Source organism: Stomoxys calcitrans, chromosome 1 (genome assembly GCF_963082655.1).
Source record: "Stomoxys calcitrans chromosome 1, idStoCalc2.1, whole genome shotgun sequence".
NCBI classification, from domain to species: Eukaryota; Metazoa; Arthropoda; class Insecta; order Diptera; family Muscidae; genus Stomoxys; species Stomoxys calcitrans.
Genome location: NC_081552.1, coordinates 42693785 through 42765873, shown reverse-complemented (window position 1 = coordinate 42765873; position 72089 = coordinate 42693785). Strand labels below are relative to the sequence as shown.

At 39.0% G+C, this 72089-nt stretch overlaps 1 protein-coding gene across 1 annotated transcript; it reads right to left on the bottom strand.

Moving 5' to 3' along the window:
* Positions 1-15979: 15979 nt before the first annotated feature.
* On the bottom strand, positions 15980-69425 carry LOC106094941 (transcription factor SPT20 homolog). The gene is made up of 4 exons (XM_059360088.1): positions 68309-69425; positions 50935-51708; positions 17194-17342; positions 15980-17098 (listed from the first exon to the last, which is right to left on the bottom strand). Exons 2-4 carry the CDS (start codon positions 51629-51631, stop codon positions 16031-16033), a joined length of 1914 nt encoding a protein of 637 aa, XP_059216071.1. The 5' UTR covers positions 51632-51708; positions 68309-69425; the 3' UTR covers positions 15980-16030.
* Positions 69426-72089: the final 2664 nt, after the last annotated feature.

Below are 72089 nucleotides of genomic sequence, written 5' to 3'. Positions count from 1 at the left end.
TGGAAAACTATGGATAAGAGTACTCGAATTGAAGAGTTTGAGAAAATCCTGGCCTGCGTCAGAATCTGCCTTGGAAACGATGCCGAATATTCCGCCTATTGGCGTCTTCATACGGAACTGTTTTGTCAAGGTTACTCCTAGGCTTAGGGGAACTCGGCATTCTGCATTTATCGCCACTTCTAGGGCCACAATTTAATTTTGGATACTTTGGATGCAGTATACTTAACTTTTATACTATACTTCAGGATTTGGAGATAATTGGTTAGCAGATACTGTGTTTGAGGACAGCGAGATCTCAATCTTGACGAATGACTTCAAGAAAGAGTCGGGCACAGAATTTGGGGTCTACTCTGAAGAACCCGATACAGGCATGTCCGAAGGACGAATATATGGTCTTTTAGGTAGAGGTCTGTGCTATTATGGTAGCGGCAATCGGCATATTGGAAAGGGCTCTTCTTCCCTTGAAACTCAGGAGTTATGTAGACAGTATGGCCGCCTTCTGGGCCTTCAATACGAGGTTGGTGATGTTGTAGTACGGCGTCCCTGAATGAGTTCCAAGTTCATGACACAACGCTGACTTGGATTCCAGGACATTTTGTCCCTGGATTCTAGATCTATCCCCCCTGGATTCTAGATCTAGTCACTAAATTCTAGATCCATAAGTACTGACCCATAGGTTAGTTGGAAAGCTATATTAAAGAGTCAAAGAAAGTATGTAGACTGGCCTGCGTTGGAATGTGGTTTGCACCCCATTCATTAAGAACTGTTGCTCAATGAATGGTATGCAAACCACCCTAATCAGTGAGGGGAACTCCACATTCTGCATTGGGACGTCTTTGGCCAAAATTTAATTTTGAAATGGCCAAAATTTCATTTGTCAGTCTACTTGACATGGAGAGCGAATCGGGATAGGATCTTCAGGATATGAATTCCCAAAAATGTGGAAAGACTGGGTTTGAGGAGGACATGAACTCGATCTTCCTGGACCCGCTTAGAATGAGGAAAGTTGGTAAGTTAACCGAGAAAGTATATGGCCTTAGTTCCATTTTAGAATTTTCAGAGAAAGCTAAGGAGTGAGACAGTCAACCTATCATCCGTACCAATTTGGAATAAAATCCTCGGGATTCGCACTCCTAACAGAGAAAACTAGTTGGTGAATGCTGTGTTTGAGGATTGCCAGACCTGAAAATTGCCGAAAGACTCCTAGATAAACTCAGGAACAGTGGCAGTTTACTTTGTTGAACTTGAAACCGGGATGTCCGCAGGACGAGTGCAAGGTTTTTTAAACGGACGCCCGTGCCATTGCGACAGAGGCAACCGCAATCCTGGATATGGATCTTCCACCCTCGAAACTCAGCATATGCATACCCAATGGGGAAGATTGGGTGGAGGATATTTGGTTTGAGGAAGACATGACCTAGATCTTCCCGGACGGGCTTAAAGTGAGGGAATATACTTTGAAGTCATTGATCATGATAAGAGCAATCGAAATCCAAGAAATGTATCGTCCTCCCTCGAAACTCACGTTTAAGGCAGACAGCATGGTTGCGCTCAATGCCTTAAATTTGAGGTTGGTAAGGTCGAAGTACGTGGTGAAATGTGTAAAGTCCTTAAGTAAACTCTAATTTCATGACATAACGTTGACTTTGATTCAGCGACACAACAACATTCCAGAAAAATAGAATGATAATAAATATGAAAGGAAGGGCTTGTCCTCAGTGCCAAGCAAAATGATTGCCAATCACGCATACGTGTGATTTGTTGGACTACACATCCTAGTAACAGGGACATTTAGTACTGAGGCGATGGTAGATTAAGGTTGAGTTCATTTAGAGGCCTGTTTTGCCATTGTGATATTCTAGCAAGAAGAAGTTTTGGTAAGAAATTAAAAAGTTTAAGTCCCTAGATTGTATATCTTACTGAGATATCGAAAGAGAACAAGTAAAAAGGCATTTAGTTCAGCCGGGCCGAACTTTGGATACCTTGGATACATATATTAACCACCGTTCGTCACAATACGGTTAAAAATTCATAATTTTTTAAACCATAGCAGCTATATCTAAATATAGTCCGATCTCCACCATATTCAGGAAGGCCATGTAATTTGAAGTGAATCCTGGCAGGACCATCAGAAAATTGTTCAGCGGTGGTTATCCTCTCCTAATGCTAGCGACATTTATGAGGTACTTTGTCATGTAAAAACTTCTCCCCAAAGAGGAGTCGCTCTGCGGCACGCCGTTCGGACTCGGCTATAAAAAGGATCATTGAGCTTAAAATAGAATAGGACTTACTGTCCCAAATTTCAGCGAAATCGGACAATAAATGCGCCTTTTATGGGCCCAAGACCAAAAATCGAGAGATCGGTCTATATGGCAGCTATATCTAAATCTCAACCAATCTGAGCCGTATTGAACAGGAATATCAAGAGGCTTCACACAACTCGCTATACCAAATTTCAGCGAAATCGGATAATAAATGTGACATAAATGGGTATAAGACATTAAATCAGCAGATCGGTCTATATAGGGGCTATATCAATATATAGTTTCATCTTCAAACTTATCCTGCCTATGGACAAAAAAAGAATCTGTGTAAAGTTTTAGCTCAATATCTTTATTTTAAAGACTGTAGTGTGGTTTCAACAAACAGACGGACAGACTGATAGATGGACGAGCATGGCTAGATCGTCTAAAATTCTAACGACAATCAAGAATATATTTACTTTATATTGGGTTGCCCAAAAAGTAATTTCGGATTTTTCATATAGTCGGCGTTGACAAATTTTTTCACAGCTTGTAAATCTGTCATTGCATTCTTTCTTCTGTCAGTTATCAGCTGTTACTTTTAGCTTGCTTTAGAAAAAAGTGTAAAAAAGTATATTTGATTAAAGTTCATTCTAATTTTTATTAAAAATGCATTTACTTTCTTTTAAAAAAATCCGCAATTACTTTTTGGGCAACCCTAGAATCGGAAATGAATATTTCGATGTGTTGTAAAGGGAATGACCAAATGAATACACACCCATCCTTCGGTAGTGGGTATAAAAAGGAAGTAGGGAGTGTAGGGGTGCACGTGAGTTGTCCTGTCACTCGTGAATCACGCATGAGTCACGTGATTCGTAAGTGAGATCCATGCTGACGACACTAATCAGGACTCACGAGAAAATCACGAGTCACGTGACCCATGAATCACGCATGAGTCACTTGACTCGTGAGTGAGATCTAAATCCAATCACGTGATAGTACTTGACCGTTATTGACTTAAAGTTTTCCGTGCTTGAGCGTGAGTGAGTAAAATCATGTTCACGACACTAATCACGATACAAGAGAAAATCACGGCTCATGAGACACTCACGCCTCAAGAGAAAATCACAACTAACGGTTAAAAAATGACAAAAAAGTAATTTTTTTGCATCCTCTCAAATCATACGGTATTTCAACATATGAATCTGTCTACAGATGCATAAAAATGAAAAAAGGAAATGATTGGTTAGCAGGGCTGATACTTTCATACACTAGAATTCGTACGTGTAAATGCTATGTTTTGAGATGTATGAGAAGAAACAAGTAAAAGCGTGCTAAGTTCGGCCGGGCCGAATCTTATATACCCTCCACCATGGATCGCATTTGTCGAGTTCTTTTTCCGGCATATCTTCTTAGGCAAAAAAGGGTATAAGAAAAGAGTTGCTCTGCTATTAAAACGATATCAAGATATGGTCCGGTTCGGACCACAATTAAATTATATGTTGGAGACCTGTGTAAAATTTCAGCCAATTCGTATAAGAATTGCGCCCATTGGGGCTCACGAAGTAAAATAGAGAGAACGATTTATATGGGATCTGTATCGGGCTATAGACCGATTCAGACCATAATAAACACGTTTGTTGATGGTCATGAGAGGATCCGTCGTACAAAATTTCAGGCATATCGGATAATAATTGCGACCTCTAGGGGTCAAGAAGTCAAGATCCCAGATCGGTTTATATGGCAGCTATATCAGGTTATGAACCGATTTGAACCTTATTTGACACAGTTGTTGAGAGTAAAAATAAAATACGTCATGCGAAAATTCAGCCAAATCGGATAGGAATTGCGCCCTCTAAAAGCTCAAGAAGTCAAATCCCCAGATTTGTTTATATGACAGCTATATCAGGTTATAGACTGATTTCAACCATACTTGGCACAGTTGTTGGGTATCATAACAAAACACGTCGTGCGAAATTCCATTCCATTCGGATAAGAATTGCGCCCTCTAGAGGCTCAAGAAGTCAAGACCCAAGATCGGTTTATATGGCAGCTATATCAGGTTATGGACCGATTTGAACTATACGTGGCACAGTTGTTGGATATCATAACAAAACACGTCGTGCAAAATTTCATTCTGATCGGATAAGAATTGCGCACGCTAGAGGCTCAAGAAGTCAAGACCCAAGATCTGTTTATATGGTAGCTATATCAGGTTATGGACCGATTTAAGCCATACTTGGCACAGTTGTTGGATATCATAACGAAACACGTCGTGCAAAATTTCATCCCAATCGGATAAGATTTGCGCTTTCTAGAGGTTCAAGAAGTCAAGACCCAAGATCTGTTTATATGGTAGCTATATCAAAACATGGACCGATATGACCCATTTACAATACCAACCGACCTACACTAATAAGAAGTATTTGTGCAAAATTTCAAGCGGCTAGCTTTACTCCTTCGGAAGTTAGCGTGCTTTCGACATACGGACGGACGGACAGACGGACGGACATGGCTAGATCGACATAAAATGTCGCGACGATCAAGAATATATATACTTTATGGGGTCTCAGACGAATATTTCGAGTAGTTACAAACAGAATGACGAAATTAGTATACCCCCCATCTTATGGTGGAGGGTATAAAAATTATAGTTCGCTTCATGGAAAAATATTTGTTTAACAGTGATTCGTGTGTTTTTCGTGGGTCGTGAGTGTTTTTCTTGAGTCATGAGTGTCTCGTGAGTCGTGATTTTCTCGTGAGTTGTGATTGTGTTGAGAGTCGTGCGTTAGCGGATGAGAGGATCATGGCCGGGTCTGCAGTACCACAGTTGGAATGCGTTTTTTCTCGGATCTAGGTACTCTTATAAGCGTATCTCTGAAAGGTCTCCCCAAATACATCGATAGTCTGGGAAGGTTTCGACAGAAGACACGATAAGATTCTCTAGGCGGATATTTGAGCGTAGATGCGTAGGGTTATTGGTTTGCACACTCATGGAGTGGACACTTAAGTGGCTCTGGTCCGGTTCAGTCCAGATTAGGATGTAGCTGCCATATATAGCGATCTCCCGATTTATTTTAGACCCATAAAAAGCTCATTTGTTAATTGATTTCCCAGAAATAAGGCATATGGAGTTGCGTTACGCCCTTCGACATTTGTGCCGAGTATGGTTAAGATCGGTCTATGTTTCGATATAACTGCCATATAGACCGATTTCTCAATTTAAGGTCTTGGGCTCATAACAGGCGTATTTGTCCGATTTCGCTAAAATTTAGTATAACTAGTTGTGTAAGTCTCTCCGACATCCTTATTCTATACGGCCGAGATTTGGATATAGCTGTCATATATACTGATCTCCCAATTTAAGGTCCTAGGGCCATAAAAGGTGATTTTATTAATTAATTTCGCTGAAAATTTGCACAATGAGTTCTGTCAGCCCCCTCGACATTCGTCCCGAGTATGGTTAAGATCGGACTATATTTGGATATAGTTGTCATATATTCCGCTCTCCCGATTTCTTGGGTCAATAAATGCACGTTTATTATTCGAACATTTTTTACCGTATTATGACGAAACGTGGTTAATAAATTGGGTTGCCCAAAAAATAATTGCGGATTTTTTAAAAGAAAGCAAATGCATTTTTAATAAAGCTTAGAATGAACTTTAATCAAATATACTTTTTTTACACTTTTTTTCTAAAGCAAGCTAAAAGTAACAGCTGATAACTGACAGAAGAAAGAATGCAATTACAGAGTCACAAGCTGTGAAAAAATTTGTCAACGGCGACTATATGAAAAATCCGCAATTACTTTTTGGGCAACCCAATATATCCGAGGTAGGTATTCAAAGAACTTAATGCCTTTTTACTTGTTTTTTTTTTTGTACTAATTTTGTCATTCTGTTTGTAATACCTCGAAATATACGTCTAATCGTCATGACATTTTAAGTCGATGTAGCCATGTCCGTCCCCCGTTTCCTCTAGTATGTCCTCGTTGCATCACAATATGGGAATTCTGGTCGCTACAAACCCGAACCCACGGCTTTGCTTGATTACCCAAAATCAGCTGTTTTACCTTTACAAAAATCAACTGTCAAACGAAAGTTATCGAAAAAAGCATGCTAAGTTCCGCCGGGCCGAATCTTGGGAAACCACCACTATGGATTCTGCTAAAAATGTATACCAAAAAAAAAAGTTCCCACTTGTAAAGGCTCAAGAAGTTGAAGGTATAGGTCGATTTGGACCGTACTGGGCACCCTCTTCTCAACCTAAGGGTTCAAGATATCAAATCGGGAGATAAGTTTATATGAGAGCTATATCAGGTTGTAGACCGATTGGAACCGTACTTGGCACAATTGTTGGAAGTCACAACAGAACATCACATGCCATCATCAGCCAAATCGGAAGAAAATTGCGGCTTCCAGGGGCTCAAGAAGTCAAATCGGGAGATCGGTTTATATGGGAGCTATATCTGGATCTGAACCGATATGGCCCGTAATAACCTACATCAATACTAAGTATCTGTGCAAAATTTCATGCAGCTAGCTTTACGCGTTCGACCGCTGTCGTTATTTCAACAGGCGGACGGACGGACGGACATGGCCTTTCGTCTGCCGAAATCACGAGAGCGGTCGAACGCATAAAGCTAGGCGCTTGAAATTTTGCACATTTACTTAATATTGATATAGGTCATTGAGGATTGCAAATGGACCATATATGTGCAGATTTGGATATATCCACTATATTAGCCGACCCCACAATTTGACTTCTTGAGCCTACAAAGATTTGAGTTGTGACTTTCAACAACCATGGCGAGTATGATTTGAATCGCTATTTAATCAAATATAACCCCCATATAACCGATCCTTGGATTTGAATTCTTGAGCCTTTATAAGCCTTAATTATCATCCTAATTTGGCTGAAATTTGGAAGAAAGACTAAAATTAAGACTTCCAATATCTAGCCATGTATGATCCGAATCGGTCTATAAACAGATTTAGGCCCCATATAAACCGATCACGGGGAGTGCTTGTGCCCTTAGAAGCCTAAATGTTTACCTACTTTGGTTGAAAGTTGGCCCTAAACCCTATCTTATGACATACAACATCAGTGCCAAATTTTATCCAAATCCGTCAATATGGTGATATATTCCCTCCTTACTACTGATATGCCGATATGACTTCTTGAGACCAACATAATTCAAATACAAACTCAGTTAATAATGGTATATTTTTAGCGGAATCCATGGTGGTGGGTACCCATGATTCCGGCCCGGCCGAACTTAGCACGCTTTTACTTGTTTAATCTCAAAAAATTCAAAATGCCAAATTACAGCGACATTTGTTGAAAAATACTATCAAAACGTAAAAATAACTGAAATCGAGCGGTATCGCAAAGTGGAGGCTATGTCAAAACATGGACAACATTTCTTGAAAAATACCGTCAACCCATTTAAAATAGGTGAAATCGGATGGTATCTTTGTGGGGGCAATGTCGAAACATGCACCTTTCTTGATCATTTTTCGTTTGTATAGTCAAAGTTCTAAACTACAGCGACATTTATTAGAAAACACGGCCGAACCCTACAAAATATGTGAAACGTACCGCTTATATTAACGATTTTTTGGTAATAGTGTTTTTTACTCTCAAGAATCCTATAATGCAATTTTCAGATCGATAGCTATAGCCGTATAAGCGAGACTGTGCGATGTTTGGCTCGCAAACACGCATCTGCTATGGAAATTTCTGACAACACTGTTCGATGAATTCTTTATTAAAACCTTAAATTTTATACCCCCCAAATCTGTTCGATGCAACTATCGATATTTTATTTTTTGTCTGAATGTCGATTTATATTTTCCTATCGATACTATCGGCAAAGTTAATTTTTTTGCAAAATTAAACAAAAACAAGTAAAAGCGTGCTAAGTTCGGCCGGGCCGAATCTTATATACCCTCCACCATGGAGCGCATTTGTCAGTTCTTCTCCCGGCATCTCTTCTTAGGCAAAAAATGATATAAGAAAAGAAAGAAAGAAAAATCTGCTATTAGAGCGATATCAAGATATGATCCGGTTTAGACCACAATTAAATTATATGTTGGAGACCTGTGTAAAATGTCAGCCAATTCGAATAAGAATTGCGCCCTTTGGGGGCTCAAAAAGTAAAATAGAGAGATCGATTTATATGGGAGCTGTATCGGGCTATAGACCGATTCAGACCATAATAAACACGTATGTTGATGGTCATGAGAGGATCCGTCGTACAAAATTTCAGGCAAATCGGATAAGAATTGCGCTCTCTAGAGGCTCAAGAAGTCAAGATCCCAAGATCGGTTTATATGGCAGCAACATCAGGTTATGGACCGATTTGACCCATACTTGCCACAGTTGTTGGATATCACAACAAAACACGTCGTGCAAAATTTCATTCCAATCGGATAAGAATTGCGCACTCTAGAGGCTCAAGAAGTCAAGATCCAAGATCGGTTTATATTGCAGCTATATCAGGCTATGGACCGATGTGAACCATACTTGGCACAGTTGTTGGATATCATAACAAAACACGTGGTGCAAAATTTCATTCTAATCGGATAAGAATTGCGCTCTCTAGAGGCCCAAGAAGTCAAGACCCAAGATCGGTTGATATGGCAGCTATATCAGGTTATGAACCGATTTGACCCATACTTGACACAGTTGTTGGATACCATAACAAAACACGTCGTGCAAAATTTCATTCCAATCGGATAAGAATTGCGCACTCTAGGGGCTCAAGAAATCAAGACCCAAGATCGGTTTATATTGCAGCTATATCAGGCTATGGACCGATGTGAACCATACTTGGCACAGTTATTGGATATCGTAGCAAAACACGTCGTGCAAAATTTCATTCAAATCGGATAAGAGTTGCGCACTCTAGAGGCTCAAGAAGTCAAGACCCAAGATCGGTTTATATGACAGCTATATCAGGTTATGGACCGATTTGAACCATACTTGGCACAATTGTTGGATATAATAACGAAACACGTCGTGCAAAATTTCATTCCAATCGGATAAGAATTGCGCACTCTACAGGCTCAGGAAGTCAAGACCCAAGATCGGGTCTGCAAAATTTCAAGCGGCTATCTTCACTCCTTCGAAAGTTAGCGTGCTTTCGACAGAAAGACGGACGGACGGACAGACGGACGGACATGGCTAGATCGACATACAATTTCACGACGATCAAGAATATATATACTTTATAGGGTCTCAGACGAATATTTCGAGTAGTTACAATCAGAATGACGAAATTAGTATACCCCCCATCTTATGGTGGAGGGTATAATAAGCGATCCAACACTGAATGTATCCTATAAGATACATTGCGCCTATAGAGGGCGCAATTTTCATCCGATTAAGCTAACATTTTTTACAATGATTTCTCATTTTCGTTTGAAATATAGGTGATAAGAAATTAACGATAGTATCGATATTTATTATTAAAAAATATCTAACGTTGCGATTATCGATAGTTTGCCAGCTCCAGCCTGAAGACGCAGTAGTTTTTTCCAGTGACGAGGCTCATTTCACATTTCCGACTGCGTAAACAGGCAAAACATGCGTTTTTGGAAAGGTGGAAATTCCCGTGAACTTTACCAGAAGTCACTTCATTTTGAAAGAGTTACTGCGATGCTGCAAAGAGTGGTCATGAATTTCAAAAATATACATAATCAGTGTATGCAGAATGGGGGTCGCAATTTAACCGATGTCATTTGCAAGACTGCATGAGAAAAAAATGGGATATTGTATTCTCAAATAAAAAAAGAATTTAAACAATAACTGAAGTAATTTTATCTTCATTGACCTTTCAAATAAGAAAATTTCTCTGGCGCACCCTGTACGTATCAAATTTCTGTCAAACCAGGCAAAAAGCTAAGTTTCTGAAAGTCGTACAAGCCTAATCGAAATATCGGATTATATGGGTCCTAACGGAACACTTCGTGAAAATTTTTAACCAAATCGGATAACAATTGCGGCTAACAGGGCCTCAAGATATTAAATCGTGAGATGAGTTTATATGGGAACTATATCAGAGTAAAGACCGATTTATATCATACTTGGTACGGTTGGTAGAAGTCGTAACAGAACACTATGTACACAATGTCGGTCAAATCTGATAGCATTGGAGCTTGTAGAAGCCCAAGAAGTCAAGTCGAAGGACCATTTGATATCTGAACCTGAATCTGAATTTTGACAGACGGACGGACATGGCTAGATCGACTCAGAATGTATATACAATATATACTTTATGTTTGGAAGTGTGTGGTGGTGGGAATAGAAATAGAAGAAAAGAAAACAGTGAAAGCGTGCTAAGTTAGGCCGGACCGAATGGTATACACCCTCCACCATGAATCGCATTTGCCAAGTTTTTTGCCCGATATCTCTTCATAGGCAAACAAAGGATAATGGATACAAATTGTTATGCAATTTGACCAATACCAAGCTATGAACCGATTAGGGCTATACTTGGTTTGACTGTTGGACACCACAGTGGAATTCATTGTGCAAAATTTCACCCAAAGTGGATAGGATTGCGCCCTATAGTGCCTCAAGAAATAGAAGCGGGAGAACCGTTTATGGGAGCTATAACAGGTTATGGACCGATTAGGACCATTTTTAACTCGTATGTTAAAGGTCATAGAAGAAGTCGTTGTGCAAAATTTCAGCCAAATCGGATAATAATTGGGCCCTCAACAATTCAAAATTAGAAATCGGTTTATATGGGAGCAATATCAGGTTATAAAATACTTGTTGCGAAATGTCAGCCAAATCAGATAGGAATTGCATCCTCTAGAGGCACAGGAAGTCAAGACCCAAGACCAGTTTATATGGCAACTATACCAAAACATGCACCGATTTGGCCCGTTTATAATCCCAACCGACCTGCACTAAAAAGTATTGGGTTGCCCAAAAAGTAATTGCGAATTTTTCATATAGTCGGCGTTGACAAATTTTTTCACAGCTTGTGACTCTGTAATTGATTTCTTTCTTCTGTCAGTTATCACCTGTTACTTTTAGCGTGCTTTAGAAAAAAAGTGTAAAAAAAGTATATTTGATTAAAGTTCATTCTAAGTTTTATTAAAAATGCATTTACTTTCTTTTAAAAAATCCGCAATTACTTTTTGGGCAACCAATATTTATGCAAAATTTCAAGCTCATAGCTTTATTTCTTCGATAGTAAGCGTTCTTTCGACACACAGACAGACATTTGGAGGGACGAACATCGAACGGACATGGCTAAATCGACTAAGAATGTCAAGACGATCAAGAATTTTTATACTTTGTTGGGTCTCAGATCAATATTTCGATGTGTTACAAACGGAATGACGAAATTAGTATACCCCAATCCCATGTTCGGCAGGGCCGAATAGTATATAACCTCAACCATGGATTGCATTTGTCGAGTTCTTTGCCCGGCATCTCTTTATAGGCAAATGATAAGAAGATAATGATAAGAATTTCATCCTGTGTGGGCTCAAGAAGTAAAATCAGAAGATGGGTTTACATGGGAGCTTCTATCAGGTTATGGACCGATTTGGACCATACTTAGCACAGTTGTAACATAACAAAACACCTCATACAAAATTTAAGCCAAATCGGATAAAAATTGCGCCGTTTAGAAGGTCAAAAAGTCAAAAGGTCAGAAGGTCAAAAAGTCAAGAATCCAGATCGGTTTATATGGCAGCTCTATCAGGTTATGAATCGATTTTGACCATACTTAGCACAGTTGTTGAGAGTCATAACAAAACACCTTATACAAAATTTCAGCAAAATTGGAGAAGAATTGTACTGTTTAGAAGCTCAAAAAGTCAAGAACCCAGATCGGTTTATATGGCAGCTCTATCAGGTTATGAACCGATTTTGACCATATTTAGCACAATTGTTGAAAGTCATAACAAAACACCTCATACAAAATTTCAGCAAAATCGGAGAAGAATTGTACCGTTTAGAGGCTCAAGAAGCCAAGATATGGCAGCTATATGAAAACATGGACCAATATGGCCCAATTACAATCCCAACCGACCTACACTAATAGAAAATATTTGTATACAATTTCAAGCGCCTAGCTTTACTCCTTAAAGTTAGCGTGCTTTCCACAGACAGATGGACGAACATGGCTAGATCGACTTTAAATGTCAAGACGATCAAGAATATATTTACTTTATGTCGTCTAAGATCAATGTTTCGAGGTATCGTTTGTGAGCATAAGTGTAATTAACACATACACTTTATGAATAAATATATGATGTATCGTGTAAAATCCTCTTAAGAGTCAGTTAAATTGTGTCTTTTCGGTTGGTGGGAAAATCAAATGTGATTTCGATCCAAGTGAGCGCTTTAGTTTCGGCTCAAAAATAACCTGTTAGCTTTGATCTGAATCGGTCCGCCATCATTCATATGAGATAAGTATTTCCTTAGTTACTTAAGGGGTGAGAGTTAGGGCTGGCAAAATATCGATGGCACTAACGATAACTTAGGTTTTGGCTAAATATCAATTGGTATATTTCCTATCGATACTATCGGCAAAGTTCAATTTTTTATACCCACCACCATAGGATGGGGGCATACTAATTCAGTCATTCGGTTTGTAACATCTCGAAATATTCGTCTAAGACCCAAAAAAGTACATATATTCTGGATCGTCTCGTCGTTCTGAATCGATCTAGCCATATCCGTCCGTCCGTTTTCTTGAGCCCCTGGAAGCCGCAATTTTTGTCCGATTTGGTTGAAATATTCCATGTAGTGTTTTGTAATGACTTTCAACAACTGTGCCAAGTACGGTCCAAATAAGTCTATAACCTGTTATAGCTCCCATGTAAACCGGTCTCTCGATCCTCCTTGTTTGGTTTCTAGAGGCTTTAAATTTTGCTGTATTGACAGAAGTTTGGTATGTACAATAGAATAAAATTATGCCCTACAACAACATTTATTTTGTATATATTTTTAGCAGAATCCATGGTGATGTGTTTCCATGATTCGGCCCGGCCGAACTTAGCACGCTTTTACTTGTTACATCTCACTTTCATTTGAAATATAGGTGATGCGAAATTAACGATAGTATCGATATTTTTTATTAGATATATCGAATGTTGCTATTATCGATAGTTTGCCAGCTCTAGTGGGGGTCCTTGATTTACCAAAATCAGCTATTGTCCCCTTACGAAAGTGCTATCGAGATACGGAAAAAGGCCTAAACAGAATGAGCGTTGAGAAGCGTCGCGTGAAAAAAAATGCAACTCTGCAAACGGAGGTCAAACAAGTAAAAGCGTGCTAAGTTCGGCCGGGCCGAATCTTACATACCCTCCACCATGGATCGCATTTGCCGAGTTCTTCTCCAGGCATCTCTTCTTAGGCAAAATAGGATATAAGAAAAGATTTGCTCTGCTATTTGAGCGATATCAAGATATGGTCCGGTTTGGACCACAATTAAATTATATGTTGGAGACCTGTGTAAAATGTCAGCCAATTCGAATAAGAATTGCGCCCTTTGGGGGCTCAAGAAGTAAAATAGAGAGATCGATTTATATGGGAGCTGTATCGGGCTATAGACCGATTCAGATCATAATAAACACGTATGTTGATGGTCATGAGAGGATCCGTAGTACATAATTTCGGGCAAATCGGATAAAAATTGCAACCTCTAGAGGCTCAAGAAGTTAAGATCCCAGATCGGTTTATATGTCAGCTATATCAGGTTATGAACCGATTTGAACCAAACTTGGCACAGTTGTTGGATATCAAAACAAAACACGTCGTCCAAAATTTCATTCCAATCGGATAAGAATTGCGCACTCTAGAGACTCAAGAAGTCAAGACCCAAGATCGGTTTATATGGCAGCTATATCAAAACATAAACCGATTTGAATCATACTCGGCAAAGTTGTTGGATATTATAACAAAACACGTCGTGCAAAATTTCATTCCAGTCGGATAAGAATTGCGCTCTCTAGAGGCTCAAGAAGTCAAGACCCAAGATCGGTTTATATGGCAGCTATATCAAAACATAAACCGATTTGAATCATACTTGGCAAAGTTGTTGGATATTATAACAAAACACGTCGTGCAAAATTTCATTCCAATCGGATAAGAATTGCGCCCTCTAGAGACTCAAGAAGTCAAGACCCTAGATCAGTTTATATGGCAGCTATATCAAAACATGGACCGATATGGCCCATTTACAATAGCAACCGACCTACACTAATAAGAAGTATTTGTGCAAAATTTCAAGCGGCTAGCTTTACTCCTTCGGAAGTTAGCGTGCTTTCGACAGACAGACGGACGGACGGACATGGCTAGATCGACATAAAATGTCACGACGATCAAGAATATATACACTTTATGGGGTCGCAGACGAATATTTCGAGTAGTTACAAACAGAATGACGAAATTAGTATACCCCCCATCTTATGGTGGAGGGTATAAAAATCAACTCGTAACTTTGACGACTAAAAACACTATTTCACGTGTGGCAGTATCGAATGACACTCGCTTTCAAGCGTTAAAGTTGAAATTTTTTAAACTGTTCAGCGTTGCTTTTGTTGGATTTGTGTGCAGAGTTGCATTTTTGAAATTCGACGGTCAAATGCAAAGCTCACCGAACTCCTTCTGTTTCGGCCTTTAATCTAGGGGATCTAAAGCGGATTTTACACAGCACATCATGATTCGTAGTCATTATAATTTATTGGTCATTTCGATTTTTTTGACGATCGGCCTTAACCGATTCTCGTTTAAATAGAAATGTGTATTCATTACTTGACGGATGTTGAAAAAACAAAATACGTATGTCCAAAGTTGAAAATGAGAAGACAAGAAAGAAATTGATGGGCCGTTTTTGGAAAATAAACATGAAGAATAAACATTTACGGCCGTATTCACAAAACTTAATGAAGCCTCAAAATGGTTTATTTGACTGTTCTATAAAGGAAATCTGTCAAATTAACTTATTTGAAATCTACATTTAGTTTTGTGAAATTCAGTGTTAATGTACCGTGTAAACTCCGTTTAGTAGTCAATGATGTCTTTTCGGTTGGTGGGAAAAATCGATTTTGATTTCGATAAATATTTACTCTACAGTAAGCGCTTCAGTTTCGGCTCAAAAAAGATCTGTTATAGCACGTTTACATTGAAATTTTCATGATCTGGATTTAATTATTGTAAATCCAAAAACATATCCAGTCCGTTTGCACTGCGTTTTTTGGGGATGTAAGTGACATATACAAGCGTTCATGTGTACGTATACAAACGTTCATGAGTATACATGAATCATACACATGCTTGTCAAACACATCCAAACACACAATTCTTGAAAACAGTTGCATATTTTGGCACTTTTTTCGATTATTCAGCCATGAAGTCGGGTTTATTTGGGATTTAAAAATATATACTGCAAAAATGGGATTTTTTTTTTGTATGGTAAAACCTGCAAAAAAACACAGGACTTAGCACTTAAATTTTGAAAAGGCCAATGTAAATTTTGATGGCCAATGTAAACGTACTTTTAGCTTTGAGTAGACCCTCAATCGGCCCGCCATCATTTATATGAGTACGTTTTTTCGCCGTAGCTTAAGGGGTGGGGGTCCTTTAGATTTTTCTATAGAAATTATACATTAGAAGTGTTTTTCTATAAAATTTTGTACAAACATTTGAGATTTTTGTGAAAAAAACTAAAGCTTGTAAATGTGGGAGTAGAGGACTAACTAACTTTACAAAATTCCTGTTGTGTAGCAGTGCCACCCCCACCACCAGGTGGGGGCTAATTAGGCATTTGCATTTGCTGCTGCTGCTGTTGAGAGGTTTGGTGTTGTTGTTGTTGTTGCTGCTGCTGTTGCGGTTGTTGTTGCTGAGTAACTACCACATGATGTTGTTGCAGTTGTTGTGTTTGTATTTGCTGTACTTGTTGCTGTTGTTGATTTTGTGTGGTTTGTTGTTGTTGCTGCTGTTGATTTTGGTTCTGTTGTTGTTGTTGTTGCTGCTGCTGTTGTTGTTGCTGCACCTGCTGCAAGGTGGCCTGCACTGCAGCTAAAGCTCCCGCCACAGGCTGCAACATACTAGTACCATTCTCACTCTCATTCTGCAATGTCAGCTCAGCCTTTACTCTACGTGCTATGTGGGAACGTGTGTGTTTTCTCAGGTGATCCTTGCGATAGAATCCTTTGCCACACTCCTGACACAAATGCCTCTTCTCGCCCGAGTGTATCACAAAATGCAGACTCAATTGTTCTTTTCGCTTGAATGCCTTCAGACAAACAGTGCAGATGAAGGGCCTCTCCGGATTGTGGGATTGTTTGTGACGCGTCAGATGATCCTTACGCTTGAGGGTGGCTTGACAGATATCACAGATGTAGCGGCGTTCTGAATTGTGGCCTATCAGATGGATTTCCAGGAGTTCAGGCTCTGGATAGCACACTTGACATTCGGGACACATATAGAGGGGGCTGCCATCGAGGGCGGTTATGAGACGTATCTCTCCGGGACGGGGTTTGGGTTTGCGCTCCTTGACACGCTTTTTTCGCTTCTTGCGTTTGGTTGTGGTCGTACCCGAGGTGGTGGCGGCTGTGTTTGTGTTTGCTGCCGCCACCACTGTTCCGGTTGCACTTGTTGAGGCTTGTTGTATGGTTTGTATGGCTCCCGTTAGGCTGCCCACTGAGACTTGGGTCTGCAATTGGGTTGCTGCCTGCAGTACTCCTGCCACAGCTTGTTGTTGCTGTTGATCCTGTAATGTTGCTGTGACTTGTTGCAATTGTTGCTGAGGTATGGTTATGGTCGTTGAGCCGGTTATGGTATTCAAGCCCAAAGGTGGTCCCGTTTGTACCTGTAACACCTATGGCAAAATGACAAAAGTATTAAAATTATCTTAATAAACGTTTTAGGAACCCTGTTTTTGTTTTGAAGTTGTTGTTTTTTGTCCACACTTACAACATTTTGATTTTCTTTTTTTATATTTTCCGCGGAATACTTTAAGAAATGATGCAAAGATAAGGGCAATGTGTTTGCTGGAAGATGCGATAAATAATCTGCCACTGTTGTGCCGGGCGTCAGTGATTGCCATGAGGTATTTTGTAACACTAGGTTGGGGGAGATGAAAAAAAAATCAAATTTAGTATATGAAGATTTTTAAAAAATTAAAAAAAAAAATCTGTCCTCCTACTGATTTATGTCATTAAATAAGCATCAAAAACAAAATTTTTTTTAAATTTGTATAAATAAAAATAAAATATACAGATTGGAAACTTTTTTTGTATAAAAAAACTACTATTCCCTACTATCCTTTTAAAGCATAACCTAATCATTAACCCTTTAACGACGAATGTGTAGAAAAATCCCCAAAAATAAAGTTGGCTTAGAACATTTTTTCTTTTTGCAGGTTAGGTTTAAGTGGCAATGTGCTATTAGATTCACTTTCACGTTTCCATCCATTGCGATTAGTCTAAAATTTTGTACTATGATTTTTCTCACGGCTTCCAACTGACTTTATTAAATTTGGTTTTATACGGTCTATGCATTGATATTGCTTTTATATTAATCGAAATCCTGATTTTTATACCCACCATCATAGGATGGGGGCATACTAAGTCTTACTAGTCTCCATAAAGAATATATAATCTTGATCGTCTCGACATTCTGAACTAATCTGGCCATGTCTGTCCGCCCGACCGTCTGTCGAAAACAATATAGCAGTCGAACGCGTAAAACTAGCCGCTTGAAATTATGCACAGATACTTAATAATGATGTAATTCGTTGGGGATTGCAAATGGGCTATATCATATTGGGTTCCCATATAAACCGATCTACCGATTTGACTGCTTGAGCCCCTGAAGCAGCAATTTTTGTCCGATTCGACTACAATTATGCATGTAGTGTTCCATTATGACTTCCGACAACAGTACCCAGTACGGTCAAAAACGGTCTATAACCTGGTATAGCACCCATATACATTAAGTACGGTCTAAATCGGTCTATAACCTGATAAAGCTCTCATATAAACAGATCTCACGATTTCACTACTTGAGCCCTTACAAGCCGCAATTTTTGTCCGATCTGGCTGAAATTATGCATGTAGTGATCCTTTAAGACTTCCAACAACTGTGCTAAGTACTGTACAAATCGTTCTATGACCTGATATAGCTCCAATGTAAACCGATCTCCCGATTTGACTTCTTGAGCCTTTCCAAGCCGCAATTTTTGTCCGATTTGGCATGCAATGTTCCATTATGACTTTCAACAACAGAGCCAAGTACGGTCCAAATCGGTCTATAACCTCAAATAGATCCCATATAAACCGTTATCTCGATTTATAATCCATGGTGGTGGGTTCCCAAGATACGGCCCTGCCGAACGCTTTTACTTGTTACTTCTCATTTTCGTCTGAAATGTAGGTAATGGGAAATTAAGGATAGTATCACTACCATCGATATTTATTATTGGAAATATCGATGATATCGAATGTTGCAATTATCGATAGTTTGTCAGCTCTATCAAACACATTAGATGGTCTAAAGCCTTTTCTTCTTCGATGTCCTCACAGCTTCGGCAAAAGTCGTTACTGACAACATTCAGTCTGTCAGTATGTTTTCTGATCGGATAGTGACCTGTCATGACGAACACTATGACTCAGACGCCTGTTCTAGCCAGCGACACAAAGCCGTAGACTTCTTCCAGTCTAGATAAGGCCACTTGTGTAATTTTGGAAAACCTCCTCTTAGTGACCATCTGCCATTCGTTGCCCTTCCTGAAGACTTAGCTCATATGTCGCTAGAGGCGTACCCACAGATTCCAATTCCTCTGGAATGTGTTAGGTAGTTCCTAGTCTCTCAAGCTCGTCCGCTCTACAATTCCCTCGGATATCTCTGTGATCCGTCACCCAGAATAAGTGAATATTGAACTGTCTCGTTGAGAGATCTGCGACAGTCGAAATACATTCTTCAGGGATTTAATGGCTGTCTGAGACGATATTTATGCCAATCGTCGTTATGACATTACATCTCAGCCACCTCTTCCACCTCTTCTTTAGTTGCAAGGATCTCCGCTTGATACACACTGCAGTGGTCGGGTTACTTTTTCGATATGACCAGTCCAAGTTCTTCACTCCAAAGCCACCTGGACGTTTAGTTTGAAACCATCCATATAGAAGACTATGTAACTTCTATTACCTGGCAAAGTGTAGTTCCAATGGGTTTTATCAGGAATAGTGGTACAGTACTTTTTATCAAAAGCGGCTCAGGCAATATGTAATCCACACTGCCTGATATATCGGACATTGGACAGTGTCCATAGCCGCCGCATGAGCAAAGAGAAAGCTTACTTGGCCTCCTGGAACACGAATTCAATGAGAACAGCTGTTTTCCCTCTATGGAATCAGCTGTTTTCAATGAATTGGCGAACGAATTGAGTGACAAAAAGAAAAAAAGTTTGTGGTCTAGGCCGTTATTGTTTAATTGAAAAAGATCACATTTTATATATAAAATTGTTTAAGATTCAATCAACAAAATGATTTAATCAATTAGTTTTTCAATTGAAAATGACAAAAATTTTAATCACGATTGTTATTGTAAAACATTTCAGATTCAATTGAATATAACGCGTCTACCAACGCCCTCATACATGACCGAAGCCAGTATGAAGCCATGAGTACCAAATCGATTCCACGTTGTTTGGACTTGATATCCCCTTTGTTTAGGAGCGGAGCAACATCAAAATAACTCCTTCCCATCTATTTGTTACGGTACCCGGTTGATTACATGCAACATCACACCGAACATCGAAAGGCCCTTCCTGCTCTTTTAGGTCTAAACCACAGCAACCACGTTGCTCCTTACAGTGGCCTCACCACAGTGGTAATAGATTAATGGCTCTGGTCTGACCAGGTAGTCCAACTACTTCCAAAAGTTCCGGACTGGTCACCTAGTGGGATGTTGGAAGCACCATCCCGTAGCATCACGATAATGACTCAGCACAGGAATGCGGCCGAAATATTCACACAACACGGTATACATTCTGGTATTCACAACGACACCGTGTGAAAACAGCCAAACCAACAACAACTTCTACTCTCACACCACACGACCCGCTCCGAAGACTTCAAAACGGTTCAGCAGCCTTCAACTCACAGACCTTTTCGATAGAGTCTATTAACTCCTCATCCATCCTCCGTCCCATCGCTTCCAACCGACCATCACCTCTTCAGCGTCCTTCACCTCCTTACCATCCTACACTTACTTACCCTCCTTCACCTCCATACCGTCATTTACCTTCCTTTCATACATCTTTTAAAAATGCACTGTCGTAACCAGGAGATCAATTATTAGAAACAGCACTATACCTGGGTAGCATTAGTCTTTCACTTCAGAGTTTTTATATACTTTTCATCTAAAAGTCCCCCATGAGGGTCCCAAGGAGACAGGTGCCACTGCCGGTTACTTGTATCTGCTGCTGAAAAGAACTACTTCTGCCTTGCATAGATTTACGCCTAGACCACATTCGCTAGCCCACTTCGCTGTCGAACGTAGAGCTTTCTGAAGCATATCTGTGCTGGGGAACTTTCCAAGCCGTTTATGTTTAGCACCACCTTTATATGGGGAGGACAATCAGAGCTATTGAGTTGAAAGTCTCAGTCAGAGGCCGGGCGGCACCAACTGAGTGCCTACGATGCTCGAATTGGCTAGACGAGTTTTTGGCGCCTTTAATCAACGGCCAGAGACGTAGCCAGGGGGGTCTATCGGGCTAGAGAGCTTCACTTGTAGTTTTAATATAAGGGCCACAACCAATATAAAATACTGGATACGTCCCAGTCCGCGGCGATCGTTCCTATGAACTGAAACGAGCTTGCTCACTTATAGCAGCTTGACGAGGATCACTACCTCCACATGCGAATATGTGGCTACTGCATCAACAACAATCTTTATATAGACCTCTATTACCATACTCCGGGGTCCAACCTGATTTAGAAACTTTCACTCCCACCCCCGATATAGTAAGACTTCAAGAAGGGCAAAATAAAGGCTTGTTTTGGTCTTCCTTCATCTCAAATGTGGACAGAAACCTTCCCGCGGTATCACCTAGGTAGCTTAAATGGGCCACGAGGTCACCTGTAGAACGATAAAAAGATTTTGTTGTTGGGGCGTTAGTAGCCCATCACCCGGAAAACTTGAAGAGATAACTTTGCAAAAAAACGAAGAAGATTGAAAACAGATCCCCACTATGTTGACGACCCCCGCAAACGTTTTAAGGACCATGTTTTGCGTATCTGCACCAGAGAACATGCGTGAGCCACATTAAAAATTAGTGCACGAGATAGACGTGAAGCAAATGGCACGCTCACATCTTACGACTCTCAACGACTTAACTATAAAATGATCCTTTAAATTCGTTGAGCTATTGTAAGTGCCGAAGAGCATGAAATGATTGTCAATCATATTTTGTACGAGGGCTCAAATTAATTTGGGTGCCCTATAATGGAAGTTTATTATTGACAAAAGCAATTCTCATCAAAAAATAAACAAGTAAAAGCGTGCTAAGTTCGGCCCGGCCGAATTTTGGGAACCCACTACCATGGATTCTGCTAAAAATTTATACAAAGTAAATTAAGTTGTAGGGCATAATTTTGTTCTACGTACCAAACTTCTGTCAATCCAGCAAATATTAAAGCTTCTAGGAACCGAACAAGGATGATCAAGAGACCGGTTTACATGGGAGCTATATCAGGTTATAGACTGATTTTGGCCGTACTTGGCACAGTTGTTGGAAGTCATAAAAAAAGACAAAAATTGCGGCTCGTTGGGACTCAAGAAGTCAAATCGGACGATCGATTTATATGAGAGCTATATCAGGTTATAGACCTATTTGGACCGTACTTAGCACAGTTATTGGAAGTCATAACGAAACACTTTATACAAAATTTCAGCCAAATCGAACAAAAATTGCGGCTTGTAAAGGCTCAGGAAATCAAATCGGGCGATTGGTTTATATAGGAGCTATACCAGGTTATAGACCGATTTGAACCGTACTTTGGTACAGTTATTGGAAGTCGTAACAAAACATCGCATGCAAAATGTCAACCTAATCGGATAAAAATTGAGGCTTGTTAGGCCTTAAGAAATCAAATCGGAAGATCGGTTTTTATGGGAGCTATATCAGGTTAAAGACCGATTTGGACCGTACTTTGGCACAGTTGTTGGAAGTCATAACGAAAGACTACATGCAAAATTGCAGCCAAATCGGACAAAAACTGTGGCTCGTAAAGGCTCAAGAAATCAAATCGGGCGATCGGTTTATATAGGAGCTATATCAGGTTCAAAAACCGATTTAAACTTGGAAGATAAACAAGTAAAAAGGCATTAAAAAAAAATTTGGATACCCACCACCTCGGGTATATATGTAAACCACCTTTCATCAAAATTCGGTAAAAATTTCATACCTTATACTCATATACCTCATACCGATCTGAACTATATACGACACGGATGTCGAAAAGCCGAACATAAGTCACTGTGTCAAATTTCAGTGAAATCGGATTATAAATGCGCCTTTTATGGGGCCAAGACTTTAAATCGAGATATCGGTCTACATGGCAGCTATATCCAAATCTGGACCGATTTGGACCAAGTTGCATAAACATGTCGAAAAGCCTAACACAAAGCACTGTCCCAAATTTCGGCGAAATCGGACAATAAATGCCTCTTTTATGGGCCCTAAACCTTAAATCGAGAGATCAGTCCATATGGCAGCTATATGCAAATCTGGACCGATCAGGGCAAAATTGAAGAAGGACGTCGAAGAGCCTAACCAAACTCACTGTCTCAAATTTCAGCGACATCGGACAATAAATGCGTCTTTTATGGCCCCAAAACCTAAAACCTAGATATCGGTCTATATGGCAGCTATATCCAAATCTGGACCGATCTGTGCGATATTGCAGAAGTATGTCAAGGGGCTTAACTTAACTCACTGTTCCAAATTTCGGCGGCATCGGACAATAAACGAGCATTGTATGGGCCCAAAACCATAAATCAAGAAATCGGTCTATATGGCAGCTATATCCAAATCTGAACCGATCTGGACCAAATTGAAGAAATATGTTAAAGGACCTAACACAACTCACTGTCCCAAATTTCAGCAAAATCGGATAATGAATGTGGCTTTTATGGGCCTTACACCATAAATCGGAGGATCGATCTATATGGCAGCTATATCCAAATCTGGACCGATCTGAGCCAAATTAACGAAGGATGTCGATGGGCCTTACGCAATTCACTGTCCCGAATTTCATCAAAATCGGACAATAAATGTAGTTTTTGTCGGCCTAAGACCCTTAACCGGAGGATCGGTCAATATGGCAGCTATATCCAAGTCTGGACCGATCTGGGCCAAATTGACAAACGATGTGGAAGGCCCAACACAACTCACTGTCCTAGATTTCAGCGAAACCGGATAATAAATGTGGCTTTTATGGGCCTTAGACCCTAAATCGGAGGATCGGTCTATATGGCAGCTATATCCAAATCTGGACCGATCTGAGCCAAATTGACGAAGGATGTCAAATGGCCTAACACAACTCACTGCCCCAAATTTCAACAAAATCGGATAATAAATGTGGCTTTTATGGGCCTAAGACCCTTAATCGGCGGATCAGTCTATATGGGGGTTATATCAAGATATCAAGATAAAGAATCTGTGCAAAATTTCAGCTCAATATCTCTATTTTTAAAGACTGTAGCGTGATTTCAACAGACAGACGGACGGACATGTCTAGATCGTCTTAGATTTTTACGTTGATCAAGAATATATATACTTTATAGGGTCGGAAATGGATATTTCGATGTGTTGCAAACAGAATGACAAAATGAATATACCCCCATCCTTCGGTGGTGGGTATAAGAAGAAAACCACGTGCAAAATTTCATCCAAATCGGACGAAAATTGCGGCTTGTAAGGGCTCAAGAAGTTAAATTAGAGATCAGCTTATATGGGAGCTATATCAGATTCTTGACCGATTTGGACAATACTTGGCGCATTTGTTGAAAGACAAAACACCGCATGCAAAATTTCATCCAAAGCAAACAAAAATTGCGGCTTCCAGGGGCTCAAGAAGTCAAATCGGGAGATCTGTTTATATGGTTTATAGACCAATATGGACCGTACTTAACACAGTTGTTGGAAGTCATAACAAAATAATACATGCTAAATTTCAGCCAAATCGGACAAAAATTGAGGCTTCCACAGGTTCAAGAAGTTAAATCGTGAGATCGGAATATTTCGAGGTGTTACAAACAGAATGACTTCATTTGTAAACCCCCATTCAATGGTGGTAGGTATAAAAAGCAAGTGTCAATAAGCAACTGCGGCTTAGCACTTGATGCCTCATTCTTCTGATTGCTTTGGCTTCATATGGCACTCATCTGAGTGGTGCTCATTTGCAAACAACACACGATGTCCGATGACCAAATTGATAAATACATCCACTGAACGACTACTAAACCGTTCGGACATCTCTCACTTATTGTGTGCGTGTGTTTCTAGCTAACTTAGTTTTTAGGTGGCATGCGTAACAGACAATTGCTTTGGCCAAGGTGGCTATTGAGTGCCAAATTTTGGATCCCATAACCGTCATACAGGATGTGCGATGACTCGGGAAGGGCTCTACAATAACACTGATTGGTGACGCCGTATATAATAGCTGCGACGAAACGAGTCATACATTTTTGGGGTTGTGAGCATTCCAAAATTATATGGCCCAATCTTGACTTGAAGAGGACTTCCGCCCTGCTGTCGCTGGCTAGAAAAGAGGTATTCGTTAATGTGTCCGACATGGCAGGCCACTGTCTGATCGGAAAACATGCTGACAGCTTGAAGATTGCCAGTAACGACTTTTGCAGAAGCTGTGGGGAACCGGCCAATTGCTTTGTAAGTGATCAACAAGGTTTCTTTGTCAGCACCCCAAGTGCTGCCGGCAAGTGACTTGAGGACCTTGTTTGTACTTTTGACTTTATCGCAAATTGTTGTGGCATATGGGGAAAATATGTAGGAGCTGTCAAATGTGACGCCTAGTATTTTGGGACACTTGATAGTCGGAATCATTCCTCCATCGACCATCACTTTCAGCTCAGTATTCACCTCACGAGTATTTGTAGTGAACAATGTGGATGAAGATTTGGTGGCTGAAATCTTCAGATTTCTTGCAGCGAAATATGAGACTAGTTCATTGAGGCAGACATTCAAACTATTGCAGATGTCATCAATGCGTGGGGGGCCGGATGCCATGATCGTACAATCGTCCGCATATGATACGAACTCTATGCCGTCTGGAGCGGGTGGAATGGAGGATAGGTAGAGTTTAAACAGTGCCGGAGATATCACCTCGCCTTGCGGAAGTCCATGTTTCACTCTACGGTGTTTCGACTTCTGATCCGTAAATTCCACATATGGCGACCACACAGATTATTTGCGTCACATCGTTTCAGGCCTGGCTGTAGGGAGGTGTTGGCGATGTCCACGGTTGACATGGCTAACCGTGTCGAATGCCTTCGATAGGTCCAGTGCCACGAGGATCGTCCCATCACATGACCTGGGCTGATTGAAGCCACGGCAAATGTGTGCAGTGATGGCATGCAAAGCAGTTGTTGTGCTGTGCAGTCTTCGAAATCCATGCTGATGCCCGGCGAATGAAAATTCTCCAACGAGGCTCGGGAGGAGTAGTGCCTAAATCGTCTTGGCAACTGGTGTGAGAAGGGTGATCGATCTGTACGGCTCCCCCAAACTCGGGTCGTACATGTTCGACTATGGAACAACTGCTGTGTGTATGTCCCACCCTGACAGTCAGAAGGAAGTCCATTTTGGGTTTTCATTTCCTTGAGAATTTGTCTGCTTTTGCAGAAGCGACTAGAAGACATTTTCATTCTGCTTTTCCTGTAGTATTACAATAGGCGAAAACATCTAAGTGAGTCTGATGGCAGACTGCCACTTAAACCTGGTATTTTGGATCCCGAGATGTTTTCTTGATGATTAGAAAAAAAAGAATGCATAAAAAGGGGGTGGAGTTTTAATAGCAGTTCATAATTCCATTCCAGATAGTTGATGTTTCAGCTGACTTGGAAAATTGATGCATTGTCTTGTTTGTTATAGACTTATTAGTCCGCTAATGGATGTTTTGTAGATAATTATAGGTGTATCGGAAAATTGAGTGTCATTCCTAAGCTTTTCGAATATCGCGTTCGATCCGTGGATCGAATATAGATTCGGATCCGCTTGAGCATGGCGAGAAACCTACGATCTGACACTGCACGGAAGCTGGACATTAAAAAGCTGCAAACACAACAGATGGCAGCGGCATACTCCACTCGACTGATCCAACTGTTTGGTGAAAGCACTCCTTGTTCCTATAATATAATGGCGATGTAGCAAACAATTGCCCACTCCATGGAAAACGCCGCAAAATCCGTACTTGGGTAACGGAAGCCTCCCCTAAGAAACCCATGGTACGACCAAGAGTGTCGAGATGCTACTGAGCCAAGAATGCGGCATACAGAGCAACCCTGCAATCAGTAGCCACACGCCAGATGAAGGAGAGGTATCGGGAGAAAAGCAAAGAGGAGAAACATCCGTTCCGCAGAATGAACAAATAAAAAGAAAGACGTGAGTGTGAGCGAAGGAGTTAGAATGAAGTCTGGAAATTCTACCAAAGAATTAAATAGCAAACCGATGGCTTTGGTAAAGGCACATCCTGCTGCAGAGATAAAGAGGGAAATCTGGTAATTGATATAGATTGTGTGATGAGGATACGGAAATGACACTTTTCCAAGCTACTACTGGTATTCGATTATGCACAGTGTTGCCAAATCAAAAATTGGTGGAAATAATTCGAAAACTTTTGAACGGATAGAGATAGTCAATGCTGGGGTATTTTCCAATAAGTATGCGAAATTTGGGAACCTTAGTGGATTCAGAGGCTGATCCATGGGTCTTAAAAGTTGGTTACCTCATACCAAACTGTCATTTATGGACCGACCGGCCCCATCGATCAGCCTCGGGACCTACTAAGGTCACAAAATTTTGCATACTTATTGGAAAACACCTCAACAGTTTCGTGTACATATCTCTTTCCATTCCAAGATTTTTTTGATTAGGTAAAACTCATGGTAACCATCATAAGTATACCACAGAACCAATCACTGATGATGATATAGAATATGTACTACCTAGTCAGAACGAGGTCCATGTAGCAGTTACCCAGCCGAGAAAAAAAATGGCAGCAGGAGCCGATGGGTTGCCGGATGAACTGTTTAAGACCGGTGGCGACTCGCTGATAAGGCATTTGACCTGGTAAATCCACTATAGACCAGACATGGACACTGCGTCAAATCCTGGAAAAGACCTGAGAAGGACAAATCAACACCTACCATCTTTTCGTTGACAAAAAAGCCGCCTTCGACAGCCCTATACGTTCAAAGGTATTTCAAGCCATGTCTGAGTTTAGTATTGCTGCAAAACTACAATAATATGATTTTGCAGGATTCTGCTTGCTGATACACGCTCCTCAGTTGAGAACCTCTCAGAATTGTTCAAACTAAACGAGGTTTCAGACAAGCGATCGTTTGATCGCTTTAATATTCTGCTGGAGAAGATTATACGAGAAGTAGATGTGAATTGGCTACTCATCTATGCCGACGACATCGATATAATTGGTTGTTCACCGGATGAAACAATTGCAGCCTATGAAAATATCGAAGGAAAATCAACGAAAGTGCCTGTAAATGGAGATAAGACAGAGTATGCTACTATGGATTGAGCAAGCAGCTGAGGAGCAAAGCCACCTCTTGACAGACGAAAATTACACTATACAAGACACTGATACTATTCGTGCTGTTGTATGGCTCCGAAGCATGGGCACTTGTGAAAGCAGATGAGGCGGTACTTGGGGTGTTCGAGAGAAAAATCCTTCGTAAAATATTTGGAACGGTTTGCTTTAATGTAGAATATGGGCGTCGTAAAAACCACTAGCTATATGACGACGGTAGCATAGTTAAACGCATCAAAATCCAACGGTTGCATTGGTTAGCTCCAATAAAGAAGTCTTTTGAAGGCGACAATGATAGAATACGCAATACGGGAATACCAAAACTCCGATGGGATGACCAAGTGGAGAGCGACATCAAGCAACTGGGTTTTAGAGATTGAAGATGAAGCGCAGACGATCGAGGTACTTGGACATTTATTCTACGTTCGCCGAGAGGAATACATTTTCTGTAATGGCCAATTAAAGTAAAGTAAGAAGTCTTTCTCTGGAGGCCACCGTAGCGCAAAGGTTGGCATGTCAGCCTATGACGCTGAACGCCCGGGTTAGAATCTTGGTGAGTACATCAGAAAAGAAATTTTTTTAGCGGTGGTTATCCCTCCTAATGCTGGCGACATTTGTGAGGTACGAAACCATTTAAAACCTTCTCCCCAAAGAGGTGTTGCACTGCGGCACGCCGTTCGGACTCGGCTATAAAAAGGAGGCCCCTTTCATTGAGATTGAATGGGACAGCACTCATTGACATATGAGAAGTTTGCCCCTGTTCCTTAATGGAATGTTCATGGGTAAATTTGCATTTGCAAGAAGTCTATCTCTAACCTCTAGTAGATTTAGTGTACAAAGACTGCAATGTTCACCATTCTGAAGAATTGTCGACAGTATCTGGCCCCACCATATTATCGCTTTTAGCCTGAAGATGATTGCCCGTATTTCTATTTACAGACCCTGGAAGGATTGTGGACATCTTCACACACTACTGTTACCATTAATCTAGCCCCTGGATAATAGACCTCATCTCCAGCCTTCGCAATTTCCGACCTTGTATCCTTCCGAAGATTGTCGAAATCTGCAAACCCTGCAATATCCGTCTTTAAAGGTAAAGGTCATTTTCATCTTTCTAGGGTCCGTAAGAATAACGATATCTACATCAATAAATGTCTTATTATTACCCACATACCTGCTATTTCCATTACCTTCTTTATGACATGGAGAAGGAGGACAATGACTGCATACGTCTTATGTTTAGTCTACCGAGCCTGTGGTTTTAATCCTTGAAGGATTGAAAACAACCCGAAATGGGAGACTCCCGAAGATTGGCGATTTTCAAGCCTTGAGGGAGGATAATCAATATCTTCAGATACCACGATTACTGTATATCTAGCCTTCAGAGCTATTGACAACTAATTCAGACTGAAGGACTTCGTTCCTATCGAAAGGACGATATTTTCGCCCTGAAAGAGTTGCCGACGTCTTATATTCCCAGACCCTAGATAATTGAAGACATCTCCTGAAGCAAAGATTCCCTGTCGCTCTTACTCCTGATTGCCTACCGACCACTTCAGAACTCCAAGTTGTTTGATCGCCCTGCTTATGAAGTCGAATTCGCCTCTAGGACGCTGTCGAATCAGCATAAGCCCCCAGTTCAGTTCGACTCATTCCATAATGCCCGTGCTGTCCGTCGCGCCCTAAGAACCGTGACTGACTAAACACAGATTCCTCAGCTAGATTTCTCTCTATAATCTAACGGCGCGGAAAATGCAAGAAAGGCGACTCTTGTCCTAAACACCTACAGTAGAGCTATTGGCAAAAGTTGGGGGATAAAACCACGTGTCTGGCACTGGATATATACTGCAGTAATGCTAAATGGTGTTGTGGTCTGGTGGACGGCGCAAAAGTTGGCAAAAGTTGGGGGATAAAACCGCGTGTCTGGCACTGGATATATACTGCAGTAATGCTATATGGTGTTGTGGTCTGGTGGACGGCGCTTCAAAAGTCCAACTACTGTTCGTATCTAAGGGATGGCTTGTTTGTGCCTAGTAGCCGCATTGACCCATGACATCACCTGATACCCTGCATTTAATGCTACAGCTAATGCCTTCGGACATTGCGGCTAGATAAATTGCTACAACTACTGCTGTAAGGCGAAGGTACAATGTGATACAATTCCCCATGTTCCAGGCAGTGTGGATTATCATTGCCTGACCCGCTTTTTGATAAAAAGTAATGTGCCACTATTCCTAATATTGTAGAACCGATTGGAACTACAATATGCCTGGTGATAGAAGTAATTGCTATGTGGTGTCGCTATGCGATACACCTTTCGGACTCGGCATAAAAAAGGAGTCCCCTTGTCATAGAGCTTAAACATTAATCGAACTACACTCATTGATATGAGAGAAGTATCCCGTGTTCCTTACTGGAATGCTCATAGAAAGTAACATAGACTTCCATACTGATGGTTCAAAACTAGACCATCAGGTGGGCTTTGGGTGTACTTTGAAGAACTTGGACTTGTCATATTGAGAAGGTTACCCAACCACTTTAGTATGTATCAAGCGGAGATCCTTGCAATTATAGAAGTGGTGGAATGTGGCTAAGATGTAATGTCATAACGACGACTGTTAAAAATAGCTTCTCAGGGAGCCAGACAGCCATTTAATCTCTGGGGAACTAATGATTTCAAAAACAGCCCTCGACTGTCGCAGGTCTCTTAACGAGATGGTTGACCATATCAAAATTCAACTGTTCTGGGTGCCGGGCCCGAAGGGCAACGGATGATAGATGATCAGAAAAAGGGGGTCTAGACTTGAAGAGGTGTATCGCTTTGCTGTCGCTGGCTAGAACACTCCCGGAGCACTCCTGGCGCCTCCTTGAGTCCTCGAAATAGTAAGGCGTATAAACTAATAATCAGACTTGTGCGCGTGAAAAAAATTTTCTTACACATGACTTTTTTATATCGACTCACTTTTGCGCACGCTTACGAGACAAAAATTTTACTCACGCACGACTCACGAGAAAATAACTACTGACGAGGCGATCACGACTCAGGAGGCATTCGAGGCGTTAGTGAAAGTCATAACAGAACACTACATGTAAAATTTTAGACAAATCAGACAAAAATTGCGGGATCAAGAAGTCAAATCGAGAGATTGGTTTATATGGGAGCTATTTCAGGTTATAGACCGATTTGGATCGTACTTGACACAGTTATTGAAAGTTGCAACAGAACACTTTGAGCAACATTTTATCTAAATGGGACAAAAATTAGGGGTTGTAAGGGATCAAGAAGTCAAATCGGGAGATCGTTTTATATGGGAGCTATATCAGGTTATAGACTGATTCGAACCGTACTAAGCACAGTTGTCATAACAGAACACCACATGCAAAATGTCAGCTAAATCAGAAGTTCAGTTTATATGGGGGCTATATCAGGGTTTGAACCGATACGGACCGTACTTAGAACAGTTGTTGGAAGTCTTAACAGAACACTATGCGCAAAATTTTAGCCATGTCGGACAAAAACTGCTGCTTCCAGGCGCTGAAGAAGTCAAATCGGGAGATCTGTCTATATGGGAGCCAGGGACGTAGCCAGGGGTGGAAGGGGCCATCCTAAGACAAAATTTTTATAAAAAAAAAAATTTCTAATGATTTTTTTGGAATTAATTTCGAAAAACGAAAAATTCTCGTAAGACAACCTAACATAGACAAACTCTTTTAAAGCCAAAATATCAATTAAATTTTCCATTTTGCGACACTTTATATTGAATAACAAGTAAAAGCGTGCTAAGTTCGGCCGGGCCGAATCTTATATACCCTCCACCATGGATCGCATTTGTCGAGTTCTTTTCCCGGCATCTCTTCTTAGGCAAAAAAAAAGGATTAACGAAAAGACTTGCTCTGCTATTAGAGCAATATCAAGATATGGTCCGGTTCGGACCACAATTAAATTATACGTTGTAGACCTGTGTAAAATGTCAGCCAATTCGAATAAGAATTGCGCCCATTGGGGGCTCAAGAAGTAAAATAGAGAGATCGATTTATATGGGAGCTGTATCGGGCTATAGACCGATTCAGACCATAATAAACACGTATGATGATGGTCATGAGAGGATCCGTAGTACAAAATTTCAGGCAAATCGGATAATAATTGCGACCTCTAGAGGCCCAAGAAGTCAAGATCCCAGATGGGTTTATATGGCAGCTATATCAGGTTATGAACCGACTTGTACTTTATTTGACATAGTTGTTGAAAGCAACAATAAAAAAACGTCTTGCGAAATTTCAGCCAAATCGGATAGAAATTGCGCCCTCTAGAAGCTCAAGAAGTCAAGACCCAAGATCGGTTTATATGGCAGGTATATCAGGTTATGGACCGATGTGAACAATACTTAGCACAGTTGTTGGATATCATAACAAAACACGTAGTGCAAAATTTCATCCCAATTGGGTAAGAATTGCGCACTCTAGAGGTTCAAGAAGTCAAGGCCCAAGATCGGTTTATATGACAGCTATATCAGGTTATGGACCGATTTGAACCATACTTGGCACAATTGTTGGATATAATAACGAAACACGTCGTGCAAAATTTCATCCCAATCGGATAAGAATTGCGCACTCTAGAGGCTCAAGAAGTCAAGACCCAAGATCGGTTTATATGTCAGCTATATCAAAACATGGACCGATATGGCCCATTTACAATACCAACCAACCTACACTAACAAGAAGTATTTGTGCAAAATTTCAAGCGGCTAGCTTTACTCCTTCGGAAGTTAGCGTGCTTTCGACAGACAGACGGACGGACGGACAGACGGACGGACATGGCTAGATCGATATAAAATTTAACGACGATTACAATCAGAATGACGAAATTAGTATACCCCCCATCTTATGGTGGAGGGTATAAAAATTGTTAAAGTCCTTTTATTATGCTTATCTGTCCCAAATAACATTTGTCTAAAACTTTTTCTATAGACCAATAGATATTTTTAAAGACAACATTTTAACCCAAATTTTATATTGACGTAGCAATTTTTTAAAATATTTTGAATTTCAAAAATTTTCTTAATATTCTATGACCATTTGGCGAAGAACGCTGTATTTAATGATTTTGGCATAAAATTGCCCCTACTGTTAAAAAGACAGAATTATTGCTATAAATTTATGTTTTTAATATAGAAGCAATCAAATGCAACAAGGTATTAAAACGGAGGTTTGAAAGAAAAAGTTTCATTGATTTTTGGGACTTAAAAAAAAAAAAACATGACGGTAAAAGTTGTTGTAACTGGTTTCAGTTGTCCACTTTCACCCAATTCAAATTTTATTGCAATACCTCTTTCCTAGAATTTTTCTAGGGCAGCTCTATTCTTGGGATATTTTTCATCGTTAAGGGTTTTTTTTTTTTAAAGACCGAATCGCAATGTATTTTTTTTAAAAGATATAACTTTAGTGATTGATTTAAGCGAAAAATTTTTTCAAAGATTAAAAATAGCCAAAATTTTCATGAAATTTTCTTGTAAAAAATTTTAAAATTGTTCCGAAAAACAAACTTATAACAAAAATATTTCTAAGAAATAATTCTATACGAATTTTCTCTTAATTCTCGTTTTATAATTTTTATTTTATCTCTAGAAAAAATATTATTTGAAAAATGTCCAAATGAAATATTTTGCTTGTTAGTCTGAACATCCTTTCCAAAAAATATTTGGTAATATGTAATAATAAATTATTTTTATTACATTAGCAATGAAACGGAACACTTTAAGGAATCGGAAAAACAATTTTAAATTCCCGATATAATCACTCAGATTTATTTACATTTTAAAATAATTATTGCAAATATTGGGTTTCCCAAAAAGTAATTGCGGATTTTTCATATAGTCGGGAGAATTTTTTTTTTTTTTGCAAATAGAAAAACGCATTGCCTGCATTTTTGTCTCCTTTTGGAAATATTGGGTTGCCCAAAAAGTAATTGCGGATTTTTTAAAAGAAAGTACATGCATTTTTAATAAAACTTAGAATGAACTTTAATCAAATATACTTTTTTTACACTTTTTTTTTCTAAAGCAAGCTAAAAGTAACAGCTGATAACTGACAGAAGAAAGAATGCAATTACAGAGTCACAAGCTGTGAAAAAATTTGTCAACGCCGACTATATGAAAAATCCGCAATTACTTTTTGGGCAACCCAATATTTAAAATATTGTAAAATTTACTTTTTGAATTTTTGATTTTCTTCCAAGAAAATCTTCTTATATTAAAAAGATTTTGCGAAAAATGATTTCCTTATATGTTATATACGAAAATCTTTAATGAAATCAAATGGAAGAGCTAAATTTCATATTTACAAGAAGGTGGGTATTAAGTTGATGTTTCACAGTGAAATACCCATGTTTTTCACGATTACTTTTTTGAAAAACGACAAAAATGTCACTGATAACATAACAATTTTATTAAAATTTTATCATAAATAATGAGAATGCGCTAATGAATGAAATCAGAAAGTCTTTTTGCTTCAAAATCTAACATCTACAAAAAGTAATCGTAAAAAGTACACATTTTCACTGTGAAACATGAACTTAATACCCACCTTAAGTGAGTAAATGTATTTGATATAATATTTGTCAGCAGACTTTTATCAATGAGAGCAAGTCTTATATTGCACTTACGATTGCAGCTAGGACAATTGCGGGCAAAGAAAGAAAAACAGTTTACAACTGCAATAACGGAGAAATCTCTTCGTATTTTTGATTTTTATTTCTACCACCTTTTCTTATTTTATCTCCAATAAATTAGGAAAACTTTAGGACTTATAAAGACAGGGTGCAAATTATAAGCATATACGACAATAGTTCGATGCAATTTTTAACGGACATCATTTTTGTAAAAACCGGATTTTCGATCAATTTTAATTCAGTTCGAAGAAGAAATTAGCGACATCATTTAAAAGTCATTTAAAACCAAACAATAACCTGTTAAAACATGAAATTAGTTTGAGCGCAAATGAAACCAGTAAAAGCGTGCTAAGTTCGGCCGGGCCGAGTTTTATATACCCTCCACCATGGAGCGCATTAGGCAGTTCTTTTCCCGGCATTTCTTCTTAGGCAAAAAATGATATAAGAAAAGATTTGCTCTGCTATAAGATGATATCAAGATATGATCCGGTTTAGACCACAATTAAATTATATGTTGGAGACCTGTGTAAAATGTCAGCCACTTCGAATAAGAATTGCGCCCTTTGGGGGCTCAAAAAGTAAAATAGAGAGAGCGATTAATATGGGAGATGTGTCGGGCTATAGACCGATTCAGACCATAATTCAATTTCAGGCAAATCGGATAAGAATTGCGCTCTCTAGAGGCTCAGAAAGTCAAGACCCAAGATCGGTTTATATGGCAACTACGTCAGGTTGTGGACCGATTTGAACCATACTTGGCACAGTTGTTGGATTTCATAACAAAACACGTGGTGCAAAATTTCATTCTAATCGGATAAGAATTGCGCACTCTAGAGGCTCAAGAAGTCAAGACTCAAGATCGGTTTATATGACAGCTATACCATGTAATGGACCAAATTGAACCATACTTAGCACAGTTGTTAGAAGTGATACTAAAACACTATGTACAAAATTTCAGTCACATCGAATGAGAATTGCGCTCTCTAGAGGCTCAAGAAGTCAAGACCCAAGATCGGTCTATATGGCAGCTATATCAGGTTATAGACCGATTTGAACCACACTTGGAACAGTTATTGGATATCATAACAAAATATGTCGTGCAAAATTTCATTCCAATCGGATAAGAATTGCGCACTCTAGAGGCTCAAGAAGTCAAGACCCCAGATCGGTTTATATGACAGCTATATCAGGTTATGGACCGATTTAAACCATACTTTGCACAATTGTTGGGTATCATAAAAAAACACGTCGGGCAAAACTTCATTTCAATCGGATAAGAATTGCGCACCCTAGAGGCTCAAGAAGTCAAGACCCAAGATCGGTTTATATGGCAGCTATATCAGGTTATGGACCGATTTGAACCATACTTGGCACCGTTGTTGGAAATCATAACAATACACGTCGTGCAAAATTTCATTTCAATCGGATAAGAATTGCGCTCTCTAGAGGCTCAAGAAGTCAAGACCCAAGATCGGTTTATATGGCAGCTATATCAAAACATGGACCGATATGGCCCATTTACAATACCAACCGACCTACACTAATAAGAAGTATTTGTGGAAAATTTCAAGCGGCTAGCTTTACTCCTTCGGAAGTTAGCGTGCTTTCGACAGACAGACGGACGGACGGACGGACGGACAGACGGACGGACATGGCTAGATCGACATAAAATGTCGCGACGATCAAGAATATATATACTTTATGGGGTCTCAGACGAATATTTCGAGTAGTTACAAACAGAATGACGAAATTAGAATACCCCCCATTTTATGGTGGAGGGTATAAAAACAAGTAAAAGCGTGCTAAGTTCGGCCGAGCCGAATCTTATGTACACTCCACCATGGTATCAGGTTATGAACCGACTTGTACCTTATTTGACATAGTTGTTGAAAGTAACAATAAAAAACGTCTAGCAAAATTTCAGCAAAATCGGATAGGAATTGCGCCCTCTAGAAGCTCAAGAAGTCAAGTCCCCAGATCTGTTTATATGACAGCTATATCAGGTTATGAACCGATTTGAACCATACTTGGCACAGTTGTTGGATATCATAAGAAAACACATCGTGCAAAATTTCATTCCAATCGGATAAGAATTGCGCACTCTAGAGGCTCAAGAAGTCAAGACCAAAGATCGGTTTATATGGCAGCTATATCAAAACATGGACCGATATGGCCCATTTACAATACCAACCGACCTACACTAATAAGAAGTATTTGTGCAAAATTTCAAGCGGCTAGCTTTACTCCTTCGGAAGTTAGCGTGCTTTCGACAGACAGACGGACGGACGGACATGGCTAGATCGACATAAAATGTCGCGACGATCAAGAATATATATACTTTATAGGGTCTCAGACGAATATTTCGAGTAGTTACAAACAGAATGACGAAATTAGTATACCCCCCATCCTATGGTGGAGGGTATAAAAATTCATCAAAATACTCAAGCTTATTTGCAAAGACAACCACACTTTGAAGCCTTTAAAAGATTAGAATCGGCCTATAAATAGTGTTTTGGCAATCAGTACAAAATTCAGCTCAGACTTTATGACCAAATGTCACCGCTGATGGGTCAGTTACTGCAACCAATAGCGACCACAATTAAAAAAAAATTGTTGTATCTTTACCAATTTCGCAGTAACAGAAGAATTTTGGCAATTTTAGATTTCAGTCATTCACCAATTATTGGGTTGCCCAAAAAGTAATTGTCGGTAATATAGTCGGCGTTGATAAATTTTTTCAACGGCTTGTGACTCTGTAATTGCATTCTTTCTTCTGTCAGTTATCAGCTGTTATCAAAAGTGCGCGAAATTTTGTCTTTTTTTTTTTTTTTGGCGTCAATTTTAATATGGGTACCACATGTATTGAAAGAAATCCATTTAACAAATCGAATCAACGCTTGTGATATGCACCTTAAACGCAATGAATTCGATGCGTTTTTAAAACGAATCATAACTGGAGATGAAAAATGGATTGTTTACAACAACGTTAGTCGAAAACGATCATGGTCCAAGCATGGTGAACCAGCTCAAACCACTTCAAAGGCTGATATCCACCAAAAGAAGGTTATGCTGTCTGTTTGGTGCGATTGGAAGGGTGTGGTATATTTTGAGCTGCTTCCAAGGAACCAAACGATTAATTCGGATATTTACTGTCAACAATTGGACAAATTGAATACAGCCATCAAGGAGAAGCGACCAGAATTGGTCAATCGTAAAGGTGTCATATTCCACCAGGACAACGCCAGACCGCACACATCTTTGGTCACTCGCCAAAAACTGAGTGAGCTTGGCTGGGAAGTTTTGATGCATCCACCATATAGCACATCAGACTACCATTTATTTCGATCTTTGCAGAACTCCTTAAATGGTAAAACTTTCGGCAATGATGAGGTTGAAAAATCGCACTTGGTTCAGTTTTTTGCAGATAAAGGCCAGAAGTTCTATGAACGTGGAATACTAAATTTGCCAGGAAGATGGCAAAAGGTTATCGAACAAAATGGCAATTATATATTTGATTAAAGTTCATTCTAAGTTTTATTAAAAATGCATTTACTTTCTTTTAAAAAATCCGCAATTACTTTTTAGGCAACCCAATATTTTGTTTGTGTTAATTCATATCTTGTTCCATGTAATTTATAATTAAAATTATTATTTTTTTTCATGAAAGTTGTTTCAACTGAGTAGCCATTCATTATTATATTTTTATATTTAAGAAAATTTTTTTTATAATATTAAGGGCTTGTGTAATATTTGAGCATATAAATAAACAATAAATGTGGGGTGCCCCCAAGCCACAAATAAAATCCTACGTCCCTGATGGGAGCTATATCCAAATCTGAACCGATATAGTCCATTTGCAATAATTAACGATCTACATCAATATTTAGTATCTGTACAAAATTTCAAGCGACTATCTCTACGCGTTCGACAGCTATCGTGATTTCGACAGACGGTGGAGGGTCGGACATGGCTAGAACAACTCAGAACGTCGAAACGATCAAGAATGTATATAAAGGGTGATTTTTTTGAGGTTAGGATTTTCATGCATTAGTATTTGACAGATCACGTGGGATTTCAGACAAGGTGTCAAAGAGAAAGATGCTCAGTATGCTTTGACATTTCATCATGAATAGACTTACTAACGAGCAACGCTTGCAAATCATTGAATTTTATTACCAAAATCAGTGTTCGGTTCGAAATGTGTTCATTCACCGTTCAGCGATGAGGCTCATTTCTGGTTGAATGGCTACGTAAATAAGCAAAATTGCCGCATTTGGAGTGAAGAGCAACCAGAAGCCGTTCAAGAACTGCCCATGCATCCCGAAAAATGCACTGTTTGGTGTGGTTTGTACGCTGGTGGAATCATTGGACCGTATTTTTTCAAAGATGCTGTTGGACGCAACGTTACGGTGAATGAACACATTTCGAACCGAACACTGATTTTGGTAATAAAATTCAATGATTTGCAAGCGTTGCTCGTTAGTAAGTCTATTCATGATGAAATGTCAAAGCATACTGAGCATCTTTCTCTTTGACACCATGTCTGAAATCCCACGTGATCTGTCAAATACTAATGCATGAAAATCCTAACCTCAAAAAAATCACCCTTTACTTTATAGGGTCTTAGACGGATATTTCGAGTTGTTACAAACGGAATGATTAGATTAGTATTCCCCTATCCTATGGTGGTGGGTATAAAAAAAATTTTAATTTGGTACTTGTATAGTGATTCTCAAAAAATAAAATGCCGTAAGACAAAATTCTTCATTTATTTTTATATGGTACTAGCTGACCCGGGCACGCTCCGCTGCCCCTTCTTTTACTTTATATGGAACAAAATTTTCCTTTGAATATTTATTTTCGACAATTAAATAACTTTTAGTGAAATACCATGCTACGAAAATAGTATATCGCTTGACTAACAGTTTAACAATATAAGTGCCTTTATCTGAATTCTGAATCTTTATTGGTCAACGAATTTAAGTTTGGATGCAGGGTGTACTCCATTCTTAAAAGACTTTATTATTTAAGCCCGATATTCTCATGATGTCTGATTTAGAGGTGTTTTCGGGGCTGAGGTTGTCCCCCAGGCACTTGGCCCTGAAAAAATATCAGCATCGTGCTCTTGTTTCAAATACCATTTATTTAAACCCCATATTATCATTGGCTTAAGGGGAGTTTACAGGATGAGGCGCCCCCCAAAAACATGGCCCCCAAATTGGTTATCAAATTCGTTTTCTAATCTCAAATACCTTTAATTTAAGCCACATATTGGCATGGTCGAAAAATGTTTATCTTGTTTTGGAGAATACCAAATACTTTTATTTGAACCCCATATGGCGATGGTCAGTATAAAATTGCTGTTTGTAGGGTGTTTTGGGAAAAGGGGTAGACCACTTTTCCCAAAGAAAATTGGTCCCGAAAGAGGGTATTAATTCTTGCTCTACCCACCAATACCTTTCATTTAAGCCCCACATTGTCATGGCCGGTAAATATGCCCGATTAAGGGGTGTTTTGGGGAGTGGCCCTGAAAATATATCAGCAACGTGCTCTATTCTCATATATTCATATATCATTTATTTGAACCCCATATTGCCATTGGCCTCAAAATTGGATATTAAATTTTTTTTCTAATCTCAAATACCATTCATTTAAACCCCTTACTGCAAAAGCCAGCAAATATGTCCGTCTTGGGGTATGGGCCCTAAAAACTATGAATATCGAGCTCCACTGTCTTGGCTGTCCACTGTCCTATTTGGGGGTTGTTATGATGGTGGGACGTCACCTAGACAGATTCGTATTCTACTCTAAAATACTGCTTATTACAGCCCCATATTGGAATGGTCAGCAAATACGTCCTATATGGGTGGTGTGGCCCCATACACACTTTTTCCCGAATATTGATATCAGATTCGTGCTTTACACCCAAAGACCTCTCATTTGAGCCCCATATTGCTATTGTAGTAAATTTGTCCTCTTTGGGTATTGTTCTTGGAAAGGGACGGCCCACCATACTCTTGGATCCACATTTGGATATCAGGTTCGTATTTTACACTTAAATATCTTTTGTTTGACCCCCATATTGCCATGATCATTAAATAAGACCTGTTTGGGGGGTGTTTTGCGGAAGGGGTGCACCCCCAGAAACTTGGTTCCACATTTGGATACCAAATTCGTATTCTACTCGCAAATACCTTTCATTTGAGTTCCATATTGCCAAGGTTGATAAATATGTCCGATTTAGGGGTGTTTTGGAGGTTGGGGTGGTCCCCAAACACTTAGTCCTACAATTGGATATCAGATACGCTTTCTAATCTTAAATACCTTTCATTTGATTCCCATAATGTCATGATTGGTTTATATATATTTTTGGTAGGTTTTGGGGGGGTGGGGCTTTCCCCCTAGGTACCCCATCCGAAATTTGGATACCAAATTTTTATTTTTAGGTATCTATAAGAGAGCACACGAATTTTCGCTTCAATCGCATCAACCATTACCGAGATCTGGCGTTTCTGAAAATTAGGGTAAGGGGGAGGGTCCGCCCCACCTTCAGATATCAAAACCTATTTTCACCACGGGATCATTATGCGCCATCTGTGAAAATTTCAAGAAAATCGGTTCAGCCGTTTTTGAGTCTATGAGGAACACACAAACAGACATACAAACACAAATTGAATTTTATTTATAAGATTTTTTTTTTTGCAAATTGAAGGAAAATCGTTCGATTTTTTTGAAAACTATTTATTTTTATACAAATATGGTAGTTTTCTGAAAAATGAAGGAGAAGCGCGGCAGGCTAAAAGCCTTTCAACAAAATGGCGCGATTTTTTTTTTTAAATTTTTCCTTTGTTTCTACGTTTACAGCGTTCAAAATTCTCAAGTCCCCGTAGGTCTATCCCGGTTCGAATTTTTTGCGATATTTTTGCATATTCGTAATCTACTCCTTTCTACTACCTACCTTTCATTTGATATCCATATTGCCTAAGATTAGGGGTTAAAAACTCTCATGACCCCGTAGGCCCTTCCTGGGTTCAATTTTTTTGACATGTTTTTGCACATTTGAAATCTACTTGACAATACCTTTCAATTGATACCCATATTGTCCAGGCCGGACAACTTACCCCAAAGGGAGGGGGGTCCATGGATATTTGCTCCCAGAAAAGACTTCAGACTCGTGTTCCTGGGGTCAACCCACATCTACATACCAAATTTCGGCGAAATCAATGGTGCGCCGTATATAGTGTATCTTTGCCCTTCTACTTTTGCACTGCTCCCTAATTAGTGAGTAGGTCGAACACATGTAATCTCTTGGTGGCATTGCAGTCTGATGAGGCCCCTGGCAAAGGCCGAAATCGCTATCATTGCAGCCCGCCCTAATACATTTGATATACCACAAGTGCTGAGATTCTTTAAGGAGTTTTTATACCCACCACCGAAGGATGGGGGTGTATTCATTTTGTCATTCCGTTTCCAACACATCGAAATATCCATTTCCAACCATATAAAGTATATATATATTTTTGATCGTCGTAAAAATCTAAGACGATCTAGCCATGTCCGTCCGTCTGTCTGTTGAAATCTCGCTACAGTGTTTAAAAATAGATATATTGAGCTGAAACTTTGCACAGCTTCTTTTATTGTCCATGGGCAGGTTAAGTTGAAAGATGGGCTATATGGGCCTATATTTTGATATAGCCCCCATACATACCGATCTACCGATTTAAGGTCTCAGGCCCATAAATGCTACATTTATTATCCGATTTCGCTGAAATTTTAGACAGAATTTGACCCAGATCTGTCCAGATTTGAATATAGCTGCCATATATACCGATATCTCGATTTAAGTTTGGCCGATATTTGGGCCATTTATTGTCCGATTTCGTAAAAATTTTGTAAAGCGAATTGTGTTAAGCTACTTGACATCCTTGTTCCCAGATCGGTTCGCATTTGGATATAGCTGCCATATATACCGACCTCCCGATTTAAGGTTTAGGCCCTTAATTAATGATTTAATGAACCGATTTTGCTGAAATTTAGCACAATGCCTTTCTACTTGTTCGTTCTGTTTAAAATTAAATATAAAACAAAAAATAACAAGTAAAAGTGTGCTATGTTCGGACGGGCCGAATATATGGAACCCACCACCATGGATTTTGCGAAAAATTTATACAAAATAAATTTAGTTAAAGGGCATTATTTTATTCTACGTACCAAACATCTTTCAAACCAGCAAACATTAAAGCTTCTAGAAATCCAATAAAGATGATCGAGAGACCGCTTTACATGGGAGTTATATCAGGTTATAGACTGATTTGGGTGATATTTAGCACAGTTGTTGGAAGTCGTAACAGAACACAGCATGTAAAATTTCAGCCAAATCGGACAAAAATTTCGGCTTTCAGGGGCTTAAGAAGTCAAATCGGGCTATCGGTTTATATATCGGGCCGATCCTAATCTTTCAAAGCCTTCAAAATGTGATTTTCTTTGTGAATATCTTAGTTTTATAGTGATAACTTTTGGGGAACCAGCTTCAACATTTTGTGAAATTTTTCTTTTTGCGCTCATTTTTATACCCACCACCGAAGGATGGGGGTATATTAATTTTGTCATTCCGTTTGTAACACATCGAAATATCCATTTCCGACCCTATAAAGTATATATATTCTTGATCAGCGTAAAAATCTAAGACGATCTAGACATGTCCGTCCGTCTGTCCGTCTGTCTGTTGAAATCACGCTACAGTCTTTAAAAATAGAGATATTGAGCTGAAATTTTGCACTGATTCTTTTTTTGTCCATAAGCAGGTTAAGTTCGAAGATGGGCTATATCATCAGCCGATTTAGGGTCTTAGGCCCATTAAAGCCATATTTATTATCCGATTTTGTTGAAATTTGGGACAGTGAGTTGTGTTAGGCCCTTCGACATCCTTCGTCAATTTGGCTCAGATCGGTCCAGATTTAGATATAGCTGCCATATAGACCGATCCTCCGATTTAGGGTCTTAGGCCCATAAAAGCCACATTTGTTATCTGATTTCGCTGAAATTTGGGACAGTGAGTTGTCTCAGTCCCTTCGACTTTCTTCGTTAAATTGGCCCAGATCGGTTCAGATTTGGATATAGCTGCCATATAGATCGATCCTCCGATTTAGGGTCTTAGGCCCACAAAAGCAACATTTATTATCCGATTTTGATGAAATTCGGGACAGTGAATTGTGTAAGGCCCATCGACATCCTTCGTTAATTTGGCTCAGATCGGTTCTGATTTGGATATAGCTGCCATATAGATCGATTTCTTGATTTATGGTTTTGGGCCCATAAAAGCCACATTCATTATCCGATTTTGCTGAAATTTGGGACAGTGAGTTAGGTTAAGCCCCTTGACATACTTCTGCAATATCGCACAGATCGGTCCAGATTTGGATATAGCTGCCATATAGACCGATATCTAGGTTTTAGGTTTTGGGGCCATAAAAGACGCATTTATTGTCCGATGTCTCTGAAATTTGAGACAGGGAATTTGGTTAGGCTCTTCGACGTCCTTCTTCAATTTTGTCCAGATCGGTCCAGATTTGAATATAGCTGCCATATAGACCGATCTCACGATTTAAGGTTTAGGGCCCATAAAAGAGGCATTTATTGTCCGATTTCGCCGAAATTTGGGACAGTGCTTTGTGTTAGGCTTTTCGACATGTTTATGCAACTTGGCCCAAATCGGTCCAGATTTGGATATAGCTGCCATGTAGACCGATATCTCGATTTAAAGTCTTGGCCCCATAAAAGGCTTATGTTCGGCTTTTCGACATCCGTGTCGTATATAGTTCAGATCGGTATGAGGTATATGAGTATAAGGTATGAAATTTTCACCGAATTTTGGTGAAAGGTGGTTTACATATATACCCGAGGTGGTGGGTATCCAAAGTTCGGCCCGGCCGAAATTAACGCCTTTTTACTTGTTATTTTATCTCAAACTAGTTTCACGATTTTAACAGGTTATTGTTTGTGTCGGTCAGTTGGTTTTAAATTAATTTTATTTCCAAAAAATGTAATGCAAATAAATTAAAAAATTAAGGAACAATAAATGTTAAATATTTAAAAAAAATAAATGTTGACCAATTTTTACGACGAGCCATCTACGTTCTGCTTAAATGATACAGCTTATTTCTCCTCCCATGGCGAAATAATTAAAGGTGTTCTCATTTGTTTAACAACCACAAATCATATGGTGCAATCCGCCATATCGTCATCAAGATGTCATTTCAAATATGGCATTGTTCTCAACACTACCAAAGAAGCTTGCTCTCGTACGTGTGCCAGTTAAATGAGAGAAAGATAAACTCAAACAAAGAGAACGTGCAAAAAAATGGGATAGTTTACTGAGAATGTAAACACAGAACTGACATTTTAATACCGTCAAACCGGCCAGCTGTTTTCAGTTGTTCGCGTGAGACCACTTTCATTAATACACCATGTTCTCTTCCGAACTATATTAAAATCGATCGAAAATCCGATTTTGAAGGAATAATGTCCGGTTAAAATTGCTTCCAACTATTACCGTGTATGGCTATAATTTGCATCATGTCTTTATAAGTCCTAAAGTTTTCCCAATTTATTGGAGATAAAATAAAATGTCCGGTTAAAATTACACCAACTATTGCCGTATATGGCTATAATTTGCATCATGTCTTTATAAGTCCTAAAGTTTTTCTATTTTATTGGAGATAAAATAAGAAAAGGTGGTAAAACTAGAAATCGGAAATACCAAGACATTTTCACGTTACTACAGTTGTAAACTTTTTTCTTTCTTTGCCCACTAATTTTTACTCTGAAATATTATTTTAAAATGTAAATTAATCTGGGTGATTCCATCTTTAGTGAAAATGGCATTAGAGAAAAATATCCAAGAATAGAGCTGTCTTAAAATAATTCCAGTTCGAGCTAGGAATGAGGTATCCTAATGAAATGTGAATTGAAGTAAAGTGGACGACTAAAGTGAGATTCCTGGAATCCGTTTTAGTTTCTTGTTGCATTTGATGGTTTCTATATTAAAACAAGTAAAAAGGCGTTAAGTTCGGCCGTGCCGAACTTTGGATACCCACCACCTCGGGTATATATGTAAACCAACTTTCGTCAAAATCCGGTGAAAAATGCATACCTTATGCCCCATAGCACCTATATCTAAATATGTTCCAATTTGGACCAAATACTTATAAGTACAAGTCACTGTTCAATAGTGTAAAAAAAAATATTGTTCTTTTAAGTTTTCTATATCTAACAATAAACCGATCTCAACCATATACGGCACGGATGTCCAAAATCCCAGCATAGGTCACTGTGTCAAATTTCAGTGAAATCGGATTATAAATGAGCATTGTATGGGGCCAAGATTTTAAATCGAGATATCGGTCTATATGGCACCTATATCCAAATCTGGACCGATGTGGGCCAAGTTGCAGAAAAATGTCGAAGAGCCTCACTGTTCCAAATTTCGGCGAAATCGAACAATAAATGCGCCTTTTATGGCTCCAAAACTTTAAATCAAGAGATCGATCTATATGGCAGCTATATTCAAATCTGGACCGATCTAGGCCAAATTTAAGAAGGACGTCGAAGATTCTAGCACAACTCACTGTCCCAAATTTCGGCGACATTGGACAATAAATGCGCCTTCTATGGGTCCAAAACCTTAATTCGAGAGATCGGTCGATATGGCAGCTATATCCAAATCTTGACCGATCTGTGCGATATTGCAGAAGTATGTCGAAGGGCCTAACACAACTCACTGTCCTAAATTTCAGCAACATCGGATAATAAATGTGGCTTTTATGGGCCTAAGACTCTAAATCGAGAGATCGGTCTATATGGCAGCTATATCCAAATCTGGACCAATCTGGGCCAAATTGAAGAAGGATGTCGAAGGGCCTTGCATAACTCACTGACCCAAATTTTAGCAAAATCGGATAATAAATGTGGCTTTTATGGGCCTAAGACCCTAAATCGGCGGATCGGTTTATATGGGAACTATATCAAGATGTAATTCGATATAGCCCATTTTCGAACCTAACCTGCTTATGGACAAAAAAAGATCTGTGATAAATTTCAGCTCAATATCTCTATTTTTAAAGACTGTAGCGTGATTTCAACAGACAGACGGACGGTCATGTCTAGATCGTCTTAGATTTTTACGCTGATCAAGAATATATCTACTTTATAGGGTCGGAAATGGATATTTCGATGTGTTGCAAACGGAATGACAAAATGAATATACCCCCATCCTTCGGTGGTGGATATAAAAATCATAAAAATATAATTTTAGAAATTTTTTTTTTGAAATTTTGTCTTTAGAAAAACTTTAAATGAAATGTTGGGGCCTGGGCTGATGAGAGCGTTACGCTGGATTATAACAAATTTGGCTTTAGGAAAAACTGTGATGAAGTGTTGTCTTTTAAAATATTACGCTGAAATTTTACCGTTAGAAAAATTTCATTAACATTTGTTTAGAAAAAAATTTTATTAAAAATTGTTTAGAAAAAATTTCATTAAAATTGATCTTAAGAAAAATAATGTTGACGTGATCCAGATCTGATCAAAATTTTCTCTCTGTAAAATATTATAAATCTGAAATTTTGTCATTCAAAAGTTTTACTAAATTGTTGTGTTTAGAATAAATTTAATTTTAGTTTGTTATACGGGCAAAATCATTATGGGGGGTACTATGTCCCGTACACAAGAAAGGAGACAAGACGGAATGTGTCAACTACAGAGGAATAAGTCTCCTCCCCATCGCATACAAGATACTCTCGAGCGTACTGTGTGAAAGATTAAAACCTAAAGTCAATGAGATAATTGGGCCCTATCAATGCGGCTTTAGACCTGTTAAATCCACCCTAGACCAGATATTCACACTGCGCCAAATCATGGAAAAGACCCAAGAAGGACAAATCAACACCTACCACCTCTTTGTTGACTACAAAGCCGCCTTCGATACTCCTTTACGTTCAAAGGTATTTCAAGCCATGTCTGAGTTTGGTATCCCTGCAAAATTAATAAGACTCTGCAGGATGACACTTGCTGATACGCGTTCCTCAGTAAGAAAAGGAAAGAATCTCTCCGAACCATTTAATACCAAACGAGGTTTCAGAAAAGGAGACAGCCTCTCGTGTGATCTCTTTAATATCCTGCTGGAGAAGATTATACGAGATGCAGAAGTGAATAGATATGGCACACTAATCACAAGAGAGCACATGCTACTCGCCTATGCCGACGATATCGATATCATAGGTCGGTCACCGGGAGTAGTAACTGCAGCCTTTGAAAGAATCGAAAGAGAGTCAGTGAAAATGGGTCTGGCAGTAAATGGAGATAAGACGAAATGGATGGTCTCCCCTCCCAAAAAGCCTTGTACAACCGAGCAGATAAAGAACATGGAGAAAGTTGTGAATCACAACTTTGAGATAGTCAGTAACTTTATCTACCTCGGCACCGCCGTAACCGAAACGAATGACACCAGTTTTGAGATAAAGCGAAGAATAATACTGGCAAACAGATGCTACTTTGGACTAAGTAAGCAGTTTAGAAACAAGGCCATCTCTCGGCAGACAAAGACTACACTTTACAAGACACTGATACTACCCGTGCTGTTATATGGTTCTGAAGCATGGGTACTTGTGAAAGCAGATGAGGCAGTACTTGGAGTATTTGAGAGAAAGATTCTTCGTAAAATATATGGACCAGTTTGCGGTAACGGAGAATATAGGCGACGTATGAACCACGAGCTGTATGAGCTGTATGACGAAGATAGCATAGTTACATGCATCAAAATACAACGGCTGCGTTGGCTAGGTCATGTTGTCAGAATGGATGAAGAAGCTCCAGCAAAGAAGTCTTTTGAAGGCAAACACGGAATAGAAGGCAAACACGATGGAAGGATCAAGTTGTGGGAGACACCTCGAAACTTGGTGTCAGAGATTTTAGAATGAGCGCAGAAGATCGAGGCGCTTGAAACGCTATTCTACATTCGGCTAGTGGAAGAAATATTCTGTCATAGCCAATTAAAGTAAAGTAAGCTTTACACGTTCGAACTCTATCGTGATTTCGATAGATGGGCGGACATGGCTAGATCGGTTCAGAACGACGAGACGATCAAGAATATATATACTTTATGGCGTCTTAGATGAGGTGTTTCAAACGGAATTACTGGATTAGAATACCGCCATCCTATGGTGGTGGGTATAAAAACATTTGTTTAACCTTGACTCGTGAGTCGTGATAAGTGTACGTTAATTCAATCAGGTTACGCACGATCACGTGATTGGATGTCATGGGTGACACGACAACTAACGTGTTTACCTCTACTACTAATCAATGAATAAAAGCACGAAGAGTCAGAAGAATGACAAGTTAGAACGCCATAGAGAGTGTCTTAGAAATTGGTAGAAATTGAACAGAAAGATGCAGGATTAGAAGGAACGTTGTAATGACGAACTTATGAAACCTTAAGACATAGCGATAGAAATGTGTATTAATAGAAGGCTTTACGGATTTATATCGGCTTGTATACCTTGGCGAGGAATGATTTAGGAACGGAAAAGCGATCATACAAATGGTCGGACAGCTGTACATCAATTCAAAATGTCAAGGACATATTGACATCAGCATGCATGAAACAAGTAAAAGCGAGCTAAGTTCGGCCGGGCCGAATCTTATATACCCTCCACCATGGATCGCATTTGTCGAGTTCTTTTCCCGGCATCTCTTCTTAGGCAAAAAAAAAAAGGATATAAGAAAAGATTTGCTCTGATATTAGAGCGATATCAAGATATGGTCCGGTTTGGACCACAATTAAATTATATGTTGGAGACCTGTGTAAAATGTCAGCCAATTCGAATACGAATTGCGCTCTTTGTGAGCTCAAAAATAAAATAGAGAGATCGATTTATATGGGAGCTGTATGGGGCTATGGACCGATTGAGACCATAATAAACACGTATGTTGATGGTCATGAAAGAATCCGTCGTACAAAATTTCAGGCAAATCGGATAATAATTGCGACCTCTGGAGGCTCAAGAAGTCAAGATCCCAGATCTGTTTATATGGCAGCTATATCAGGTTATGAACCGACTTGTACTTTATTTGACATAGTTGTTGAAAGTAACAATAAAATACGTCTTGCGAAATTTCAGCCAAATATTGCGCCCTCTAGAAGCTCAAGAAGTCAAGTCCCCAGATCTGTTTATATGACAGCTATATCAGGTTATGAACCGATTTGAACTATACTTGGCACAGTTCTTGGATATCGTAACAAAACACGTCGTGCAAAATTTCATTCCAATCGGATAAGAATTGCGCACTCTAGAGGCTGAAGAAGTCAAGACCCCAGATCGGTTTATATGGCAGCTATATCAGGTTATGGACCGATTTGAACCATAATTAGCACAGTTGTTTTATATAGTAACGAAACACCATATGCAAAATTTCATTCCAATCGGATAAGAATTGCGCACTCTAGAGGCTTAAGAAGTCAAGACCCAAGATCGGTTTATATGACAGCTATATCAGATTATAAACCGATTTGAACCATACTTGGCATAGTTGTTGGATATCATAACAAAACACGTCGTGCAAAATTTCATCCCAATCGGATAAGAAATGCGCACTCTAGAGGCTCAAGAAGTCAAGACCCAAGATCGGTTTATATGGCAGCTATATCAAAACATGGACCGATATGGCCCATTTACAATACCAACCGACCGACCTACACTAATAAGAAGTATTTGTGCAAAATTTCAAGCGGCTAGCTTTACTCCTTCGGAAGTTAGCGTGCTTTCGACAGACAGACGGACGGACGGACGGACGGACAGACGGACGGACATGGCTAGATCGACATAAAATTTCACGACGATCAGGAATATATATACTTTATGGGGTCTCAGACGAATATTTCGAGTAGTTACAATCAGAATGACGAAATTAGTATACCCCCCATCTTATGGTGGAGGGTATAAAAACATAGGAATAGCAGGGCGTAATCCAAAAGACATGGAGATGGCAGAATGCAAAGGTACCATATTAATCTTGTCTTTTATATATCTTTCGCATCCTTCTGCTATGCTAACCTATCAGCTCACTCACAAACGTTTATCCATCGCAACGTGTGTTTCATCTATCTAGGCCCGGAACCCGGTCTTAACTATTATAACTCACCACGTTTTGAATCCACACCTTGTTGTTGCAATATCGCATTGCATAGATCCTGAGTTAACTCCTGAGGCCCTGCCGTCAGCTGTGTCTGCAATTGTTGCGCTGAGGTACCCGGCTGTTGCAGCTGTGCGGCCTGTTGTAAACCCAAGGCCGTGGCTGCTGCCGCTGCTGATGTTGAAGCGGTTATTGTGCTCTGAGGATAGGCTATGGCGGCTTGTACCAAACGTTTGTCTTCAGTTTGTTGGTTGTAGGCGGGTATGGTGGTGGTATATTGTGTTGTTTGTTGTTGGTGCTGCTGCTGTTGTTGGTTGCCTGCAGCTGGTGCCGCTGCGGCGCCTGTTGTTGTCAGGGTAACCATGTGGCCATTGTACTTATCACCATCCCCATCATTGGTGGTACGAAATTTTGCGGGCAAAGCACTGACAGCGGTAGCAACTTGTATGGCAGGTTGATTGAAATGGGTCATACTAATGGTGGAGGTACTTTGTTGCTGTTGTTGTTGTTGTTGCTGCTGCTGCTGTTGGTAACGATTGCCGCCAGTGGTATCCTGTTGCTGCTGCTGCAATGTTGCCGTGGACGTCACCGTGGCCACAGCGGCAGCCGAGGTTGCCGTGGATACCAATGGTGTTGTGGTTGTGGTGAATTGTGCTATGCCCGGTATGGTACCCGGAAACGGATTACCGAACGGTGAAAAATTCATTTTGCTTGGTTTTCTTTTATCTTCGGTATATTTTTAAATTCTTGAAATTTTTGTGACAATCGATGATTTGTTGAATTCTGTAAAAATAATTGCCAAAAAATATATATTATTATCTATCAACTAATAGAAAACTTAACAACAGCAATTGCAGCATTACCATGGCAATGGTAATAATGCCACAGGCCAACCAAAGGAGTTTTCAAATCTATGTATGGGGTCTTCTCTGGTAAGGACTTTCAATGATTTGTTATGGTTAAACTTTGCCACTTAAGCAGGGCACAACATTAAATCCGGCATTCCAACAAACATAAACAGAGAAAAGAAACCGGAGAGTCAGACTAGCAAGGCCAGCAAGAGAAAGAAAGAGAAAGAAACATAGAGAAGAAAAAATAATGTTTATAGCTTTCGTCTTTTAAATCGTCAAAGTTTTCTCTGACTCTCACTGGCTTGGTGGGTCAGGCTTAACTGCTTTTCTGTCCCTCTGCACTTTCATCACAAAGATATACCAACACACCCCCACAACAACTCACTCATATTACCCTCTCCTCTAAATATATCTACAATACCAAATGAGCAATATATGTACTACCCAAATAAAAAGTGAAATTCCTTGTGTGAGTGAGTGAGTGTGTGTGTGTTGTGTTGTGTTCACCGGCAACAGCTATAACAATGACTAAAATTAAATCCCTACTACTAACCAAACAAATCGCCAATACTCAGATAGTAAGAGAGTTTTGGAGGACACAAAGAGAAGTTAAGGGAGCTTATGGCCAAGAGAGTATACTACACTGATTTTTTTTTAATCAAATTGTTTGAGGCATATGAGAAGTTGAGAGGATATGCCAGAGTTGCCCATTTCAAAATAATCAAAAGAAACTGAAGCCGAAAGAATAAATACTATTTAGTTGCTTGTATGAGGGACAGCAAACAGCGAATGATCAACTTTGTGAAGTAGCTTTGTTAAATTATACAAATGCGTCAGCTGAACGAAACCAATCGAAGTTGCTTACAATGTCCATCTTTTCGTTTTGCCTATGCCCGCGAACATAGGAAATTATGTGCCGATGGGTGTTGTGTCAATTTACGGTCTTAATAAAAATTTGAACAAAATTTTCTAGAAAAAAATTAGGTTAGGTGGAAAATAAGGTGGGGATATTAATCCGCCCCATGCCATCACGACCATAAACCTAGGCCAGTAGTTGGCGTGTTGGGCGCTTTAAATACCAAAAAGTAATCTCGAAAAAGAAAGTATAAGCTTGGAATTTCGTGAACAATTGGAAAACCCCCTCGAGTTCTCAAATTCCAAAGCCCAGATCTCTTATTTTATTTTTTTTTTTCTTTTTTTAAGCCGTATGTCCCCTAAACCCTTGCCAAAATTGTTTTTATACCCACTACCGACGGATGGGGGTATATTCATTTTGTCATTCCGTTTGCAACACATCGAAATATCCATTTCCGACCCTATAAAGTATATATATTCTTGATCAGCGTAAAAATCTAAGACGATCTAGACATGTCCGTCCGTCTGTCTGTTGAAATCACGCTATAGTCTTCAAAAATAGCGATATTGAGCTGAAACTTTGCACAGACTCTCTTTTTGTCCATAAGCAGGATAAGTTCGGGCTGTATTGGACTATATCTTGATATAGCCCCCATATAGACCGATCCGCCGATTTAGGGTCTTAGGCCAATAAAAACCACATTTATTTTCCGATTTTGCTGAAATTTAGGACAGTGAGTTGTCTTAGGCCCTTCAACATCCTCCGCCAATTTGGCTCAGATCGGTCCACATTTGGATATAGCTGCCATATAGACCGATCCTCCGATTTAGGGTCTTAGGCCCATAACAGCCATATTTATTATCCGATTTTGCTGAAATTTGGGACAGTGAGTTGTGTTAGGCCCTTCGACATCCTCCGTCAATATGGCTTAGATCGGTTCAGATTTGGATATAGCTGCCATATAGACCGATCCTCCGATTTAGGGTCTTAGGCCCACAAAAGCCAAATTTATTATCCGATTTTGATGAAAATCGGGACAGTTAATTGTGTTAGGCCCTTCGACATCTGTCTTCAATTTGGTCCAGATCGGTTCAAATTTGGATATAGCTGCCATATAGACCGATTTCTTGATTTATGGTTTTGGGCCCATAAAATGCTCATTTATTGCCCGATGTCCCCGAAATTTGAAACAGTGAGTTAAGTTAAGCCCCTTGACATACTTCTGCAATATCGCACATATCGGTCCAGATTTGGATATAGCTGCCATATAGACCGATATCTAGGTTTTAGGTTTTGGGGCCATAAAAGACGCATTTATTGTCCGAAGTCGCTGAAATTTGAGACAGTGAGTTTGGTTAGGCTCCTTGACGTCCTTCTTCAATTTTGTCCAGATCGGTCCAGATTTGAATATAGCTGCCATATAGACCGATCTCTGGATTTAAGGTTTAGGGCCCATAAAAGAGGCATTTATTGTCCGATTTCGCCGAAATTTGGGACAGTGCAATGTGTTAAGCTCTTCGACATGTTTATGCAACTTGGCCCAAATCGGTCCAGATTTGGATATAGCTGCCATGTAGACCGATATCTCGATTTAAAGTCTTGGCCCCATAAAAGGCGCATTTATAATCCGATTTCACTGAAATTTGACACAGTGATTTATGTTCGGCTTTTCGACATCCGCGTCGTATATAGTTCAGATCGGTATGAGGTATATGAGTATAAGGTATGAAATTTTCACCGAACTTTGATGAAAGGTGGTTTACATATATACCCGAGGTGGTGGGTATTCAAAGTTCGGCCCGGCCGAACTTAACCCCTTTTTACTTGTTTTTTTTTGTCACTTTTCAGCACTTTTAGCGGCAAAGTCGTTTTTTCACGCATCCAAATCATGAATAATAAGTAAAAAGTCGTTAAGTTCAGCCGGGCCGAACTTTGGATACCCACAACTTCGGGTATATATGTAAATCACCTTTTGTCATAATCCAGTGAAAATGCTATCGAAATATGGTCCGATTTGGATCAAACTCGGCACGGACATTGTGTAGTCTAACAACTACAAGTCATTGTTCAATTTTGTAGAACAAAGTGTTGGTATTTTTGGTAACTGTATCTAAATATAGACCGATCTGAACCTTGTACGACACGAATGTCGAAATGCCTAACATATGTCACTGTGTAAAATATCAGCGAAATCGGACAATAAATGCGCCTTTTTTGGGCCCAAAACCTTAAATCGAGGGATCGGTCTATATGGTAGCTATATTCAAACCTGGACCGATCTGAGCCAAATTGTAGAACATTGTCGAAGAGCCTAATACAATTCATTGTCCCAAATTTCAGAAAATTCGAATAATAAATGTGGCTTTTATAGGCCTTATACCTTAATTCGGCGGATCGGTCTATATGGGGACTATATAAAGATATAGTCCGATATAGCCCATCTTCGAACTTAATCTGCTTGTAGACAAAAAAAAAGAATTTGTGCAAAGTTTCAGCTCAATATCTTTGTATTTGAAGACCGTAGCGCGATTTCAACAGACAGACGGACGGATACGAGGTATCAAGTATATATGCACTTAATAGGGTCGGAAATGGATGTTTTGATGTGTTGCAAATGGAATGGCAAAATGAATATATCCCCTTCCTTCGGTGGTGAGTATAAAAATGAAAATCGAACCACAAATGCCTTCGTAAATTGCAAAATACGAAGCCAATATCGGGTGAAATTTCAACAAATAAAAATTTAAACTCTTATATCCCCAAAACCAGAGGAGATATGTTATACCCCAAGCAGGGAGGTATTTTTGAGTACTATCCAGCATACATAATTTTGAAAATCGGATCACAAATGAAGATTTTGCAGCCCGAATAATTTTTCGAAATACCAAGTTGACTAATTTTAGGGGCCTGCCAATAGGCGCACGTACTATCTAGGGCCTTGAAATCTTGCACATAATAACACCCCAGCCTTAACCATCTTAAATTTCAAAGAGTTATCTCTTTCCCTACTTAAATGGTATATTTTTTTTAGCGAAAAGGCAACTTGGTTAGCCAGTTTATTGACGGCAGTCCTCTGGCCTTTACTGTCAAATCATCTGCTCTTTCATTTCCCCTAACTTAGCTATGATCTGGCACCCAAACGATGCGGATTGTGCCACCCTCAGAGAAGGCGTTAATCTCCTTCTTACACTGCAAGACTGTTCGTGATCTTACCGTCCTGGTTGTTATTGCCCCGATGGCCAGTTTACTGTCCGTAAAGATGTTCATATTCGATGTTCTCGCGTAAACACCACACCACCTCACGCATTCCGTCATCACCCGGATCTTTGCCTGAAGGATCGTCTTATGGTAAGGCAGTCGAATACAGATCGCAGTCCTTGAATTCTCAATGTAGACCCTAGGCCCACTTTTTCCTCTAGCTTTGATCCAATACAAAAAGCAGGTCTCTTATCATCGGCATCTCCTTTTTGTAGCCGAGTCCGAACGGCATGCCGCAGTGCGACACCTCTTGCGAGAGAAGTTTTTATATGATATATTGAGTTGCCCAAAAAGTAATTGCGGATTTTTTAAAAGAAAGTAAATGCATTTTTAATAAAACTTAGAATGAACTTTAATCAAATATACTTTTTTTACACTTTTTTTCTAAAACAAGCTAAAAGTAACAGCTGATAACTGACAGAAGAAAGAATGCCATTAGAGAGTCACAAGCTGTGAAAAAATTTGTCAACGCCGACTATATGAAAAATCCGCAATTACTTTTTTGGGCAACCAATAGTACCCCACAAATGTTGCCAGCATTAGGAGGGGAATACCACCGCTGAATACCACTTCCGATGGTATCGCCAGGATTCGAACCTAGGCGTTTAGCGTCATAGGCGGACATGCTAACCTCTGCACCACGGTAGCTTCCAGTTTATATACACTAATAGAAAAATTATGGTACTTTGCCAATACCATCTGGTATTATTTTGGCGCGTCATTGGCAAAGATTTTTAATACCATCAATCTCAATTAAATTCAATACCAGACAAAGAGCCTTGTACTTAAAATATTGATGACATTATAAAATATATGTTGAATTAATAAATAAAATGTTTTAATACAATTTGAATGCGTCAAAACCTGTTCAAATACTCGAAAGCGGTAAAAATTGAAATAGTACAAATTCTAAGGACATTCTACATCTAAAATATGATAGACTCTTCTGTGGAAAACGATGCTGTGTTGGTGAGTTTATATGGAAATCACTTCTGGGAAGCAATGGGTATGCAAACAATTGCTAAATACAAAGAATTAAGGTTGGCCACGATGTAACATTGCTTTTTGTAACTATTTACATAAATAATCGAAATAAAATTAGACTAAAATTATTTTCAATGGATTTTTTTTGGTTCATTAGGGGGTGAAATAATCAATAGCGGTTGGGTACTAAAACCATAAACGGTTTGACGCAAAAACCAATAACAGATTGATATTAAAACAAATGCCAGTTCGGTAATAAGGCTATTACAAAAGGGTAATAACCATTTTATGTTTCATCCATACCTACCGGTATTGTTTTTGCACCGTACGGTGTTTCTTAACCATCAATACCGTATGGCACTGAAATGAGCACGTTTGGCATTAACTTTTCATTAAAATCATTAAAGCAATTAACATCTTGTTTAAAAAGTTTTTTATAAGTCAACATATAAGTCACATTTAATCGGTCATATTTAGGTCTATATTTTTTCTGTGGTTTCAGTTTGGACATGGGTTTTTGAGAGAAACTTTTTCATCTTGGAGGAGAAGCTTCCAGGAGGCACGTTTTAACGCTCTGATAATGTTAGTGTATTGCTTGAGCCGTGTAATACACATCCCACTAAACTTCCTATTGTTTACAATGTATTCTGTTATAAAGTCTGCGGACCTCTTACCCAATACTGAGTAACTCTTCTGTCATCATGGGTTTTTCTTGGGCTGATTTCCGTTATATAAAAATTAAATTTTGAACGTCTATGCTTTGGGAAAGAAAATAAACATTAAAAAAAAATCTAAAAAATATAAAATGTCTCTAATTTCTATGAAAACCAAATTTGGAAAAAACAGGGGAACCGACTTTCTTGAAATTCTTACAGAAAGTATCCTGGAAGGAATAATAGGGTCATGGAAGAAATACTCCGGGGCATGCGGAAAGGACGTGACAGTGTGGGACTCAAAACGAAACAAGTAAAAGCGTGCTAAGTTCTGCCGGGCCGAATCTTGGGAACCCACCACCATGGATTCTGCTAAAAATTCATATAAAATAAATAAATAAAGTTGAAAGCCATAATCTAATTATACATACCAAACTTCTGTCCAACCAGCCAAAATAACTTCTATGAACCGAACAGGGACAATCGAGAGAAGCTCTATCAGGTTATAGACCAATTTGGACCGTACTTGACCCAATTACTGGAAGTTATAACAGAACACTATGTGCAAAACTTCAACCAAATCGGACCAATATTGCGGCTTGTAAGGGCTCAAGAAGTCAAATTGGCAGATAGGCTTATATGGGAACTATTGGGTTGCCCAAAAAGTAATTGCGGATTTTTCATATAGTCGGCGTTGACAAATTTTTTCACAACTTGTGACTCTGTAATTGCATTCTTTCTTTTGTCAGTTATCAGCTGTTACTTTTAGCTTGCTTTAGAAAAAAAGTGTAAAAAAGTACATTTGATGAAAGTTTATTCTAAGTTTCATTAAAAATGCATTTACTTTCTTTTAAAAAATCCGCAATCACTTTTTGGGCAACCCAATATATCAGGTTTTAGACCGCTTTGGACCGCACTATACAAAGTTGTTGGAAGTCATAACAGAACACTTTGTGGAAATTTTTACCCAAATCGGACGGAAAATTGCGCCTCCAGGGGCTCAAGAAGTCAAATCGGGAGATCGGTTTTTATGGGAGCTATATCAGGTTATAGACCTATTTGGACCCTACCTAACACAGTCGTTGGAAGTCATAACAGAACACTATGTACAACATTTTAGCCAAATCGGACAAAAATTGCGGCTTGTAAGGGCTTAAGAAGTCAAATCGGGCGATCGGTTTTATGGGAGCTATATCCAAATCTAAATCTATATAGCCCATTTCTAATCCCCAACGACCTACATTAATATGAAGTATCCGTGCAAAATTTCAAGCGGCTAGCTTTACGAGTTTGATTACGACTGGCAGACATGGCTAGATGAAATCAGAACGTCGAGACGATCAAGAAAGTATAAACTTTATGGGGTCTCAAATCAATATTTCGAGGTGTTACAAACGGAATGACTAGATTATTATGCCCCTATCTTATTGTGGTGGATATAAGAAGAATCGGCATTTTTTTATACCCACCACCGAAGGATGGGGGTATATTCATTTTGTCATTCCGTTTGCAACAAATCGAAATATCCATTTCCGACCCTATAAAGTATATATATTCTTGATCAGCGTAAAAATCTAAGGCCATCTAGACATGTCCGTCCGTCTGTCCGTCTGTCTGTTGAAATCACGCTACAGTCTTTAAAAATAGAGATATTGAGCTGAAATTTTGCACAGATTCTTTTTTTGTCCATAAGCAGGATAAGTTCGATGATGGGCTATATCGGACAATATCTTGATATAGCCCCCATATAGACCGATCCGCCGATTTTGGGTCTTAGGCCCATAAAAGCCACATTTATTATCCGATTTTGTTGAAATTTGGGACAGTGAGTTGTCTTAGGCCCTATGACATTCTCCATCAATATGGCTTAGATCGGTTCAGATTTAGATATAGCTGCCATATAGACCGATCCTCCGATTTGGGGTCTTAGGCCCACAAAAGCCACATTTATTATCCGATTTTGTTGAAATTTGGGGTAGTGAGTTGTGTTAGGCCCTTCGACATCCTTCGTCATTTTGGCTCAGATCGGTCCAGATTTGGATATAGCTGCCATATAGATCGATCCTCCGTTTTGAGGTCTTAGGCCCATAAAAGCCACATTTATTATCCGATTTTGCTGAAATTTGGGACAGTGAGTTGTGTTAGCCCCTTCGACATCTTTCTTCAATTTGGTCCAGATCGGTTCAGATTTGGATATAGCTGCCATATAGACCGATTTCTTGATTTATGGTTTTGGGCCCATAAAATGCTCATTTATTTTCCGATGTCGTCGAAATTTGGGAGAGTGAGTTAGCTTAAGGGCCTTGACATACTTCTGCAATATAGCACAGATCGGTCCAGATTTGGATGTAGCTGCCATATAGACCGATATCTCGATTTAAACTCTTGGCCCCATAAAAGGCGCATTTATAATCCGATTTCACTGAAGTTTGACACAGTGTCTTACATTAGTCTTTTCGACATCCGTGTCGTATATTTTCGGTTTATTTTTAGATTTAGCTAGTATACTTATTAGTATTTGGTCCAAATCGGAACCTATTTTGATATAACTGATATGGGACATAAGGTATGAAATTTTCACCGAATTTTGATGAAAGGTGGTTTACATATATACCCGAGGTGGTGGGTATCCAAAGTTCGGCCCGGCCGAACTTAACGCCTTTTTACTTGTTTTAATTTCATACTAGCTGAACCGGGCCCGCTGCGATGCGCCTTCTTTTACTTTATATGGAACAAAATTAGCTTTTTAATATATATTTTCGACAATTTGTAATAGCAAGACAAAGTTTTTTATTCATGCCTCTAGGCTCTCTTATATATTGGCTGAAATTAATTTTTTGTATCTTAATTCTAAATCGGCAAAAAAAAGCCTAATTGACTTTACCCATAATTTACTAGGCGGTACTGCCGTAGTTGATTTATACAGTACAAGCTACGTACACACGTAGTTAGTCAATCGACTAATCATAGCTAGCTCCTAGTACTCTTTATCGTACGATTGGGTTGCCCAAAAAGTAATTGCGGATTTTTCATATAGTCGGCGTTGACAAATTTTTTCACAGCTTGTGACTCTGTAATTGCATTCTTTCTTCTGTCAGTTATCAGCTGTTACTTTTAGCTTGCCTTAGAAAAAAAGTGTAAAAAAATATATTTGATTAAAGTTCATTCTAAGTTTTATTAAAAATGCATTTACTTTCTTTTAAAAAATCCGCAATTACTTTTTGGGCAAGCCAAAAGTAACTTAGCACAGTAAAACTGCTCATAATTCCAACACTGCTGCTTACCTCGATGGCAGAAAGATTTTACAGCTTCCTTTTTCAACCAATATTCAAAGAGATCACATATCGAGAAAGATCATTGGAATTATTAAAAGTCTGCAAATCTTACGAAATCTCGTCATCCAATTGAAATTCTAAAATAATTTCCCTTACAAGAGACTTAAATTCTGTATTGTGTTGGAAAACGTAAATCTTGAGAAAAAGTGCTTAAAAAAAGTATTTTTGTAAAACGACGACTATATTTATAGAAATTGGCGAAAGAAAAAGTGTACTTGCGTTTTCCCACACATGCTTTATATAAATTTTCGGGAGTCCAAATATGTATCCCATTGAACTAAGAAATCAGAGAAAACGCGGAGCATTGGCAGAAAAAAAGAAGACAAAAAATGATTAACAAGTAAAAGCGTGTTAAGTTCGGCCGGGCCGAATCTTACATACCCTCCACCATGGATCGCATTTGCCGAGTTCTTCTCCCGGCATCTCTTCTTAGGCAAAAACGGATATAAGAAAAGATTTGCTCTGCTATTATTATATTATTACATGTTGGAGACCTGTGTAAATGTCAGCCAATTAGAATAAGAATTGCGCCCTTTGGGGGCTCAAGAAGTAAAATAGAGAGATCGATTTATATGGGAGTTGTATCGGGCTATAGACCGATTCAGATCATAATAAACACGTATGTTGATGGTCATGAGAGGATCCATAGTACATAATTTCAGGCAAATCGGATAATAATTGCGACCTCTAGAGGCTCTAGAGGCTCAAGATCCCAGATCAGTTTATATGGCAGCTATATCAGGTTATTAACCGATTTGAACCATACGTCGTGCCAAACTTCATTCCAATGGGATAAGAATTGCGCACTCTAGAGGCTCAAGAAGTCAAGACCCAAGATCGGTTTATATGGCAGCTATATCTGGTTATGGACCGATTTGAACCATACTTGGCACAATTGTTGGATATCATAACAAAACACGTCGTGCAAAATTTCATTCCAATCGGATAAGAATTGCGCTCTAGAGGCTCAAGAAGTCAAGACCCAAGATCGGTTTATATGGCAGCTATATGAAAACATGGACGAATATGGCCCATTTACAATACCAACCGACCTATACTAATAAGAAGTATTTGTGCAAAATTTCAAGCGGCTAGCTTTACTCCTTCGGAAGTTAGCGTGCTTTCGACAGAGAGACGGACGGACAGACGAACGGACATGGCTAGATCGACATAAAATTTCACGACGATCAAGAATATATTTACTTTATGGGGTCTCTGACGAATATTTCGAGTAGTTACAATCAGAATGACGAAACTAGTATACCCCCCATCTTATGGTGGAGGTTATAAAAATACGTCCTATTTGGGGGTGGTTGTGGTGATGGGTAGTCTCCTTGACAGTTGGTCCCGAATGTTGACATCAGATTCGTGGTCTACTCCAAAATACCTTTCATTTGAGCCCCACATTTCCATAGTGGGCAATCATGGGGAATGGGGCGCCCACTCAGTGACTTGGCATTTTCCAGGTCAAGTCACTGAGTGGCCAGATTTGTGTTCTACAAAATACATTTTATTTGAGCCCCATATTGCAATAGTCAGAAAATACTTTCTATTTGCGTGGTGTTATGAGGGTGGGGTGGCCCCATAGACAATTTTTCCCGAATATTGATATCAGATTCGTGCTTTACTCCCAAAAGTTCTTTCATTTGAGCCCCATATTGCTATCGTCGTAAATTTGTCCACCTTGGGGAATGTTTTTGAAGAGGGGCGGCCCCCCAAACACTTGATTTATTTGAAGCCCTATATTGCCATGGTTAGTAAATATGTCATGTTTGGGGGGTGTTTTGGGGAAGGGGTGGACTCGCCCAAACTTGGTCCCACATTTGGATATCAGATTCGTATTCTACTCGCAAATAGCTTTCATTTGAGTTCCATATTTTCGTGGTTGATCTATATATACATTTAATAGGTTTTGGGGGTGGGGCGGCCCCCCAGGTACCCCATCCGAAATTTCGATGAAAAAAAAAATTTTTAAGGGGACTATGAGAGAGCACACAAACACCACACCACACATCTCTGAGATCTTGCCTACATATATTAAAAAAATTTAGTACCCTATTTCCACCACGGGATCATTATGCACCATCTGTGACAATTTCAAGAAAATCGATTCAGCCATTTATGAGTCTTTAAGGAACACACAAACAAACAAACCGAGAAACAAAATCAAATCGATTTTTATACTAGCCGAACCCGGCTGCGCTTCCTTTCTTTTTAATTACTCCTCTTTGCATCCACTAAGTTACGTACATATCTTGCGGCCATGTTTTTGTACAACTTTTAGACTATTGTGGAAGCTTGTCCCAAGGTAGGAGGGTTAAAAAAATTAAACCGAAAACAGTCAACAGTTAGTTCATTTATTTTATTTATTCGAAGGACAGACAATTTGTCAAAACAGTAGATAAAACGATATGATCAACTTTAAACACACTCTCCTGTACCTCTCTCGCTCTTTTCCTTTGTTCGGGTTTGCTTGGATATTCAAATAATTTCTATTCCCCAATAGATGGCCCTGAATTTGCTGTTGGTGATGCGCACTGTTGATTCCAATCACATTGTCATAATTTTGTCTTTCTTATGTCACCGTCGCGGGTGGGTAAGCATCAATGGCATAAATATCAGAAAAAAATTTCAGCGTTGGATATTCCTTCAAAAAAAAGTTGCTATAATTGTGAATAATTATCCACTTAAGACTTCGGTACAAAAACATACGGCCTAGACCACTAAATTTGTTTTTTCTTTTTATACCCTCCATCATAAACTAATTTCGTCATTCCGTTTGTAAAACAAATATTCATCTGAGACCCAACAAAGTATATTTTTGATCGTGTTGACATTCTAAGTTGATTTAGCCATGTCCGTCCGTTATTCTGTCGAAAGCACGCCATCTTCCTATTAGTGTAGGTCAGTTAGGATTGTAAATGGGTCATGTTGATCCATGTTTTGATATTGCTGCCATATAAACCGATCTTGGGTCTTGACCTCTTGAGCCCCTAAACGCCGCAATTCTTATCCGATTTGTCTCAAATTTTGTGAAAGGTATTTTGCTATGGCTTACAACATCTGTGCTAAGTATGGTTCAAACTTGTTTAAAACTTGATATAACTCCCATATAAACCGATCTCCAAATTTGACTGTTTGAACCTCTAGAGGGCGCAATTCTTATGCGATTTGGCTAAACATTATGTTGACATTTCTCCCATCTGTTAGAGCTTTTTTGAACATATTGTTATGAGTCTATAGATTTCCTTTGTCTATGCTGCTACTAGCTTGGAGCGGCTAGCGCCCATAACATTGATCATCATATGGTGGTTATCTATAACAGACTATATGGCTACCTGTTGAATAGTCATAATTGAGTCTTTTTTAAATCCTATCAAAGTGCCATATTAAACGATTCTCAGTGGTAAAGAAGTAATTTACCGGTCTTTATATATGGTGTGGTGGCGACAGTTCTTAGTAATTAAATCATGTAAAACTTTTGCACATGAAAGTGTTGCCCAGCAGCACGTTTTTGGACTTGTCTATGAAAAGAAGGCTCCTTGTCGATGAGCTAAAAATGGCGGCCATCTTGATGTTAAGGTTTGCAACTGTTCCTATCACATTGAACGTTATAACGTCAGGGGGGTGTGGCTGCAGTGTTCTGTTAGGTCATTATAATTGACCCACTGTTTTGGGTGGTGGTGGTGATTCGCTAAATATATGAGCAGTATAAAGATATCATATTCGCAGTCCATAGCCTTATACTTTTAATTAAACACCATATTGTCATAATTGGTGTATACAGCCGTTTGGCGGGGGCGTCTATTGGAGTATTGTGGACCTCACTGCATCTGCCACTTGAGCACAAATTTGAATGACGCACTCCACTTAAAAATATCTATCACTTAATCCCCCATTGTTTTAATGGGTCAAATAAACTATTGGAGGAGACTTTAATAGGCAAAGAACCACCTAGATTCTTGGACCCAACTTTTAATGTCATATTCGTAATCTGCTACCAAATACCTTTAATTTGAGGCTCATCTAGCTAGGATCGAATTATAATCCCATTTGGGGGTGGAGCGACCCCCAAATTTTTGGACCTCGTTTTTATGTCATATTCGTAGTCTAATTCCGAATACCTTTCATTTGAGTCCCATATTGATATGTACGTCCAATATGTTTGTTTGGGGGAGTTTTTGGGGTTTGACGACTCCTCGCATACTTGATCACAATTTTAAATATCATATTCGTATTCTACTTCCCAATGCCTTTCATTTGATACCCATATTGTCCCTATCGGTCCACTTTTGATTTTAAGTGGTGTTTTTGGGGTAACAAACTAAAAAGCCATTTCCTCCTTCCTGACCATTTTCGTAACCTACTCACGAATACCTTTCATCGAGTCCCATACTGTCATTATCGTCCAATAAACATATTTTTGTGGGGTTTGTTATCGGGGTGGCCCCTCAGTTGCTTGGATCCAATTTTTATACCCTCCACCATAGGATGGGGGTATACTAATTTCGTCATTCTGTTTGTAGCTACTCAAAATATTCGTCTGAGACCCCATAAAGTATTGTATTGGGTTGCCCAAAAAGTAATTGCGGATTTTTCATATAGTCGGCGTTGACAAATTTTTTCACAGCTTGTGACTCTGTAATTGCATTCTTTCTTCTGTCAGTTATCAGCTGTTACTTTTAGCTTGCTTTAGAAAAAAAGTGTAAAAAAAGTATATTTGATTAAAGTTCATTCTAAGTTTTATTAAAAATGCATTTACTTTCTTTTAAAAAATCCGCAATTACTTTTTGGGCAACCCAATATATATATTCTCGATCGTCGTGACATTTTATATCGATATAGCCATGTCCAAGAAGTAAAGCTAGCCGTTTGAAATTTTGCACGAATACTTCCTATTAGTGTAGGTCGGTTGGGATTGTAAATGGGCCATATCGCTCCATGTTTTGATATAGCTGCCAAATAAACCGATCTTGGGTCTTGACTTCTTGAGCCTTTAGAGTGCGCAATTCTTATCCGATTGGAATGAAATTTTGCACGACGTATTTTATTATGATATCCAATAACTGTGCCAAGTATTGTTCAAATCGGTTCATAACCTGATATAGCTATCATATAAACCGATCTTGGGTCTTGACTTCTTGAGCCTCTAGAGTGCGCAATTCTTATTCGATTGCAAAGAAATTTTGCACGACGTATTTTGCTGTGATATCCAACAACTGTGCCAAGTATGGTTCAAATCGGTGACTAGCCTAATATAGCTGTCATATAAACCGATCTTGGGTCTTGACTTTTTGAGCCTCTAGAGGGCGCAATTCTTATCCGATTTGCCTGAAATTATGTACTACGGATCCTCTCATGACCATCAACATACGTGTTTATTATGATCTGAATCGGTTTATAGCCCGATACAACTCCCATATAAATCGATCTCTCTATTTTACTTCTTGAGCCCCCAAAGGGCGCAATTCTTATTCGAATTGGCTGACATTTTACACAGGTCTCCAACATGTAATAATATAATAATAGCAGAGCAAATCATAGAGAGCAAAAATCATATGAAATTGCCTATATATATTTGGTGCGGGGGCGATAGTTCTTACTATTAAACCATGTAAAACTTTTGAACAAAAAAGTATTGCCCAGCAGTACGTTTATGGTCTTGTCTATCGATGAGCTAAAAATGGTTGCTATCTTAACGTTAAGGTTTGCAACTTCTCCTAACACGGCGAACGTCATAATTTTTAGGGCATTTATTTGTGTCCTTCACATTAATTAAATCACACAGTATCCTGTTAGGTCATTACGATTGATAGCCTGTTTTAGTTTGGAGGTTGTCCGCTAGATATATGAGCAGAATGAAGATATCAGATTCATATTCCACAACCTTATACCTTTAAATTAACCCCATATTGTCATGATTGGTGTATACAGCCGTTTGTTGGAGGGCATCTATATGAGGGGTGTGCGCCACACTCCACCATTGTTTTAATTGGCCAAATAATCTATTGGAGACAATTTTTTGGGGGTAAAGCGCCACCTAGATTGGTGGCCACAAAGTTTACTGTCATATTCGTAATCAACACCGAAATACCTTTCATTTGAGGCATATATAGCTATGATAGAGTAAAATTCACACTTTGGAGCTTTTTGAGGGTGGGGCGACTCGCAAATGCTTAAACATCATTTTTTATGTCATATTCGTAATCTTTTCATTTGGAGAACTTTTGGGGTTGGAGTGGCCCCTGGGCTCCTTGGACTCAACTTCGTATTTTACTCTCCAATACTCTTAATTTGATACTCATATTGTCCCGATCTGTCAACTTTGATTTTGGGTGGTGTTTTTGGGGGAGGGTCCGCCCCCTTCCAATATCAACAAATTATATAGCCTATTCCTCCTTCCTGACCATATTTTTAATATACTCCCGAACACCTTTCATTCGAGTTCCATATTATCATTATCGTCCAATATGCTTACTTGAAGTGGATTCGGGGTCGGGGCAGCCCCCTACGTACTTTGACCCAAATTCTGATATCAGAATTAAATTCTACTCACGAATATATTCATTTGAGTCTTGAGTCCCATATTGCCCCGATCAGTCCACTTTTATTTGTGGGTATTACTTTTAGGGTCCATCCGAACCACTCCCCACCACTCAATTCAATTCAGCTCAATTCAATTTAATTTAATTTATTTTTGGTTCTTTTACTACAATATAATTTATTTCATTTTAATTTATTTTATTCAGCTTTATGCGATTATTATATATCTTATATTTCTATATAATTTTAATATTTGTTTCCTTTATTTATTTTCATTATGTTTAATATATTTTTTGTGTTATGGCAACTCTTAATCACATGATGAGAGCAAACAAAAACGAATGGCTAACAAAACAAGTTGATGATGTTTTTTTTTCTGTTATTGTTGTTGTCGGTTACTCTCCCCGCTCTCTCTCTCTCTCTGATTCCGTTGCAACTCTGGTTTACGTTTTCGTAAATTCATAGTAGAGTGTGTAGTAACAATGAACGACAAACGAATTAGTATTGGCAGATATAAGCAGAGACAGTAGATATAGCAATAACAACAACAAGTATAGCAACAAACACCAAAGAACGTAATGAGACGACTACCTACCCCAACTGCATATAAAAATAGCGGTAAAATATAATAAAAATGAAAATGCTATTGTTCCAAAAATTTAAAGTGCAGACAAATTTAATAAAAACTCTAGACACTAATCAAAAACTATTTTATCTCTATATTTTGGTCTTAATTTTTACATGGCAAATTTGATTTTTTAAGTGTAAAGACCGTTTTTATTTGGAATCCTAACTTTTAAGCAGCTGTTTAACTAATTTATTGATTTTACCCAAACTTTGTGCTTGGACTATGTCTAAAATGTGTGAATAATTCACTTGCCTTCTCCAAGGCTGTTCACTTACCTTTTCATTTGCTTAGTTTTAGCCATATTGCACGAATTCATATTTTTTCCCTTTTTTGTGGGTTTTTTTGTTATTTGTTTAGAAAAGTTTTTCTTTTGTTTTAAAGTTTTATAGATTTTTTTCGAGGTATGTTTAAGGTCTCGTTCTTGTTTTCGCACTGACCAATATTTTATATCTTTAGACACAGTTTCGGTTCAGATTCATTCTTTTTTTCGGGGGGCTTTGTTGATGTTTTTTTCTTCTTCTTCACTGCTGCTCCAGCCACTTTTGTGTGGTTCAAAGTATCAATGAATGCGGTTGTTGGTGGTGACCAGCAACGGGGTGAGTCTGAGTTATTCATTTTGCTGGAATGTGCCTTCATGCATTTCAATGCACTTTGTTGTTTGCTGACTTCAGCCTTCAGCCGCTTTTTGGGGCTGCTGCATCTCGTCCTTGCCAATGCTGCACGCCAGATCTGTTGTTTACAGCCTCTTACAGGATAACGACGACGATTGCACGGCGACTACAGCAACGACAACGAAAAAGTTACTGCGTTACGCACTCACACTCTGCATTCTTCGCGTTACTCACTCGTTGGGTATGGGTTAAAAAACAAAAAAAAAAAAAAAAACACACCGTTTAAACTTTGCATTCGCACGTTATCACCTCCTTTGTCGTCAACCTTGCAATCCCTATACACTGGCCTCCCAAAATGCACTTGCACTTGCAATAATGTAGCACCCAACCGTTTCTTAAATTGCCATCAATTTGGGATTCGTCGTTCTTCACTACTATGCGGCGTCCACACTGGCCCACCACACACCGTTCGGTTTCGGTTAGTAGGATATGCGCTTTACACCATAGTCCGCCGCAAACTCGAAACCCTAACCGTGTCGTGTACACCAAACTGAACTGAACGCTAGGCAATAGACCCACATATTAGCCCAAGAAGGGTCGAAGCAGCCTTGCCATCATAGTCCCGTATGTTAGCGATGATAGTTGCTTTGGTTTGGCTATGTTGTACATTTTTTTCGCTTGCTCTTAGTCCTGGTTGGTGGCGAGAAAAGCCTCAATTTCTGCCTTAAAACCCCCTACGAAATACCCTTCGGTGTCTCTATGGTGGCAAAAAAAAAATTAAAAAAAAAAAACGCAAATAAACAAGAAATGGAACGGCGTTTTGGCGAAAAAACACAAGTCAGTCGTTGAATTGTTTGTGCGTTAGTTTGTGTATGTGGGTTTTTGTAGACGGCGACGAGGAAAAAGCACCGATATACACCACCTAACGGTGTGTGTCGTAAGTTTCATACTGGCATTGCCAGACAACTTACACGTCTATCCTTTGCTGTTGCTGCGTCAACGTAAATGTTGTCGTTGTCGTTGCCGACGTCGCCCACCAGCGACGAGCCAGCCCAACATGATGTTTTGGGTTTGCCTTTTGGGTTTGTTTGTATGTGCTGGCATGGCATAGATATACACAAACAATGGATCCCCCAGCATTGCTGTGTGTATGGGTATGGGTTGGTGTGGGTTGTGTTTAGTTGTTTTCACTGTTTTACAACTCCTCTAGTGAGAGTAACTAGTTGTAGTAGTAGTATTGGCAAACTCTTACCTTGACTGTCTCTGAGAGAATATAAAGAGGAGCTAGCTATGCTGCGACAGAGTTTCTCATTAGTGTTGCCATAAATAAATATTTTTGTACCCACCACCGAAGAATGGTGTATATTCATTTTGTCATTACTTTTGTAACATATCGAAATATCCATATCCATAGGTAATATGTATATCTCTGATCGGAGTAAAATTCTAAGACGATATCAAGATGTGTGTGTGTGTACCCATCGGCCAGATGTAATCACGCTACAGCCTTACAAAAATTGAGACATTGAGCTGAAATTTCTCACAGATCCGTATTTCTTCAATAGGCAGGGTAAGTAATTAATCATATTTGGATATAGCTGAGCCAGATCATATCAGCTGCCATTTCAACCGATTTTCCGATTACGGGTCTTAAGCCCATATAAGCCGCATTTATTAACCGATTTCGCTGAAACTTAGATGTTGTTGCCATATAGACCGATTTCCCCATTTAGGGTCTTAAGCCTATATCAGACTCATTTATTACCCATTTCTCTAAAATTTGAAACAATGAGTTGGTCCCTATGGTCCATTCAGTTTTTTATACCTTTGGTTATTCGAAGCATGATTGCTATGGTTCACTTGTTGTCAAGGCTTCTATTGTGTTGCGAGATTTATGCTAATTGTGACTCTGAACATGTGAGGAAATTACGAATTGCTACAAATGACAATGCTAGATTTGTATACGGAGTGAATCAATTTCAAAGTATTTCACCTTACGTGAAACTACTGTAAGATATGCCTTTTAATAGACTGCTGAACTTCCGAGGCTATTTCTTTCTACACAAATGAATTTATCTTGCTGAGCCGAAATACCTTTTTGACACACTAACTTTCTCCCGGTCAGCTTTACTATTTGTACTATTTGTCAATAAATACTAAAATATAAACCAAACAGCGAATTTATGATCCTAAAACCGTAAAAGTTGTTTTTATTGCCTTATTACGCTGAATTTGTTAAATATTTTTATTTTATTGTACTTTTATATAGATCATTAATATATGCATATTATAAATTTGACACTTAAAATATTATACACTTTTTTTTTTAATTTTGTTTTATTTATTTATTTAAATTACCCATTGGAAACACTGTCTCCTATTACTTTTATCATCATTTACAATGGACTCTCACTCTCTCACTCGCTTTTCCAGCTGCAAATCCATTCTCTTCTCTCTATTTCAATACTTCATTGGTTAGTTATTGTTGTTGTTCATATTATTGTAACAAAGTAATGAGAGTAATTTCTTAGTTTTTGTTTTGCCATTGGAGCAGGGATGGTGGTAGGTCTAATGTGAAAGTGTAGGTTGACTCCATTGTTTGGCTCCCTCTCCACCTCTTCCTGTTGATTATTGTTAAGCTACCGTTTGGCTTTTCTCATCATCAACAACGACAGGAACAACAGCAATGGAGATTGTTTGTTGATTAGTAGATTGTTCATGAAAATGTTCATTGGCGTTTAATGTACAGTTTTAAATATAGCAGATGGCATTGCATAAATAGACTATAACTTACGTTTGGCGGGTGGGGAGTGGCAGGTGAAATCAATTTTTTGAGTTGTTTTCTTTTAAATTACAATAAAGGGTAATAAATATTTTTAAGAGAATAAATTACTTGAAAACAAGTAGATAATGCAAACTACTTGGATTTTTTTTACCAAAAAAAAAAAAAAACATTATAACAAATCGTAGAATAACATTGCATCTTGTATCTTGTATTGTAAGTAAAAGTATTATTTTCCAATGTTGCCAGTTTAATTGAAGCCGAATGTTGTATTTCGCTCTGCAGTGGCCACTTGGCATTATTACCCAGCAGAAAATATTGCACCCCCGGATGCAATAGTGTAAGTTAAAACTATAGTGACATTAGCATACATAGTTGCTTCCGGCATGCATGATTTTTGTGGGCGATGTTCCACTTAAATGCGATTGTTAAAAGATCCAATATGAGCTTCTTGTCAGCCAATTCGAATTGGGGGCTCAAGAAGTAAAATCGAGAGATCGATTTATGTGGGAGATGTATCAGGCTATAGACTGATTCAGACCATAATTAACACGTATGTTGATGGTCTGAGAGGATCCGTCGTACAAAATTTCAGGCAAATTGGATAATAATTGCGACCTATACAGGCTCAAAAAGTTAAGATCCCAGATCGGTTTATATTGC

What these genes read in the sequence shown, in the direction of transcription:
- LOC106094941 (XM_059360088.1), bottom strand. Translation starts at nt 51,631, where the DNA reads ATGAATTTTTCACCGTTCGGTAATCCGTTTCCGGGTACCATACCGGGC. An exon ending in AGGTGTGGATTCAAAACGTG is followed by an intron (nt 17,343 to 50,934) that starts GTGAGTTATAAT and finishes CCCCCAACCTAG; the next exon opens with TGTTACAAAATACCTCATGG. An exon ending in AAAAAGAAAATCAAAATGTT is followed by an intron (nt 17,099 to 17,193) that starts GTAAGTGTGGAC and finishes ATTTTGCCATAG; the next exon opens with GTGTTACAGGTACAAACGGG.